Raw genomic sequence first — 67,646 nt, forward strand, 5'->3', positions numbered from 1 at the left:
GAGATTACAACTACTAACTGAGAAACTTCTTAAGTTTCTGACAATACTCCCATCCTTCAGGTTAAGAAACCAGAGTATACTGCATGGTTCAGGGCTGTTAATGAAGCTGTCATCTCAATCCATCCTATAAGCCTAACAGTCACTGAGATCCCAGGGGACATCCAATAGTTCTCCACTTTGGACCATAAAGATGCCTTCTAACACTCCAGAAAGACTCCCAGTTTAATTTTGTTTTTGGGTGAACACCCCCAGGGAAAACAAATACACACCAAATGACATGGACAGTCCTGGTCTGGGAATTCCAAGAAAGCCCACACTTATCTCGCTGGGCTTTAGAAAATATTTGAGGGAATTTGGGACTAATAGCAGCCTAATTCAGTGTATAGATGATATTCTCATCTGTAAGGCTTCCCTAGGCATTAATCCACAGACCCTCAACTTCCTGGGTACTCAAAGCTAAAAAGTCTCATCTACTATAGCCCAAATTGCCAATTAATCTGTAAAATATCTAGGCCATGAATTGATTCCGACTCTAACCCCAGAAAGTTAACAGGCAGTTTTGTCCTTTCCTGTTCCATTCACTAAAAAACACAGCAATCGTGCACCTTTCTAATATAGTATGGTTTTACAGAATTTGAATTCTTGGTATTGTTGAAAACCGTTTATAATTCCACTCAAGGCCCTGACTTGCTCCCTTGAACCAGTCAAAGGCTTTCAAGATCCTGACTACTACAAAAGTGTTAACCCTGTTCAATTGGAAAAACCTTTCACTTTGTGTATTGATGAGAGATGAGACCAAGAGAAGGAAGTTTTAAACCCAGTTCCTATAATCTGACTCAGACTGGTAGGTACTTCTCTAAATAATTTGATTATGCTGACTCTGGGTGGCCCCCTGCCTACAAGCATTGGCTATTTTGATTGGGGAGGCCTCAAAACTTACTCTTGGTTGACCTTTCGAATACCCAATTTCCCATCAAGTTCATCTTGGAAGCTAAAGGCCATCCAGCAAGTTTCCTGAGTCTGTGCTACCTGTGTCCAGGTGAACCTGGAAGGGACCATTAAACCTCCTCCCTTTTAAAATCTGAAAAGGAGTATATATCTAGGAGAAAATTGGCAAACAGGCTAAAATTGGCAAATTTACTGATACACCCCCTGGTACAGGTTTAAAGTTCCTTCTGCTTTTTGTGGACACCTTAACTAACTAGGTTATATTTTAGGCCCTGTCAAGATAAGGTTAGAGCTCACCTACCTACCATGGCTGGAGCAATCCAAGGTCACTCTATGTTAACAATAAGTAAAAGATGAAAATGAATATTGAGAGGAGATTTCATGGTCAGAAGATGACCAAGAATTGATATGGAGGCCTAGGCTCCTAAAAGAAAGGCAAAAATTCACCTCTCAGTGGTGAAATCTCATCTCTCCAAGATAAAAATTAGCAGGTTTTAATTTAAAACATAACCATGTGAAAAACTATTCAAAAACTATTAATTGGCAGTTTATAAACTAGGGGCTTACATACCACAGACAAATGGTGCATATGTATATGTTCCCATACAAATGGACCACCAAATGGAGCAAGCCTTATTATTTCATGTATCTCTATTTCTTCATCTACAATAGCAGGTGTTTGGCTAAGTTCTAAAATCTCTTAGAGCTATGAATCTATTTTTCTATGACTCTAAAATTTTATAACAAAAATTAGTTTTATGAAACTAAAACCAAATTTTCTACTCATAACTGGTAGTATTAAATTTTAAATTATAAAAACAGGATACAACTTACCTTCAGTGGAGCTTTTCATAAGATTATGTGAATCTTCAGCTGACCAAAATTTATTTAGAGATTCATCCACAATCCGCCCATCATAAGAAGAAACAAGTTTACCAACTTCAAGTTTCCTAAAGAAAATTTAAAATCTATGTTTATAATTAAGTAACCCAAATGAAAAAACAAGGTGATACTAGTGAATTGCCTTCCTTGGTAAGATTATTAATAAAGGTGATATGGCAATATTTCAAACCATGCAATTCCATAGCTTCATAAACTACTAACTTTAATTATCTCATGCTGTGTCTTTGACAAAGACACAGACCTATGGAGATAAAAATACAGAAATGGTAGTAAGATGGACAACCTTTTATGCACGTGCACCCTGGATATGTTTGTACTTTTAAAAAAATTCATCTATCTTGGTCAAAAAGAGCAACCAACCTTTTGGAATATGATGGCTGTAAGGGTTTCAATCCTTCAGAATGACCACTACACTAAAAAAAAAAACAGCAACAAATACAAATATCAGTGAATCCATAAAATTAAGTGCTTATTTCTCAATTCTGTCTAACTCTTTGTTGACCCCATTTGGGGTTTTCTTAGCAAAGATCTGCAGTGATTTCCATTTCGTCATCCAGTTCATTTTACATATGAGAAAACTGAAGCAAACAGGGTTAAGTGATGTGCCCAGGGTCATACAAGTAGTAAATGTTTGAGGCCACATTTGAATGCAAGGAGTCTGGTGCCTATGCCACCTAGCTGTCCAAAGTTGTTACTAAGTAGAAACACCATGGTAGCAGCTGAGGCAAGCCAAATTATTAAGAATCAAAAACACATTTAATTAAAGAAAAAACTTAGAAAACTTGGGGCCTATAAAAAGTATACAAAATGAACTGGATAAGGAATCAAAGCACCTTTCAAATCTCCTCTCCACTATTCTTTCTCCCTTTTTCCTATTCTCTCTCCTCCTTTCTTTGTTTCTTCTTGATGAAGTTAACTATTTCAATTAAGTGTTTAACATTATTACTCTCTAGGAGTTTCTATGTATAGTACTATATCATCTAAAGTTTACTCTTTTCCTATACTTATTCTTACTGTTACCTTATACTTACTAGTTGTTTTATTATTATAGTTATTAGCATTTCTAGAACTATTATAGTGTTGAAAAAGGTGTTTTTTGCTTGACCTATGTCTTATTTGGAAAGTTTCAAAATTTTATTATGCATATTATTTGCTTTTGGGTGTTTGCAATAATTATTTATTCCTGTGATAATCGAGGATACCACCATATTCCCAGTCTCTACTTTTTCACTCAGTTCTAATTGCCTTACAAACTTTATTAAAATTTGTTTAATTGTAAGCTTAACAGTAATCAATAAACATCTTAACACAGAGCAAGAGTATATCATAAACTGAGATTTTTTATTAGTTTTCCTCCCTAAAATTCTGACTTAGATTGACTCAATACTGCACTAGTAGTATATCATTATAATTAGGCAAGAAGCACATATGTGAAGTGATAATACTTCTAACTTTTGTACTATAACTACAAAATCTAAGTAGGTTATATGTCACAAAAGCTATTTTTTGTTGGAGACAAATTATTAAGAATCAAAAACACATTTAGAGAAAAGATTTAGAAAACCTGGGCCCTATAAAAGGTATACAAATCTGTTTTGATTAGCTCTTGTCTGTGTGGGTATGGACTTTAAGAATCTAGATTTCAAAAAGGCACCTGTGTTTGCAGTTCTTTGGGGTTTCACATTTTAAATTTCTGAAAATGTTTTAACTGCAAAAGACTAAGGAATAATAGAGTTTTTTAATGTTTAAAATGAATTTGTAATCAGAGAAACCATACTTACCTCACCCTTGGGATTTTCCATTTCAAAAGATCACTGTATACCTTCAGATTTTATCTAGACAAAAAAGACACAATTAAAATACATCAACTCATAATAAATGTTTGAGAAAAATTGAATCAGCAAGTGAAACTGAGCTGATTTTTTAAAAACATAAAGATATATAAGCAAGTAAGTAGTTCAACTAAAAGAAAAAAGCCATACAAAATGACTGGAAACAAAACTGAAAACCTGAATTTAGTCAACAAAGAAAATTTAAAGTAATTACTTTATTGAACTATATAATGGTAAAATTGACATTTCAAGTTTAATCTAGGAGTATTTACGAAAAAATTAGTTGTCCAGATTAATAGAAGAGAACATAGTGTAATTACAAAACTAGATCGTATAAAGACACTTAATAAGCCGTAAGAAATTACAAATGAAAAATATAATTCTACAACTACCAATTCTAACAGGAAGTTCGGCCACTTAAGGAACAATTAGTTCCAATACAGCAAATGAAGGATATAAATGGGAAAATTTTTCACAAATACAGTATACCGGGAATCGAATACAACGTCATTGTTTTCAATTTCGAGAAAAATACGTGCTGAAATAACTAAAGTGTTTTTCAAATACACTCACACGAAGAAAATCAAAAGAGGCCCAATGTCAGTGGGAAAATAAAAACTCCTTAAGAACAACAAACATTTCCTGCTTACTAGTTAATTAATGAAAACAAAGACTAGTGGAAAAAAGGTAAAAATAACGTTTTTAAAGGCAGAAATATTTACCTCCGAAGTTGGAGCTCGCCGCCGCCCGACCGCCGCCGACCGCCGCCGGCCGCCGCCCGACCGCCGCCCGACCGCCGCCGTCCGCCGCCGACCGCCGCCGCCGACCGACTGCCGCCGACCTACTGCCGCAGCAGTTTTTTTTAAAATGGACCCACCTACCGAGCCGCAGGAAGAATATGATTGGACAATGAGAATGTCAATCATCGCGAGACCTGACGTAACCAAGTGACGATTGTTAACAATGAAGATTCTAGAGATTGAAAAACTCGAGAGGAAGTTGGAAATTAGAATCTTCGCAAGAGGTCATGAAGGCCTACGCGTTAACGTTTCACGTGTGCCTCAATCTGAACCAAAATCTTACGAAAGAAATACTTTATGTAATAAAAATTAATAGTTTCCAACATACTGTGGTTCCCCTTTGTGTATTTAAATGTTTGCTGTTAAAATCACAAAAACAAATTTTAATAAAGGGTATACGAAACTGAGGGACACTCCTTGCTCCTTTTTTTCTCCTCTTCTTTCAGACATTTTTCGTCCCTGTCTCTCACTCTTTTTTGTTTTCTTCCTCTTTTCCCTTTCATCCTCTCTCCCTATTTTTCTTTCTCTTTTCTCCTCTTTACCATCTATTTTTCCTCCTCTCTCACTGTGCCATCTTTTTTTCTTTCTTGCCAACATTCTACTCCTTCATTTCAGAACTTTAATCAAAATTATCATTGAATGTTAATCCCAAATACTCAAATAACTGCTAAATTTATTTCTCTTACTTCTCTCACATCCATCCGTTTTCACTGACATAGAAATTTAGCCCATCTCAGGATGTCACCTCTTTCCTAAAAAATTACATAAAATTACATAATTACATACCAAATTGTTCTCCCCGCTTCAAGTATTTTCCTACCCCTTCTTTCTTCCACACAACTGCCAAATTGTATTTCCCAAAGCATAAGTCTGAACATATTACTCCATTCCTATTTCCAAAAAGTTGTAGTAGCTTTATACTACTTACAGGATAATGTTTAAGAATCTTCACAGCCTAAATCCAAACTATTATAACCGTGCAGTCATTTCAGACATGTTCAAATCTTTGTGACCCCATTTGGGATTTTCTTAGAAAAGATATTGGAATAGTTTTACTATATCTTTCTCCACCTCATTTTACAGATGAGGAAACTGAGACAAACAGGGTTAAATCACTTGACCAGGTTCACACTACTAGTAGTAAAGCAACACTCTGGATAATTTTATACTTATTCATACTCAAGTTCCTATCTTAAGAATTTTGCACAGATCTGGAATACACTATTTTGTTGCTTCAGGAGGTCAGTCTAAGGATAGAAAGAACCCCACAGCAGCATCCATCCTCACAGAAGGGGGCCCATAGGAAGGCTTCAAGCCAACACTCTTGCACACATCTCAAATGCCATGCCGTACCCCAGCAAATCACTCCCACCAAAAACCATCTATTTTGACACCCTCGATAACCAGTAATACCAAAGCCCTGCATCCAGACTAGCCAACAGGGAGACCCCACCCCAGGGGCCTGCAAGGAAAAAAAAACTGTGTTTCCATGTCATCTCAGCAGGAGGGCTCCAAGCTTTAACCTACCAGCAAGGAGATCTCTCTTCCAGGGCCTACCACCAGAAAAACTCGGTTACCATAGCAACCTAGCAACAAGACCCCACTCCTGGAGCATGAGAATAGCTAACCCACACCCCAGGAGTCTAACAACAAAACCCCTCCGCTAGTAAAAACCAGAAGGGAAGTCTACGCTGCAGAGAAAGCAGGTAACTAAGCCCTGAACCACAGCACAAAGAACTTGGGACTATGCAGGACCAGAGTCCAACACTCACATTAAAGAAATCCAAATCACAAAAAAGGGAAAAAAAATTAACATAAAAAAAGAACTTGACTATAAAGAGGTGCTATGGCAGGAAGGAGGATCAATTCATAAATTTGAAAGAGGACAATACTGTGAAAATGTCTACATGTAAATCCAGTGTGAAGAAAATTCTGATTTTTCATAAAAGTTGGTAAGATTATGTGTAATGACTATACTGTGTGGGTCAACAGACCACTGACTCAAATAAAAAGCAAAGGTGTCTTGTCTTTCTCAAGGTAGAAACAAAACGGAAACTTTTTTAATCAAGTCTTGCAGGAATTGAGAATCTCACATTACCTGGGCAGACACACTAGTGAGGAGAGGAAAGGTAGAGAAGCCAAGCAAGAGGACATATATCCTTCTACATAAAATTTTAAGAAATCCAACCGCAGACGGTGGACGTCTGTCCCCATTTGCAGGGACAGGTGGCCTCACAATATAACCAGTAATAAGTCTTACCCAGCACAGAAACTGCACAATTAACTTATACCGAAACTTTAATGTTAGGATGGCAGTTTGTGAGTAGGCTAGGGGAGGGCTCTGAATAAATTCGAGAGCTGCGGAATCGACGCCCAGAACAGCCTGGATGGTCGCTGGGTGAGGTCTAAGGCAGGAGAGCAGGGAGCGCGGTGGAGCAGGGCCCAGTGTGGGGAGGCGCCCAGACGGGGAGCCTGGCGGAACAGGCCCTAGCGCCCTGAATCACTGAGCGGTCCCAGCTACCAGACTTCTCAACCCACAAACACCAAAGACAACAGAGAAGCTTACCGGAGATGGTGGGGGTGCGGGTGGGCGGGGGCAAGAGGTGGAACTGCAGGGGGGGTACAGAGTGAAAGGAGCTCGCCCTTGGGCCACCACCCGGAGGAGGCGCAGCTACAGAACTACTAGCTGCAGTAGCTGCGGTTGCTTCCGGCCCCAGGAACTAAGTGGCGGATCAGAGCGGGAGTGCAGAGCCTGCTTACATCTCAGTCCGGTCCAGGCTGGCCGGTCCTGGGGAGGAGGAACGCTGGTGTGGCACACCTTGCTGCCTACAAAGAGCAATAGCTCTGAAAACAACAGCTTGGGACAAAGTACCTTCTACTCTACAAGCAGTCACACCCCGACGAAAAACTCAAGGGTCAAGCAGTTGGCTGGCAGGGAACATGGCCAGGCAAGGAAAACGCACTCAGATTCAGACTCAGACTCTGCAATCTGTCTTTGGTGACAAAGAAGACCAAAATCTACAGCCAGAAGAAGTCAACAAAGTCCAAGAGCCTACAGCAAAAGCCTCCAAGAAAAACACAAACTGGTCTCAGGCCGTGGAAGACCTGAGAGAAGGACTTGGAAAAGCAACTTAGAGAAGCAGAGGAAAAACTGGGAAGAAGAAAGAGACTGAGACGAGAAAACCAGGAAAAACAAGTCAATGACTTGCTACAGGAGACCCCAGGAAATGCTGAAGAAAACAACCCCTTAAAAAACAGACTACCTCAAATGGCAAAAGAGCACCAAAAAGCCATTGAGGAGAAGAAGGCCCTGAAGGGCGGAATTAGCCAAATGGGACAGCAGGCCCAAAAGACCACCGAAGAAAATACTACCTTCAAAATCAGACCTCAGCAAGCGGAAGCCAGTGACTTTAGGAGAAATCCAAGAAGTATTACAAATTGGGATCCTGATTCTATTGAAGGGGCGGCCATCCTTAACATCTGTTTCATTAGTCAGTCTGGCCCAGGCATTAGGGGGAAACTGCACAAATTGGCAACGGGACCCCAATCACCTCAAGCCCCACTGCTGGAGACAGCCTTCGGAGTTTTCAACAACGGAGACCTGGTTGCAGCAGAGGAAAGAAAACGCAGCGAAAGGAGGCAGAGACACAGAGACAGGAAAGACGCTCAATTCCAGGCTGCTGCCACGGCCAGGAGGAGAAGGCCCAAGGAGCACCCTTCCAGGCGCCCCCTCAGAGGAAGCCCTGGCGACTTGGGCAGCGCGCACACCCCCTTTCGATGCCACAAGGAGGGCCGCTGGTCCAAGGAGTGCACCTCCAGGGCGCCCCCCTGGACGAAGCCTCCCGGATCCAGGCGTCCAGGACCACGCGGAGCATGTGACAGGGGAGGGGGGTGGGACAGGGGCACGACGCTGGAGGACGGCCTGTCCCCCAGGTTGGAAAAGTGCTAGAGCCTCCTCCCGGTAAGTGCCCTGTCCTCAAGACTACGAAGGAGGGGGAAACCTGGGGCTTGGCAGTGCTCCCACTTCCTCCACCCCTCTCGCGGAGCCCTGGGCCAAATTGAGGCTGAAGGGAAGGTTACCCACTTGGCTATCACGGCTATGCTCCCTTGTTTTAACAAACTGCTCTGGCCCTACACGCCCCTCGACCCACTGGGGCATGGGCATCCAGGATCTGGTGCTTCAACACTCCTTCCTTACACTCTCCCCTGGCCCTGTCCCCTTGCTGGGAAGCGACCGGATGGTGAAAGTGGGAAGCCAATTTGCTCTAGTTAAACCTCATGACTCCCTTTTCCCTCTGTGTTCCAGGGACTGCAACCATTAATTGCCACTCCAGGCCCTGACTCCCTCCTTCCAGAGTGGGGCCCTAACCAGGCTAAACCTTTCGGGACTTTGAAAAACTAAACTGACCGCCGCTCCAACATCAGCTCTACCTAATCCAGAAAAACCTTTCACCCTGTTATGTTGATGACAGGAGGGGACAGGCTTTGGGAGTCCTAACCCAGTCCTTGAGACCTGACCCCAGGCCAGTTGCCTGTATTGCAAAACAATTAGATTCTCCGGCTGCTGCAGCCCTTCCAACTGACCAGCCTTTAGAAGTTCTGAATCCCCACCGAGTGCAGAGCATCCCGGAAGCAGAGGGCCACCAGCGGCTAGCCAGCCACAGGCTCACCGAAAGTTTCAAGCCTTGCTTTCCCATACCTCTGACCTAATTCTTCGGTGCGCCACACACTCCGGAACTCCGAAGCAGCGTGGTACACGGAACAAGGGATCAGGGGAGCTAGGTATGAAACGGTCATCTTCAATTCCCTCCAGGGAAACTGTCCTTTCTCTGCGCTCCTATACTGTCCGGATGCTTGTCTGCTTAACCTCCTTGCCAGGTTGGTCTCCTGGCCAGGCTCCAAGCCATCAACTTCCGGGTTGACTGCTCAGCCTGGGACACCTCTACCACCCCCGGGGCAACCCCTACTCGGGTTCCAGCCCGGGGCCCTGCACCCGACGGTGGCACCTCCTCCCCTCCCCTCCCCTCCCCTGGCCGCTCTCTCTGCGGTGCCTCCCACTCAGGTCTCTTTGGTATCTCCCTCTCTGACCCCTACCCCTCCTCAGGTACCAGCCCATCTCATCCGCTCCCCTGCCAGCCACATGGCCTGGCCTTGCGGTCTGATCTAGTTCAGCGGACACCCCGCCCCCCAGCTCCTCCTCCTCACCAGAGGCAGTGACTTCCCACATCCCTCCCCAAGCTCCACTTCCCACAGGGCCTTCAAGGCTTCTTCCCCTGAGGGAAGTGCCTGCCTCCCCTAAGGGGACAAGGAGAGCTCATGTTCCATTCATTCTCCATCTCCCATCTCATTCAAATCAAAGAAAAACTGGGGAGGTACTTAGAAGATCCACCTAAGTTTACTGAGGCTTTTAGGGATCTGTCCCTACAATTTCAGCTTTCTTGGGGTGATCTGACCACATGATAATTTGCCTGTTGGGAGACCTAAGAAGTGCATTTCAAAAGCAAAATAAATTTTCAAAAAATCAGGGAGATTGCTCGGGGAGATTGCTCAGGGAGAAAAGGAAAAGCCTGCTCTTTTCCAAGGCCAGCTAGTAGAAGCAGTATGTGAAGAAGTACGGCTGGGGGGGGCGGGGAGGGGAGGCGGAACGGAGGGGGGTGGGGGGTGGGAGGGTGGGGGGTGCCGTGGGGGCGGGGGGCACGGAGGCTGGAGCCCTGGTGGCTGAAAAGCAGGGACTTGCCTAGGGCTCTCCCCCAGGACCCTCCAAACACGGTTAGAAAAACAGCTCTGAACAGATTCCAGAGCTGCGGAACCCAGGCCCAGAACAGCCTGGATGGTCGCTGGGTGAGGTGTAAGGCAGGAGAGCGGGGAGCGCGGTGGAGCAGGGCCCAGTGTGGGGAGACGCCCAGACCGACCACACGGGGAGCCTGGCGCAACAGGCCCTAGCGCCCTGAATCACTGAGCTGTCCCAGCTACCAGACTTCTCAACCCACAAACACCAAAGACAACAGAGAAGCTTACCGGAGATTCCTTGGTGGAGTCATGGAGTCCCAGGGGGTTTGCTAAATGCCAAAGATATCTGAGTCCATTCTTTCTTGGGGGGCTCGTCAGTAGCTAGGGGTTACAAACCCTGAGTAACCCCTAGCTACTGACGAGCCCCCTAGGATCCGGTGACTCCTTCCTGGAATGTCAATAGATAGGACCATCCCCACTGAGAGATAACCTGGCAGATCCTGTCTAGCCGATATCCCTGAGACTCCTTGGTTCCTTCCTGGAATGTCAGTAGATAGGACCATCCCACTGAGAGATAACTTGATAGACCCTTCCTGGGAGATATCCCTGGGACTCTGTGACTCCACCAAGGAATGTAAATGAGATTATCCCACTAGTACAATAACCTGACTGAATCTTTTGATCAGCCAGGACCTTTGTTCCTCTTCCCCCCTACTCTGTACCCCCATATCCTATATAACCAAGGCATCACCCCAACACATTTGCCATTGATTTGTGGTGCCGTACCCCGATGGCCGCCGGCTAATAAATTCTCCACTTAAAACTTATACTCTGTGGTGTGTCTCGCTCGCTTCTGGTACAACAGTATTACACCTAGAGAAATGATAGATTGGGCATTCCTTTATGTGGCAGAAGGCGTGCCCAGCCTGAGACAACTCAACTGGAGCCTGAAAATGTCAGGCTCAAAAAGTACTTCCAAGTCTTCCTAGGTGCTTGGAGAGTGACTTCAACTGCAGAGTGAAAAAAAGGTAGAGAGAAAGAGATGGGAGGCTTACATATCTTTGGGTCTTGACAGGAGAAAGGTTTGAGGAGGGTCAGGCAGTTCCCCATAACAGGGCAACCAAAATACGAGCTTTTCAGTTGCTAGAAACCCCAAAATGTCAGGGTACAGGGTGAGTTTACCTGGAATGAATTCAAGCACTAAAGCCTTCTTTTAAAGTAGCAAGGTTTATTGTAATGCCAGTAGAACAGGCAAGATTCCTAATGAATCTGCAACTTGATGGAGGTGAGATTGATACTCATATACAAAAAGGAAGATCTGGGTGGGAGTAAGGAGTGGTAAATAGCCTGGGGTGAGCCCTGATGTCTCAGTCAAGACACCAGTGATTTGGGCGGCTGTATTGTGTGGGAAAATTCAGGGACTGGGCTGCTTTGGAAGATGCAGTCTTTTCCTTTTTAGTAGTTCAGGTTCCATCACACCATTATAATGAATATTCTAATGAGTTAGCTTCTCAGAATTGTTTTTTTTACTCTGTGAGCCAGACTTACAATGCAGCTTGAAATGATCAAACACTTGACAAGGCTTTCACCCACTGCATTCTTGTGCCTGAGTACCTTGAGTGAAGAGAATCCAAGACTGGATAACCTGTTGCCGTAACAGAATTCTGGTTCTGTGACCAAGTACCAACACTAAAAGACTTGAGCAGTATCACTCATAATGCTTTTTTAGGGGTTCAAGGACTCCAAAATACTGAGGTGTCATGTAGAAAGAATTCACAGACTCAAGCAATCCTTAACTCAAGTGGCAAAAAGGTTTATTGTGACAACATATAGTGGGCAAGAATTCATAAGGAACTTGCAAGCTGGAAAGAGGTGTAGTTAGGGTTTATATAGGAAATATCACAGTGAAATGTGTGCCTAATATGTTAAGTGTTTCAGGGTGGGATTAGGGAGTAGTTAGGGAGTGATCACTTCTTAAAGGAAAATGCACTTTTTGTATCTACTGCATAGGCATTTTACCCAGAGTTCACCAGGAAAAGCCCACGGCGTGGGAGGCAGGGAGGGACATGTGGTTTTTGGGCCTGCAACTTCACTAAATCAAATAACTGTCAGGACCATCCTGTCAGTTACTAGCTAATGTCCTATTTGACAAGGAAGATTAAGGGAATGCATGTATATCTTGACATCTGGAATGTTTACGGTGATGTAAGGAGTTGGTGAGTGATAATTTGGTACCAGATTACTAGGAGACAGTACAAGATAATCCCGTTTACATAAGAGGAATTCTTACACTATCAGCTTGGTACTGTACCAGGGAGGCAGAGAAATAGCATGTTTTGCATAAACCCACTGATGAATAATTATTGGGTATTGGTATTTTGACCTGGGGATATGAGCTTAGGATTGGCAGGGGTGGGGGGCATCTGAGCACAGATATCCAGGATTGTTATATTGTCTTCCATTTGTGGGTTTGTCATGGGAATGACATAAATGTCATTTGGTCTTTCATCCAAAAAGAATGCCTGGAAGTTCTTAAAAAGGATTTTAAAAAACAAATTAGAGAAGTAGGAGAAAAATGCAAGAGAATCATGGGAAAGGATACATAAAAATTTGCAAAGGAAAATAACTCCTTAAAAAGCAGAATTGGTGGGGCAGCTACATGGCACAGTGAGTAGAGCACAGGCCCTGGATTCAGGAGAAGCTGAGTTCAAATCTAGCCTCAGACACTTGACACACTTACTAGGTGTGTGACCTTGGGCAAGTCACTTAACCTCAATTACCCTGCCTTTCCTCATCCAAAAAAAAATAATTGAATTGGCCAAATGAAAAAGAAAGTGCAAAAATTCGCTGAAGAAAATAATTTTTAAAAAATTAGAATTGAGCATGTAGAAGCTGATGACTATGAGACAGCAAGAAAAAATAAAACAAAATTTTAAAAGATAGTAGAAAAAATGTGAAATTTCTCATGGGAAAAACAACTAACCTAGAAAATAGATCTAGAAGAAGTAATAGAAGAATTATTGAAGTGCCTGAAAGTCATGACCAAATATATTAATAAATAAAAACAAGCCTGCACATCTTTCAAAAAATTACCAAAGAAAATTGCCCTGATGTATTAGAACCAGAGGGCAAAACAGAAATAGAAAAGAATCCCGTAATCACCATCTGAAAGAGATCCCAAAATGAAAATTCTCAGAAATAGCAGAGCTGTCCATCCTTCATTCTCAAAGAGGAGCAACGATTGTAGTATGTCAATATCTTTATTTGCAAGTGAACTGAAAGGTAGGGTGGTGCAAAGTCATCAGCCTCAATCTCTTCCACAGTCATCTGAGTCCAGTGGCAAGGCAGAGGTCAAGATGACTGGAGGTGGCCCCAGATGCCTTTCTAAGCTAAGGTCTTTGCTAGGTCTCAGTTTGTCCGAGGCAACGCCCATTCAGTGATATCATGATTTAAGACTAGGTAAACAAAGAGGCAAAAGATGGTCTAGTTTGCCTATTCAAAAGAAAAGAAAAAATCCAGTCTGGGAGGGGAAGATCTTCAGGGATTTTGGCCAGAACAGAAACAATCGCTATCTACACTCACTCTGACACATCAAAACCCAAGCAATAACCCAGTGAGGCTTAAGCTAGTGGAGAGGTTTAAGGTTGAGGGGTGATCGACACCCCGAAATATTGACGCACTGGGTCCTGCCGAAAGAATTCGACTCAAGCCTTCTCAGCCAAGGGAAAAGAGAAAGTTTATTAGGGATTCACCATAATGGGCTGTCTTAAGAAATCCCCCCCACCTTGTGACGCCTGTTTCCACAAGCGGGCCAGATTCAACCTACTGAATTAGATTGAATCTGAGCACCTTCATGGAGGCAAGATGGAGATTATATACACAAAGATTGTAGGAGGGATTGAGGGGTGGTCTGGGGTGACTAGAGGAGGGGTTTAGGGAGGGTCTTGAGGGGAAGTCCAAGGAGGGCAAGGTGAGGTAATGGGATTAAGGGTGGGAAGTAGTTGAACAACAAAGGGTGAGGCTAGGTAGAGATTTGGGCCTAATGATAATGTGAGGCTTGTGGCCTTAGGGGAAGGCCAGATCCAGTTGGAAGATTCAAGGACAGTTCAAGGGGGCTTCCAGAGACTGTATTCCAGATTCAAGGGGGTTCCCAGAGGCTGGGCCCTCATCACTAGGACCTATTATGGCCAATCAGTGAAAGTCAGAGTGATTAAGGTGTAAGGCATATTCAAGTAGTTCCATTTGAATCCCAACGTGCTTTACCAAAGCTTGGTCTTCCCACAGTTCTAGTTCAAGAAATCATAAACGAAATTACATGCAATAAAAGAGTTAATTGTCCCAGATTTACAAGGGGGAAAATGACAGAAAAAATAAGCAGGCAAGAGGAAAAAACAATCTAGTCCCCAAATCCTAAGATATCCTGTGAGGTTTAAGCTGTTAAATTTTATATTCCTTTGGGCAGAATACCTGGATAAAAGGGTATGATTTCCCCACATGAACAGAGGAAGAGAAAGGAGGGAGGGATAAAGGAAGGAAGGAAGCAGACAAACTAAAAAGTTAAAGTCCCTTTGAAAATAGATAGTGCTGATCTGTCAGAATTCTGAATTTCTTTTAAAAACTGATCATATATAATCCCTAGTGAACTTTGAATTTCAGTTTCTCCATGTGAAATACTCTTCATTATGAGAGTGTTTTCCAGTTGTGGCTCTGAAGATACTTCTAAAACATTCAAAGCATAGCTAAGGAAAATCACAAAGGGAAAGAAAGGTAGCCTTTTTCATTATCAAAACAATGTTCCCATGTGTTTCAACAATCTGGCTAGCAGCTTCTGTAGGTGTGTAAGATCCACCCACAGCCAGCACCCAGAAAGCTGCCAATAGCACAGGTTCTTTTGATCTGCTTAACTAAGGAAAGCAAGGTTAAGGGGTTGGCAAGCTTACTTTAATTCAGCACACAAGTTATCATTCACTTAGTTCAGGGGAAAAATCCAGCACACTGAACTTCAGAGCAAAATACAAACAAATTACAAACATCAACAGACAGGTCCAATACAATTCATAGTTACCAACATCTAGGTTCAGCCCGGGAGCTCAGAACTGGCCTGGAGTCGAGGTGCCACCACTGCTGCAGCACAGAGCTCCAAGGAAGAGGAGGCCAACGCCTGGTTTTATATCTTCTTCAGCGTCAAGGGTGAATTACACATTCGACTCACCCAAGTGACCTAAAATTGTCATGAAGAGGGACTTAAACCCACATGGTATAAGAGTCTCTGCTGTTCCAGACATGTAAACTAGGCCCTCCCTGGAGTTAGCCCTACCTTGGGTCCCACCTTAGTTGCCAATCCACACCCACTAAGGTTTTACACCTAATAGGGGTTTGGGCCTGTGGCTTAGCACTTAGTAAGACTCAATGAAATACCCTGAATTACTCAAAACAAACAAAAGCCAAACTCTTCAAGGGTACTTGTTGAACTAAGTGCTCAGGAGCCCATTTTGCTTACCAACACACCATGAGGGAAGTAAGTAGGGTTTTTTCTTTTATAAAATCTTATTTTTTTAATCAGCAAAAATCTACCTCTTCTTTCCTCCAAACTGCCTTCAAATGAGAAATAAAAAACTATTAAACCCCGGTTAAAAACATATATAATCAAACAAAACACATTTTCACATTGTTCATGTCCAAAATAATATGTATATAATGTGTGCCTGGTGATTGGTTGTTTGGTTGGTTGTTGTCCTTCATTCTCAAAGAGAACCAAAATGCCATCAGTATGTTAAAGGCCAGTTACAGTGTGTCCAGCTGTGGCTGATCAGACCATTATGAACTCAGACTGCTCTACCACAGGTCGGACACAAACAGTCGATGTGAAGATTTGGGGTGAACTCTAAATTTGCATATCTCACATTTCTTTTGAGCTATTTCACTTCTGCTTATGGAACACAAGCACCTTCCAGTGTCTCCCTTGTCATATAATCAATTCCAAAGTTCTTAAGAAAGACCTTGAGAATGTCCTTGTATTGCTTCTTCTGACCACTGTGTGAATGCTTACCCTGTGTGATTCTCAATAAAAATCTTTGTTGGTAAGTGCACATTTGGCATTTGAACATGGCCAGCCCATTATAGTTGCACTCTGTAATAGAGTCTGAAAGCTTGGCAGTTTACTTCAAGAGAGGACTTCAATGTCTAATATCTTATCCTTCCAAGCGATCTTCAGATTCTTCCTATGACAATTCAAACGGAAGGGATTGTCTCCTGGCATGGAGCTGATATACTGTCCCAGGGATCACAGGCACAGAGCAATGAGATCAGAACAATGTTTCTGTAGACCTTCAGTTTAGTAGTCAGTCTAATACCACTTCTCTCCCACACTTTCGTTTGGAGCCTCTCAAACATTGAACTAGCTCTGCTCTGCTCTGTGTGCCAATTTCATTATCAATGTGTACATCCCTAGAAACCATACTGCAAAGGTAAGTGAACTTGTCCACAGCATTCATAACTTCTCCATTTGTTTTCATCAATGGTTCCACATATGGATAGTGTGGTGCTGACTGGTGGAGCACTTGCGTTTTCTTATAGAACTGTGGATTATGAAGTGTGGGGATTCTCAGCTGACCCTTTTGAGACCATACTGGCTAGTTCTCATTGTCAATGTATTGACAATTCCACTCTCCCTTCCTCCCTTCCTCCCTCCCTCCATTCCTCCCTCCATTTCTTCCTTCCTTCCTTCCTTCCTTCCTTCCTTCCTTCCTTCCTTCCTTCATTCCTTCCTTCCTTCCTCCCGTCCTTCCTTCCTCCCCTCCTTCCTTCTTGCCTTCCTTCCTCCCTTCCTTGATACCTTTATTTGTCTATTCCTTTTTTCCTAACTCCATTCCCTACTTTCATCCTTCTTTCTTTCCTTTCTTCCTTCCTTCATTATTTTATTCCTTCCATTCTTCCCTTCTAATTTCCTTCCTTGCTTGCTTCCTTGCTGCCTGCCTTGCTTTTTTCCTGTCCCTTTCTTCCTTCATTTCTTCCTTCTTTCTTCTCTTCCCTATTTCTTTATTTCCTTTTCTCCTTCTTTTCTTCTTTTTTTTCCTTCCTACCACTACAGCCTGTTAGCTCCAGAAGAGAAAATGATGTTGGTGACTTTGAACAGCACTCATAGAGGTAAATGTAATTCACTTCTAAGTTATGGCATCACCTTCCTGGTGTCATTGTGTTCATGGATCATGAAGGACTGCAAATTTTGAGAATTTGAATTTATTCCACTACAACCAAAACAGAGAATGGCCATGGGGCAATGCTGTTCCTTTCGTCTCATCTTCCTTCCATTCTTAATTTTATCTTTCCTTCATCCTTCCTTCCTTCCATTTTTGTTCCTTCCTTCCTTATTCCTTTATTCTGTCTTTCCTTCCACCTTACTTCCTTTCTCGTTTTTGTCCTAACTTCATTTCTTTTCATCCATTCCATGCTTCTTGACATTCATTTTCCTTTCCTCTCTATCTTCATAGGGATACTTCCCTTACTTCCAGGACCCACTGAAAAACAATATAATTTTTGATGTCTGACTTCTAACAAGATATTTTGCTGTTTACAAGCTTGATTTATTTTTTAAGGAGCATGCCTTGAGAAAAACAAACCAAAAAAAAAACCACTTCATATGTTAAAACCAATTCATTCTTGCTCTAATTGATTGGCTGGAAATAGATTCCAGCCTAAGCTTTACTTAGTTTCACTTGTACCCTAATGACTTAAGAGTCAAAGTTTATAATAATAATGTTTTTGTTTTGGTCAGCATCCTTGAGGGTCTTCCTTTTATAGATGGCTGTTTTTTGAGTAGATTAAAGGGCTCATATATTGATTTATTTCTTGCTCAGTTTTATTTATTGCGTAGGGTTTGTCTCAGTTAATGTGACACCTGAGATTGAAAGTCGTAGTCATTTTTTTTTAATGTGCAGTAATTTTTTGTTCACAAGTGACTTAAGTGTATTGGTCTTATTTTTTTAGGTACAAATTTATCATTTGAATTTATTTTGCTTCTAAAGTAAAATCTGTGTTGGTTTACCTGTGATTTATGTGAATATTTTGTTGTTTGTTCATTTTCTAGGAAAGATTTTACATTAAGGTAGATGGAATTTTTTTTTTTTTTGCTTTTTGGCAGGGCAATTGGGGTTAAGTGACTTGCCCAAGGTCATGCAGCTAGTACATGTGTCAAGTGTCTGAGGTCACATTTGAACTCAGGTCCTCCTCTGCACCACCTAGCTACCCCAAAGTAGATGGAATTTTAATGTATTATATCTTGATATTTTTGGTTACATTTGTTTTTTAGATTGAATGTTCAAGAAGTTTTTGAAGAGGTTTTTAATTATGTTTTTATTTTTTTGTATTACTTTGCCTTTTTTGAGTTAGTTTACTTGTATGACAAATGATGTGTAGAGGCTAATTAAAAATACCCTTCAGTATCTTTGCCAGGCAAACTAAGTAGGGTAATGATAAGTTTGAAATGATTTAATAATTAGTTCTTTTCTTAGTACCTTGGTTACTTTTTGGGGGGGCTGAAGCATTTTTTTGTAATTTGAAGAAAAATATTAAGTGGGCTGTTAGGAATTTTTTGCTTTGGCACGTTATTTTTAGCTTGATTTTAGGTGTTATGTTGGTGGTCAGCTTTTTGTAATATTGGGGGTAAAGTTTTAAGTTTGGTCGAGGTTTCGTTTATGTTGGGGATCAATTTTTTTTTTGGCTATTTGTCTAGATTTTTGGCCAGGTGTTAAATTTGTTGTTATTTTTATTTTGCGATTTTGGGAAGATCTGAGGCGTGTTTGCATTTTTAAATTTTAGTTTAATTTTTTTGTGTGCTAGTGCTTTTTTGCGGGGTGTATTTTATTTTGTGTATGTATTTTTTAAATAACATTTATTTTTTTGTTGGCTTTTTTGTAATTTTTTTTTTAAGGTAAAGGGTTTCTGTTTTTGTTTCCGGGTGGGTTTCTGCTTCTACGTCAGTAGTGTCCTTGCGCACCGCCAGGGAAAATCAAATTAATCTAATTTGAGTTTCTTTATTTCAATTTTTGCAGTAAAGAAGCGTAATAATTTACTTTCAATTTCCGGGAGGATTATTTTCTGTATTGCAAGAGCTTTTTACGTGAAGAAACGCGAGAAGTGGGCGGAGGAATTCTAAAGTGTGAGAAGGTGCGGCGTAGACAAAATGGCGGCGTTGAAAAATTTTAAGCAACGTCGTTAAGTGAATTTCAATAGCATTTCACAAAATTAAAAGGAGCCGAAATCTGGAGGAGTGATACAAGTTGTTTTTGAAGCCACTATGCAGGCCGGCCCAGAGGATTTCGTGCCCCCGCCCGAGTGCCCTGTTTTTGAGCCGAGCTGGGCCGAGTTCCAGGACCCTCTAGGCTACATCGCCAAGATCCGGCCCATCGCCGAGAAGTCGGGCATCTGCAAGATCCGGCCGCCAGCGGTAAGATTTTTACATAAATTGAAGAAATTGATGTGTAGAAAAGGGTTAACACTCCTGTTTCTAAGCAAGGGTTAGAACACTTTTAAACTAAGCACCATAGAGGCCTATCACATCATATTCTAAAAGGGAAAAATTCAGAACCTCAACCACCAAAATATTTGCAAGCATTTTATTTTTAAGCTAAAAAGAAAGGGAAATGAAACGAGGGGAAAAAAAAGACAGCTAAAAACAACTTCCGAAAACAGCAACAGATGTAAAACGAACGATCACTGCCACAGAGGGAAAACTAGCAAAAGACATTGTTAAAAATCCAGAGCCCCAAAACAAACCAAAAGCCATTATTACCTCCCTATACTCAAAAACTCCTATAAATTGGACCTTAAGAACTACTACAGCCTCCATCCAGACTACACAATCAAAATTGAACTGACCATAAAAAATTTTATGCGATTAATTTTAACACAAAAAGCTACTTTAAAAATTACAGCACAAAGAAGACTAACCAACAACATAAAATAAGGTTAAAAAAAACCTACCAAATGTTCAGCAAATTAACATACCTGAAAACCAGTCAAGATAAAAATGTGAAAAAAAAAAACAGCAAAAGAAATCACGATTGAAAATATTTTAAAAATTACATTAAAGCAACCACAGAAAACAGCAAAATACCTTGACTTTCAACTATAATTCTCCATATAAATATAGAACTACAAAATCTTTCGTATTTCCATTGTTTATATACTTATATTTTTTCTAAAGCTGTATAAACTTTAAATGACTCCACAAAATACTGCCCTTTTGTAACTGCATTCCACTTTACCTTTAAAAGTTCATAATGACTTGCCTACAATGATTGATTCATTCTACATTATTTTCTTGTTAATCCTATTTAATTTTTCTATGTTTAGTTCATTTTATTTTAAATTCATGATATCAACAAACATTTCCATAATATATTGTGATAAAAATACCATTTTAAATGAAACCGTACATTCATTATGTTTATCTTGGTATTTATTCCTTTTAAATATATATTAAAGTTATGGAAATTTATTTTGTGTTTTTATTATTAATCTTAACACCTGAAATTAGTAACTGCATCTAAAAAATGTCATTACTACAAATCACAAAAAACCCCATTCATTCTGCCAATGATTGATCCCTGCCCAAAGTATCTCACAACTAACCTGTTTGCTATAAATAAGCTATTTTTCCTTAAAAATATATGTGTGTCTATGTGTGTGTATATATGTAGATGTATCCATACCAAGAGGAAGAAAAAGAATAGTCATAGAAAACTATAAAATCCAGTGCCTTACAATTGTTCCCCACAAGGGTAAATAGGTCTATGACAAGGTACAGGATTACTGTCAGCCAATGGCATTGTAACATAAAGAAATACCTTAAAAACTATGTGCTGTTACACAATATTGAAATAAATTTCTCCCCCTGAAAACTCAAACACTGTAGCAAGACAACTGTACAAGGCATTCTAAATCTCCTATACTATGTCTTTTTTTTTGCAGGGGGGAAGGCAGGGCAATTTGGGGTTAAGTGACTTGGCCAAGGTCACACAGCTAGTAAGTGTATCAAGTGTCTGAGGTAGGACTGCCCTGACTCCAGGGCTAGTGCCCTATTCACCGCGCCACCTAGCTGCCCCTCTTCTGTACTATTTTAACAAATGTCTGCTAACATATTTTTATCCTTAACCAAAATGGAAAAACAATCACAAATTCTCCAAAGCAAATACATTTAATTAACCATTTTATTTTTCCACTCTCATACATCGTCTCCAAGAACTGGCAGCCACCCTTTGCTGTGGAAGTGGACAACTTCAAATTCACTCCAAGAATCCAAAGACTGAATGAATTAGAGGTAAGAGAAAATTAACAATTTATGAACATTGAAATAAAGCTATACTAATATCTATCTCCAGGTAAACCTCTTTTTACTTTGTTGTATTCTGAACATACATAGGCTTCCAACACTTGTAGATCCATTAATTGCCAGAATCTAAATGTTTCTTAGGAATTGTAAACTTCTTTTTCTTCTGTTATTATCCAATTCAAAGTACTAATGCAGAAGTACTCCCTGATATCTTTTTTCTGTAGCCTCCAATTAATTTACTAATACAGACTTCTCAAAATCTGAGTATCCATGACGTCACCATGACATCACTAAAGACTGAGTATAGAATAAGACCATCAAACAACATAGTTCTATACTGTCCTTAATATTGTCAAAACTTATCTAACATCAATGTCAGACCTTATGTAAAAGAAGAACCTAATTCATTAATTATGTCAACTTTTATCCAGCAGTTGGAGGAATTCAGTAGAATTTAGACTTAAATAATAAAGATTAGAAAAGAGTTTATCTTCTACCTTCTTTTAATCTCTTGGTACTTCACTTTTTTTCCGCAGAAGTGGTTCTACATCTAACTTTCCAAATCTAGGCTCCTCATTGAACTTCAAATATTTAATCCTCAAATATCTATTGGAATTTGTATTGGACAAGCTGAAGTCAGCATCCCTCGAATATTCCAGGCTAAAGCCTATTAAATCAAACACCTCATTATCAATAATTGCCACAATGCTAGACACAAAGTGAGCATTCAACGCTTACTGATTAGTTAATTGTTTCCTCCAAATAACTACATTCTAAAATTTCCATTACTGTTGACAACATTACCATCTTTTAAGACATTTTCATTATTTTTACATGCTTAAAATGTTTCTTGTTTGACAAAGGCATGTAAAGAGGAGAGGGATTTTTTGGTATCAAATATAGGGGCCATTTTTCCTGGATCACCAGATAAAACTTTTTCATGATGAGGTACCTTAAATTAGAGGATGAACTTGGCCTCTCAAATTCTTGGTATCTTGCAGATATAGAAAAAATGAAAGGTGTGGTGAAACTCTGCTCAAAGTTACGCTTTTTCTCAGGCCCAGACTAGAGTGAAGCTCAACTACTTGGATCAGATTGCCAAGTTTTGGGAGATACAGGGTTCTTCCTTGAAGATCCCGAATGTGGAGCGGCGGATCCTGGATCTTTACAGCCTCAGCAAAGTATATGTATCATCTTGTCCTTCCATTTCACTCATCCCCGGGTGTCAATTAAATAAATAGCTCATGCCACACGCCTTGGTTGTCACCAGAGCAACCAAAGTTTCCCTTGTAGATGTGAACCTTGGATGTTCAATAACAAGATCAGGGGCAGGGAGGGGTTAGATAGGCAATAAGGAAATAACATTTTCTGGTAAACTAAGCCTAGGATTTGGGTTCCTGAGACTGACACCCACCTAAGCCCCTTGGTGTTAGACAACGTGTCTGATTTGGAGTGTAATTTCATGTGATTTTTGTCTTTCCAGATTGTAGTGGAAGAGGGAGGCTATGAGGCCATCAGCAAAGACCGTCGTTGGGCTCGTGTGGCTCAACGACTCAACTACCCAGCTGGCAAAAACATTGGTTCCCTGTTGCGCTCTCATTATGAGCGAATCATCTACCCTTATGAGATGTACCAGTCTGGAGCCAACCTGGTGGTAAAGAAAAGAGGCAGGGATAGACTCTCTGCCTCCAGCACATGGGGATCCAGGCTGTGGGACCTACCTTTTTGTGCAGCTACTAACTCTTTTCTCTTTCTGCTGGTCCAAACTAGGCTCAGTTCCCAGCGGGTGAGAGAATGACATTTGTCATAATAGATTTTCCATATTTGTTTTTCCAGAAAGTAATCCCTCCCACCCCCAACCCTAACTTAATCTACTCTCTCTTTTCTTGTGCTGCTGCTTAGTAGAGATGTCGTACATTGCTGTATCATTTCTCAGTAAGAAGCATATCACAGTAGAACAGAGACAATGTATACAAGATGAGTGATGCTTAGGAAGAGAGACCTCAGAAAAAATTTAATGTAATAATACCAATGGATAGCTTCTTTAACTGTACTTCAAGGCAGTTCCCAGAGCCAAAAACATAGTCACTAATTGATTTGGATGTGTGAGCTTGATTTTGTTAGGGGCATGGCTCCATCTCCTTTTTCCTTGTGTACCCTCCAACAGTGTAATACACGTCCGTTTGACAGTGAAAAGGACAAGGAATACAAACCCCATAGCATCCCTCTGCGTCAGTCTGTGCAGCTGTCAAAATTCAACACTTATGGTCGACGTGCTAAAAGGCTGCAGCCTGACGTGAGTGTCTCACTGATTCTTGCTTTTTTCCCTTCCTTTATAACCTAGTAACTTCAAAAGATTTTGCTGATATTGTTCCTCTTTTTGTTTGTAAGTCCCTAAAGTCATCATCCTGAGTTATTGTCACCAAATTAAGACTATTTCTCAAAGAGTTCTTCAAGCCTATCAGTTATGTATAAATTCATATTGTATAAATGGCTAGTTAAGTCTGTTCATGGAGATACCTTTTTGTTGTGAATGCTTTAGTTTGGAGGGATGAGTCACAGTTCTACTTTGTTTTCATGCTGACTGGTAAAGATCAGAGCAAACCTGTCCAAGAAAGAGACTTAGAACTTCATATACTTTTCCATCTAGCTATAGATTTAAAGTATCCCAGTTACTTTCAGATAATGGTCCCAAGTCTACATTGCTCTCCATTTTCTACCCCACCTACTTCACTACATTGGATACCATCAGTGTCACCTATATACGTCTGTCTCCTGCAGCCAGAACCTACTGAGGAAGATATTGAGAAAAATCCAGAACTGAAGAAATTGCAGATTTATGGAGCTGGCCCCAAAATGATGGGGCTTGGGCTCATGGCCAAAGAAAAAACTCTTAGAAAGAAGGGTAAGTTTTCATTGGGAGATATGAGAAATAGTAGGATACCTCACTTTGGTTTCCACGGGCTAGGCAATTGTCCATGATAGGAACTTACCTCATTTTCTTTTAGTATCAGCTCCTCAGGTTAAGGATGGACCTGAATGTCCTCCCACAGTGGTGGTGAAGGAGGAAATGGGTGTAGATCTGAAGCTAGAGACATCCTTCCCTAAAATGTTTATGGATGGAAAGGAGGAACTCTTTCACAGCCTGGAGCCCTGTACCAAAATGACAATGCGCCTTAGGAAGAACCATAGTAATGCCCAATTTGTAAGTAATTTCAACCTTTCATTTTTGGTAGGGGGAAGTGATAGGTCAGGAATTAGATCATATATAACCTGCAGATAGTATAACTCAAAAACATTTGAAGTAATAGGTCTAAAATATAATATTAAAAGATTAGACTTTACAAATCAAGTTTCATTTTGCATTGTGTATGTGCTAATGGTATTTTGCTGATAGATAATTGGTTGAATGTATTTACACCAACTACCTTCCCTCTCTTCTCAGAGGTGAATAAATCAGATGGGAGAGTTAACTGCTTAACAATAGATGGGGCACTGACACCTGACTCGATATTAGTAATATCTAAAGTTCTCATGCTGGAAGGAACAAATGCTCAGGAAAGGTTAAGGGGGAGAAAGACACAGGAAGTGGTTTTCAAATGATTTAAAAGAGGCGAAATTAGACATGCCCTTTTTCTCTTATGTTTTGGCCTTGTGTATATCTTAGGTAGCTGGATAGTTTAGGAGAAGTTAAGGGAAGGTTTTTAAATGATTTAATCCTTTTTTTCATTGATTATAATTCCCATCCCCACGCTCTCTTTTCCTTGCTTCTGACTACCATTTCTTATAGCTGTGCCCTTCAAGAGGCTGAGTTTCCTTACTGATCAGTTTCTGTCTTAAATATGCTGATCTGGTTTTATCAAAGCTGCCCCAACAAGGCCAACAAAGTTTACGGTCATCAACTAGTCAAATCAACCCAAACCTTTGGCAGTATGAGGAACCTTCAAAGCCAAATTTCCTATACATTTGGAAGGCACATGTTCATTCTGGGGTTTTGTTAATAGGAAGTGCTGTAACTTCCCTCATGCCTTTACCGTACATCAGTCCCATTTTAAGGATGTATACTCGAAGATAGTAACACCACTTAACTAGTACACACAATACACAGATACACCATAAGGGGATATAACAACACAAATACACAAAATTCAGGTGCACAAATACAAGTAATCCACACTGTGTTAGCGATTCACTTGAATTACAGACATAAAAATTCCACAATTTTAACCGGATGTACAAGTAAAATGTTAATTTCAATTGGTTTAACCACACACAAGACCAATTGTGCAAGCAACTCAATGCAAAAAATTTTACTGCATGCAGAAATAAAACCCTGCAGTCCATAACTCAGAGTGGCCCTGCATTTTAAGAGAAAAGAGGCATGCAAAGCCAAGTCCATGTACAACAGGCTTTACCAGAGTAACCTAGGCCAAGAAAAAGTCCCATGAACATTCCTCACAATGAAAGGGGGATTTGATCAAAAGGCGAAGCCTGCTGTGGAGTGAGAGTGGGAGCTCTGAATCCTGCCAGACCAGGTGTGAGTTGGGACTCCAAAAAGAGATCTAGTGACTCCTGTCTCTTCTCCTGTGTACTGGAGAGCTCAAGGCTTCACCCTATCTGTGCTCACCCCTCAAAAACTTCTGATACCAGTTAACATTAGCAGGATTTTACTGAGCCAGTCTCTTACCTGATAATGCTGAAAGAGCAGGCCAGAGACAAAGTGTCACTAATTGGGTAGTTGCTTAATTAATCTTTTATTATGAGGAATAGATTTGCAAATCAGGAATTCTCCTGGTCAGAATTCCACCATTCTGAAGTGAAGACAGAGATTATATACAAAAATCACAAGTGGGAAGGGAGGGTTTGGAAGGGTAGATTACAGTCATTCCTAGAACCATTCCCATGACAAGCCCACAAGTGGAAGGCAACACAGCAAGTTTGGAATTCTGTGGGAGCAATATTGCTCAAGTCTTTGGGGGTCTTTACTTGGTGGGTCTCAGGACCAGAGTTCTGTGAGGGGACAGGCTCTGCAATCTTTGATTTGCTTTACTTCAGGTACACAGCACAAGAATGCAGTGTTGTCAGGTTTTGATAGATATTTCAAACTGTGCTGTAAGTGACTCATGAACTAGGAAAAACAAATCTAATCTATTGGTATATTCATTACACATAATCATATTGACTTATATTTTTTGTTTTTTTGTTGTTGTTTTTGGCAGGGCAATTGTGGTTAAGTGACTTGCCCAAGGTCACACAGCTAGTACATGTGTCAGGTGTCTGAGGCCGGATTTGAACTCAGGTCCTCCTGACTCCAGGGCCAGTGTTCTACTCACTATACAACCTAGCTGCCCCATATCGACTTTTATGAAAAATCAGAAATTTCTTCACATGTGCAAAACACCCTATGCCTTAGAAGGGTTAGGAGATTGCCTGATACAAGCTAGTTATAACAGAGTTAATGAAATGCCAGTTAGAATCCAGACCTTTTACAGCACCACAAGAATGAATGGATCAATGGATATTTATTAAAAACTTAGTTTGTGGATAGCACTGTTAAAAATCGTACAGTACTTCTTGAGGAGCTCTCATTTCAGTGGGGAAGATAAGACATGGAAGCTTGGAGCTACAACTCAGCTGGATCCTGTGGTCCTTATGGATAGCAGCAAAGTAGATGTTAACATGCCATCTTTGGTGTTTTGGTTTTTGAAATCCAGTTTCTAAATACGGAATCATTTAAGAGTACCAATGACTTGTAAGATATTTGGGTCACCCTCATTTAGCAAACCACAAGTTAGTGGTTTGAAACTGAAAAGTTTTCAGATTTCATTTTACTCATTAAAGTTCTCATAGTCTATAGAAACAAGCTATGAAATAAAAAGATTTGTTGTTGAGTTGTTACTGTCATGTCTAAGTCTCTTTGTCTCCATTTGAGGTTTTCTTGGCAAAGACATTACAGTGGTTTGCCATTTTGTTCTCAAGCCCAGAGATTGACTTTTTTTTACTTGGTTCTAGAGGGCTGAACATAAAATCAGTGAGGTGGTAAGTGAAGGCAGAAGATATGGAAAAGAAAATCATGGGCAGCATTTGTGGTGGTTAGAAGCAAGGCAGTTCTTAAAGCCAAGAAGAGCAGAGTTCAAGTTTCACCATTAGCTTGTAGCAGTTCTGTGTCTGAGCAACTTAAAAGTTTCAGTGATGTAGTTCACTAAGATAAATTGTAGAGAAGGTGGCAACTTCTTTTGATAGAGTGAGGATCCTTCCCTAGGAATTGTTTATACTAGTTATAACACAGATACATTACCTTGTTTTATAAGAAAAAAATCTTACTAGATCTGTGTAATGTCCTTCTCTGGGATAGATTATCATCTGTGATTAAGACTATAGTAGAGTTCCTTGCATATGGTAGAAAGCTACTACAAGTCCCTTTCATTTCTGATGAACTGCATGGTTAGATGATATGGAAAGACTTATTTGAAATAGCTTTCATTACCACGTAGGGCCTAGCTGGTAAGGGTTTCTCTATTGTTCTTGTTTCTGTCTTCTCAGATTGACTCATATGTATGCCGAATATGTGCTCGGGGAGATGAGGATGATAAGCTCCTGCTATGTGATGGCTGTGATGACAATTACCATATTTTCTGCTTGCTACCACCTCTGCCTGAGATACCCAGAGGTGTCTGGCGTTGTCCAAAGTGTGTCATGGCGGTATGGTACCTTCTTCTTTTGTGGGTCCAGTGTAGGATCTCTAGTGATACGAGTGGCTAGGGTATTTAACAATCCCAGTTGCTAAGCAGTGATTTCTTGAAAATTCATGTGTCTAATTGTCATGCAAGTTGCCATTCCCATTGTTTCGGAATGAACCAGCTCAGAATAACATCACCAAAAAGGAGAAAATGGAAGGAAAGATCATTATGGTTAGAGAAAGTTGAGAAAGGCATTGTAGGTGAGGGGCAACTAGATTTTGATAATCAAAGAGATTGGAAGGAATTGTTCATTTTAAGTGGAAATATTCGTTTGAGAAAAAATAAAGAGTCTGGCTTTTTGGGGATATAGTTGGATACAGTCTCACTAGAATGATGGTTTGTACGTGTAGGATAAGGAATGTCTCAATAGCTAAGCCGAAGATGTCATTTAAAATCTTCCTTTGGTTGGGGTTGGGAGAGATTCTCATTTCTGCATAATTTGTTTTATGATTTTCCCCCCTTGTTTTAGGAGTGTAAACGACCCCCAGAAGCATTTGGCTTTGAGCAGGCCACAAGGGAATATACACTTCAAAGCTTTGGAGAAATGGCTGACACATTCAAATCTGATTACTTCAATATGCCTGTACATGTAGGTGGTAGGGACCAGATAATTTTAAGAGGGTAAAAAGAGGTGGGGTAGGGGAAATGAATACCAATTTCTTCTCCCCATTGTGGCCCTAAAATGCAAGGATTAGAAAGTGGTCTGTAGTTATATATTCTGGTAACTATTGTTTCCACCAAACTTCTTTCCACACAGGAACACACAACATACATATGTATTCACACTCTGTTCTTATTCCCCAGATGGTACCCACAGAGTTAGTAGAGAGGGAGTTCTGGAGGCTTGTGAACAGCATTGAAGAGGATGTGACTGTGGAGTATGGGGCGGATATCCACTCTAAGGAGTTTGGTAGTGGTTTTCCCATTAATGATAGCAAGAAGCATTTGTCTCATGAGGAAGAGGTACAGTCCTTAGTTGTGTGATTCTCTATGTGGGAGGGAGAAATTTTAGGTCATACATGAAGAGTTGGACCAAACCAAGATAATATAGCTCCATTTTGTAGTAGTCTTGCAACTCAGCAATTATCTTTAGTTTTATACTATGTCATAGGAAGTGTAAAGAAGGAATTAGTGGAGACTAATGGAAATAGTGATGAATCCAGAGAAAAGTATTTAGATCTTGAATTTGATACTGATTCTGATTATAGGCATATAAACTTGTTTCTCTGTCTATTAAAGTAGGAAAGCTACAACACAATAACTTATATTTAAGTAGTGCTTTGAGTTTTACAGTATATATTGTTTATAATCACCCCGTGAGTCTCGTTTCATTCCCTAGGAATGCATATTTCTCCCTTTTCTCTAGGAATATGCAGCCAGTGGCTGGAACCTGAATGTAATGCCTGTTCTGGAAAAGTCAGTCTTATGCCACATCAATGCTGACATTTCAGGCATGAAAGTTCCCTGGCTATATGTGGGCATGGTCTTTTCTGCTTTTTGTTGGCACATTGAGGACCATTGGAGCTACTCTATTAATTATCTTCACTGGTGAGCAGTCAGTCAAGCTTGTAAAATTGAGGGTAGGTAGGAAAGTAAAGATGTGGGGTATGCATGACCTTTTTTAATATATTTATTATTAGGGGTGAACCAAAGACTTGGTATGGAGTACCCTCATTTGCAGCTGAACACCTGGAGGAGGTGATGAAGAAGTTGACACCTGAGTTATTTGATAGCCAACCTGATCTCCTTCATCAGCTGGTCACACTTATGAATCCCAATACACTCATGTCACATGGTGTTCCGGTCAGTGTCACATTTTCCTTGCTTCACACCACACCCCACCACTTTCCCTTATTTGATCCTTTCCCTTTTCTTCTCTTTTCTACTTTTCCCACAGCATTCTCATCAGGAAGTACCCAACCTACTGCTTGGGAAGATAAAACTAATAAAGTAGATTAGTAGGAATCCCTCTGTCTCTTACTCACTTTCAACGTGAGAGATTTCAGATAAACTGGTATCGACAGAATGCATGGCAGGTTTAAATGTACAAAATGTACAGTCACTACTTCCTATTTTCTTTTTAGTTCAATTAAGTTAACATTTATTAAATGCTTACCACATGCAAGATTTATGGCTAGTCACCAGGGAGAAAACAAAGATTTGTGTCATCTCAGTATTTCACTACCTTTTCTTGGGAATCTGGGGGGCTTTTTGAGATACAAGTAAAAACAGGTAAAACAGTAAGCATAAGGTAGTTACAAAGTAATATAAAACATTCTCAGTAGGAAAGGAATATGGACCATGTATGAAATGGGGGCTCATCCTTTATCCATGCTTTTAATGGTGGATACTACTTGTTTTGATAGCTCTTTATCTGTTCCCTGGAAGAGGAAGATTTTTTTTCCCCTTCCAGGTCTAAGTTTTATTCCCAACTTTACTGACAGTCCAGGTAACTAACTCACTTTTCTGTGTTAACTTCTCACTTTTGCCTTGGAGATACTCCATTCTCTAACGTGTGTTAAGTTTTTGTTTTATTTCCTTGATTAGATCTACACCTCCCTATTTCCATGCTGTACATTCCTTGTGGTGAATGCTATCAGCTTTCTGCCCTGCTTCTGAGCATTGGTGCATACCTATTTTTTGCCTTTCCTAGTCCTATCTTGCAGGACTATACATTCTGGGTTTGTACATATTTATAGTAGCTTATGCATTTAGATATGAATAGGCACAAAAATTCTTAATACAGAGATTCCTGTGGCTCCCATGTTCTGGTGATCTTAAGAGGTTTAGATGATATAGAGGACCTTACAAATTGAAAATTGAGTTAGAAGACCTACCTTAACAAGAAAGTCTGTGGCATATCTGTTCCCATCAAGTTGAGACATTCCTGATGGTAGGAACAGTGCTATTTCATTATATGTCCATTTTAGCCTGATACAGAAGCTCAGCTTCTTAGCTTTCTTTTTATTTACATATGTTTGCCTATATGTACATACATAAGTACACGAATATATTTATATAAATCTATATATACACGCACAAGGAACTGTGTGTGTATGTGATTTTCTCTGTTTTCTCCTTAGGTTGTCAGAACAAACCAGTGTGCAGGAGAATTTGTCATTACTTTTCCTCGTGCTTACCACAGTGGCTTCAACCAGGGTTACAACTTTGCTGAAGCTGTGAATTTTTGCACTGCTGATTGGGTGAGCAGAGAATTAGATTGTTGTTTCGGGCAAATTGAGTTGGGGTCTATAATAGGTAAACGAAAGTTCTTTGTAGCAGTATGACTTTGCTCACCACATTGTGTCTCTCTGTTGCCAGCTGCCTGCTGGACGTCAGTGTATCGACCACTATAGACGACTTCGGCGTTACTGTGTCTTCTCCCATGAGGAGCTCATTTGCAAGATGGCTGCTTCCCCTGAGAAATTGGACTTGAATTTGGCAGCAGCAGTACATAAAGAGATGTTTATTATGGTGCAAGAAGAACGGCAACTACGGAAGGCCCTACTTGAGAAGGTAAATGTTTTCTGAAGTAGCAAGGAAATACCACATTCTCTAGAAACCAAGATATTCAAGTTAATGTGTTTTTCCCCCCATTAAAATAATAAAATATAAGTAAATATATACAAGTAAAGTATATATAAGTAAATATATATAAGTAAAAATAAGTAATATTTTTGTTTTATTGTTATTTTCTTTTATTATTATAAAATAAGTAATATAAGTAATAAAATGTTTCTTTCAAAAAGTCCTCCTTGAACTCTCCCTCCACATCCTAGGTCTCTCTGCTCCCTGAATGATTGAATAAAAGAATTTGACAAAGCATTCATTAAGCATTTACTATGTATAAAACTCTTCAGTAACTCTTTTTTTAACTCTGTTGTTAAACATGGTTATTTGTGTAAAGGTATTTTTTGAGACTTAAATAACCTACGATCACTTATATATTCCAGGGCATCACAGAAGCAGAGCGTGAAGCCTTTGAATTACTTCCAGATGATGAGCGCCAATGTGCCAAATGTAAAACTACATGTTTTCTGTCAGCATTGGCTTGTTATGACTGTCCTGATGGGCTTGTCTGCCTTTCCCACATTGATGACCTCTGCAAGTGCCCCCGAGGCAAACAGTATTTACGGTGAGGCTGGGTTCTGTCTACAGGACAGTAACAGTAATCATGTTAGGATAATGTGAGTGACTTGTTGCTCTATTCTTCCCACCCAGATACCGATACACACTGGATGAACTTCCTGCCATGCTACACAAGTTGAAAACCCGGGCTGAGTCCTTTGATACTTGGGCTAGCAAGGTTCGAGGGGCCCTAGAGCTGGAGGATGGGCGGAAGCGCAGTGAGTAACAGTTGGGCCACAGTGGCCTCACCTCCTGTATTTCTACACTATACTAACTCTCCAGAAAAATGAATGAAATTTTAAGAGACAGGGTTGAGTTGAAGTTCAAACAAACACTTCTCCTTTCTCAGGTCTGGAAGAGCTAAGAGCTTTGGAGTCAGAAGCTCGGGAGCGTCACTTTCCCCACAGTGAGCTTCTGCAACAACTGAAAAACTGTCTGAGTCAAGCTGAGAAATGTATTTCCCAAGCTTTGGGGTTGGTTAGCATTCAGGAACAAAGGTATGTATAGGAAGATGATTTTGTAATTTTATAAGTGAAAGACTGTAGGGGGTCAAAGAAAAGATAGTAAAATTGTGATTTAGGTAGGTAAAGATGGAGCCCAAGCTTGGACCTTTGAATTGGCAAGGAAGGAGAAGTGGAGTGGGTTTACGGGCAGGATTTGGTAACTTGAGATCCAGACATAGAGAGGATCAAAGTGGAGAAATGAATAACCAGGGGTCTGCCTGACATCCAAAGTGTGTGTTCAGTTCTGCCAGGCTACTTGAGCTAATGCAAGATGTAGAGAAGGTCCAAGTTTAAATGTTTCCTCCATTGTATACCCTGGGGTCTAAGGATGTAGACAAAATGAGAGTGGGCTAGGAAAATTATAGATTGAGTGAGACACATAAAGTAAATGGTGATGCAAACTTAATACTTAGTGATCATTCTTTCCCCATACTAATAGGGTAGACTCTCCTCAACTAACTCTAGAAGAGTTGCAGGCCTTCATTGAACAGATGAGCAGCCTTCCCTGTGCCATGCATCAGATTGGAGATGTCAAAGTAAGGCATAATAAAAGGTGTATTTTGAAGGATTAAAAGTCTTCTGTGGGTAGTTGGTTGGGTTGTATCCGTGATCAAAAGGTAACACCTCCCTATCCACCTTATCCTTACATAGCGTGTCTTAGAACGAGTAGAGGCCTTCCGGGTAGAGGCACAGAAAGCTCTGGCCACATTACCTGCTAGCTTGCCCCTCCTTCCAAACGTACTGGAGAGGGCTCAGCAGCTGGAGATTGAAGTGCCTGAGACCAAGCAGCTGAGGCGACAAATGCAGCAGTACTACTGGCTGGATGAGGTGAGGCGAACTCTAGTTCCCCCTGCTCAGCGGGGCACCCTAGCAGTTATGAGGAGACTTCTGGCTTTGGGTGCCAATGTAGCACCCAGCCCTGCTGTAGATAAGGCTCGAGCTGAGCTTCAGGAGCTACTCACCATTGCTGAACGCTGGGAAGAAAAGGCCCATCTCTGTTTGGAAGCCAGGTATAACTTGCCTCCACCCCTTGCTTAAGTCTCTTCCTTGTCTCTATTTACTGTTAACTAATATTACTGTTAACTAATAGTATTATATTTTAGCTACCACACACACTCATCTTGTCCCCTGACAATATCTTACATTCCTGGAAACAGATGCTTCTCTTGTAAAATCTTGTCTGTTTAGCCGTTATGCTGTGTCCTTATGCAGAAACCCTCTTTTTTTATTTGCATTTATCTTCTCTGTTCACATTAGATCCAATATTTTATCCTCTTTTACATTGTTCCTGTCTAAACTTATTCTTTTTCCTTATACAACTGCTTCCACATAGGTATTTTATCCCTGAGGTCTGGATGGTGACCATGAGGAAGAATTTCCTAAAGGGGGCTTGGCAGTGTAATAGGCAGCATCTTAGACCAAGAGTTAAGCCGTGTTCCCATGCCTGACTTTTCCCTTCCCTTCATCTATGGCACCTTGGCTGTATGACCTTCAAGGACTTTAACATAAGCCCTTTAATGTGTATTTAACAGTAGTAAACACAGTTTTGATTTGACTATTTGAATTATTTTAATATTTTAACTTTAAAATTATCTGAATTGATTTTTGGTTTTAATATTTAAATTTATTTCATTATTAAGTTAAATTTTAATATTTAACAATAAGTGCTCTTATTTACTACTCAGTCAAAAACATCCTCCTGCCATGTTGGAAGCCATCATTCATGAAGCAGAGAACATTCCTGTCCACCTTCCCAACATCCTGGCACTCAAAGATGCTCTTGCCAAGGCACGAGCATGGATTGCAGATGTGGATGAAATCCAGGTGAGGCCTGTACCCGTCTTCCACTGGGAAGCAGCTGTAATTTCCTTGCCACTTTTTGTTTCACATTAGGATTTCTTCAGTTAATCACTTTGGCAACTCTTAGTGAATTAGGTTGGCTGGTCATGAGAAGTGAAAGTCAAGAGATCAGGGCCAAGCCATACAGAAGCCTCAAATTGAAGATGGAAAAGTTGATTATTGTTACTATCTTGGAAAGGAAACAGTTCAAGCAAAAAGATGGCAGTTTTTCAGATGGGGGGGAAGCATTCAATAAACAATTACTATGTGCCAGGCACTGTGTTAAGCATTGCAGATACAAAAAGATGCAGAAGACAGTCCTTGATCTCAAGGAAGTTAAAGTGTAATAGAGGAAACAATGAACTATATAAAGGATAAAGAGTAACTTTAAAAGGGAAATTCAAAGGACTAAGCAGTAGAAGGCAGTTAAGCTAGGGAAACTGATAGGGAAACATGAGAAGGGAGAGCATTCTAGGCATGGGGGACAGCAACAGAAAATGCCTACAGCTAAGAGATAAATCTTTTTTAAGGCATAGTCAGTAAGCCAGTCTCACCAAATGGAACAGTACTTGTTGGAAAGTAAGGTGCAAGGAAGAGTAGAAAGGCAGGAGGTGGTTGGGTTGTGATGGGCCTTGAATGCCAAGCAAAGCTTTTTATATTTGCACTAATAGGGGATTTGAAGTCACTGGATAGGACTGAATGAGAGTTGTAGGAGGGATTGTGACAGAAAGAGACCTGCATTTTAGGAAAATCATCATTGTGGCTCAGTGGAGGATGTGGTGAAAGACTTGGGGCAGGCAGGTCTACTGTTAGGCTATTGCTGTGGTCCAGGTATGAGGTGAAGAGGACCTGCCCCAGAGTGGGGCAGTGTCAGAGGAAAGAAAGGCGCATATTGGAGATGTTGCAAAGGTGAAAGTAACTGTTTTTGACAATAGCTTGGATATGGGAGGAGGATTGGTTTGGGGGTGAGAGATAGTATTCCAGAATCACTTCTAGGTTGTAAACCTGAGAGTTTGGGAGGATGGTGTTGAGGAGACAGCCAGAGAGGCTTTGTCATCATGGGATATCAGAGCTACATAGAAACTGTAGTTGTAGCTTCTTATTGTGGTGATGAGAAAAGAATTTTCCTCTTTTTATAGAGGAGGGAGCTGAGGCAGAGGTTAAGTAATTTACCCAAATTCCCCTTACCAAGGGGTAGTTAAATGTCTGAGTCCAGATTTGAACCAGTGTCATTCTCATTCCAAGCCTATGCACTGTGCCACCTGGCTGCTGCTTCAAGAAGAGATAAGCACAGGAGACATATGAGAATGATGGAGTCATAGTTCAAGCAGGAATGGAATGAACAGAGGTTTATTAAGAAGTGGTGAGTGATTTTAAGTATGAGCATGGAGACAGGAGGCAAAGATCAAGTGTAGTTTTGATGATGAAGTCTAGGACATATGGGAATGTGGTCCCTCTTAAAGAACTTGAATTAGAAGAGCCTGCTAAGAGTCCTGAGGAAAGGCACTGGAGAGTGCCCAAGATTTTAAAGGCATAAAGCCAAGGATAAAGAAATAGGAATTTTCTGTTCATGCATCCTTACAGAAGAAAAACTTGAGGCTAGGAAAATGGGCAGACATTTTTTGTTAGGAGAACTAAGTCCTCTATACTCTTCTAGAATGGTGACCACTATCCTTGTTTGGATGACTTGGAGGGCTTAGTGGCTGTGGGCCGAGATCTCCCTGTTGGGCTAGAGGAGTTGAAGCAGTTAGAGCTACAGGTGCTCACAGCTCACTCCTGGCGGGAGAAGGCTTCCAAGACCTTCCTCAAAAAGAATTCCTGCTACACTCTTCTTGAGGTAAGCTTTGTTATTGTCTTGTCTTCTTTTTTGTCATCATTAACTAATTCTTCCTGTTAGTCCCCCTACTTCTCTTCCTGAAGACCTACTTTGTGATGGTTTCTCTGTACTTTGAACATCTCCAACTATATCTCCATCTGTGTTTCTTTAGGTATTGTGTCCATGTGCAGATGCTGGCTCAGACACCATGAAGCGGAACCGGTGGAAGGAAAAGGAGCTGGGACCATACAAGTCAGACACAGAACTTTTGGGTCTGTCTGCCCAGGACCTTAGAGATCCAGGCTCAGTGGTGAGAAGGCCTAGATAGCTGCCTTGCTGTTCTTGAAGTTCCAGTGGGAGCTATAACTACCCTTACCTACCATCTAAAAAGGAGTAATTTAACTGGGAAAAGAACCTTAGGCTATGATTAGAGATTTAGGATCAAAATTCTCCCTATACCCTTTTTCCCCATTTGAACAAGTCTGTCTCCATGTGTTTTGTTGTGTTTAATAACAAGAGGATTGCATTTTTCTATTCTCTACTTTCATATACTTCACTTGATCTTGATTTTCCCTTGACAGTGAGAGGATTTAACTTACAGTTTCCATGTAGGTCTGATATCCTGTGATCCTCAACACATGTAAACCAAAAGTCTCTTGTATTTTAATCACACAAATCAGTCTTTCTGGCTTTTGCCTTAACTGAGGGTTTTCCCTGGCAACATTAAAATTTGACGTACATAGGTCTTCACAATAAAAGATAAGGGCTTTTATTTCCCTGTGCCTGCATTCAAAATAAGCAACAGATATGGGGCAGGCTGTTTTCTCTGACAGTAATAGATGTTTCTAATGTTATATAAGTCACTGTTTCCTGTGTTAGAGTGTAGTGCCTGACACAAGGCAACATATGTTGTGATGAGACTTGGGCTTCCTAAAATGGTCTGTATATCTTTCCTTGGTGCAGATCTTGGCCTTTAAGGAGGGTGAGCTGAAGGAAAAAGAAGGCATCCTTCACCTTCGTCATGCAAACATGACCAAGCCTTGCCCATCATCACTCGTATCTGATGATGTTGTATCCTCATCCTGTTTGTGTGGGCGGATACCAGTGGGTGAGGGGACTATACAGTGTGACCTGTGCCAGGATTGGTTCCATGGGAGATGTGTATCAGTCCCTCGACCCACTGTACCTCGTCCACTAAATCCTATCTCTCCAGTCCCCCTGGCATGGTGGGAATGGGATACAAAATTCTTGTGCCCACTTTGCATGCGCTCCCGCCGTCCTCGCCTAGAGACTATTCTGGCTCTTCTGGTTGCTTTGCAAAAGTTGCCTGTGCGGCTACCTGAGGGTGAAGCTCTACAGTGCCTCACAGAGCGAGCTATTGGCTGGCAGGGTCGAGCACGTCAGGCTTTGGCCTCCCAGGATGTGGCAGTGCTGCTGGCTCGCCTAGCCGAATTACGTCAGTGGCTTCAGCAGCCAACTGGACTTCCACCTGGGGCTACCTGTGCCCAGCTTTTTACTCCAGCACCAGTATCACTGAGGGAGAGCATGAGCAATGAAACCAAGGTGAGGTTTGTGGCCAGAGTACTCTGTTAACATCAGCTGTTTTCCGTCTCAGAAGAGTTGTTAGTTGTAAGAGGAGACAGGAGCCTGAGATTTCCTTGGATATTTCGGGGTGGATAGGAATGAATCAGTTTGCTGATCTCAGTCCTTCCTCTCATTCTGGTCACTAACTCCAGGTATCTTTGGAAAATAGAGATGGGAACACAAAGCTCAAGAAGAGTGGCCCTGGGGGATTCTCAGGTAGGAAATAAGGGCTCCTGGGATATGTGGGGAAAAGAAAGGAGGGTGGAGATAGAAAAAGAGTCTTTGTTCCTTTGAGTCCTTAAATCTGTATCTGCCCACTGAATATAGTATCTACTCATGGATTTTACAGACCTAGATATGCTCTTGTCACTGCTGCCACAGTTGAAAGGCCCAGTGCTAGAGCTGCCTGAGGCAGCCCGGGCTCCATTAGAGGAGCTGATGATAGAAGGTGACCTGCTTGAGGTGACACTGGATGAGAACCACAGCATCTGGCAGTTGTTGCAGGCTGGCCGTCCTCCAGATTTGACACGGCTCCGCACATTGCTTGAGGTGAGATTGGTTTGAGGGTTGGTTGAGAACATGCAAAATATTTCTGTTATCTGAGATGTGGACTTTTTATATACCTGTTAAACCTCAGCTGGAGAAGGCAGAACAGGGTGGAACCCGGATCCGGGGTCGAGCCCTGGAGAAGCGGCATCGTCTGAAGACAGAGAAGACTGGTGAACTCAAGAATGCAACCAGGGAACAGCTGAAGCCAAAGAGAATACGAACCAGAGTGGCAGTGGGTGAAGAAGCCATGAAGAAGGATGCTGAGGACAGCAGCTCGGGACTTCCTAGTGAGGTTGCTGTCTCTGCCACTGGGCTGACTAAGGAGAGTGGCAGTCCTAGTCAGAGCCAGAATAATGTAGAAGTGAGGCCAGAGAGCTGGGGAATTAAATCATCTACCTGTCCCTCTGGCATTTGCCTGCTGCCCACCTCTTGTTTGTCCCTTTGTTCTTCTAAGCAGGATTTGTGACAACCTGTAACCAGATGAGTGAGCATCTTATCCCCTTCCTTCACCTTCCTTACCCCACCCTTCCCCAGAAGGCCCACCTCAGGGCATGGTGATAATACTGGGAAATAAGGAGAGTTCAAATACCTAGGGTCCATCCCTCCACCTTTACATTTGTCTCTCTGGTCCCATGGTCTATCCAGTGTTTCGCCTTCAAGACCTTGGCATAACCCTGTGGTCTTTTGTATTCTGTTCTCCTGGAAAGGCTCATGTGTCACCATTCTGCTTTGGTCTACTTCTTCTTTTCTTGCTTTGGCATAGCCATTACCCTTCCATGAATGAGTGGAGAAGAGAGAAGTTATAGCTAGGGTAAAATACTAGACTGGGCCAGGGCTTATGCAAAATTATGTAAAGGTTCCTCTCCCACAAGGCCCAGTGAGGTTTGTGCTTAATTTCCCTTCCCAATCTTTTACCTTTTATATTTTTTCTTTCCACCTGTTGTCTTTATCTCTCTATATGTCTTTCAGTCTCTCTGTTTCATTTTTCTTCAAAACTTCTCTATCATCTGTCCAGGGAAGATGTAGGAAAAAGGAAGCCTCTGTTTCATGACTTTTAATCATACGAGGTTTGTAAGAACTATACTTTAGTGATGAAGTAGTCTTGTCAGCTTCTTTTCTGGTACTCTTTCCTCCCATATCTCACCTCTTTCTCTTTCTGGCTCTTTCTCTATGTGTTCACCTAATTTAGACCTAAGTCTAAATACCTCAACAAGAATATGTTCACCTAATTCAGACAAAATGTTGCCTATGTTTACTCCATCTTGTAATTAGTAAGTTGTTTGAATCCAAGTGGATGAGATTGTACTGACCCCTCTTAGTTTCATCTTGCTGGATTTAGCTCAGTGCTTTCTTTTGTGATCCTAAGTCATCCATCACTGAGACATTTGAGAATTTGATGAGATTGTAAGTCATGCAAAACATACTAAATGACACATAGCTAACCATATGCCTTTGAGCTATTCCACTGAAAATCTCACACTGTTACTTATCTTGTACAAGGGAAAAACACCTTTTGCTGGAATGTGATTAATTTGTTCAAAGAAACAATGGTCTCCTACCAGTCAAGAAAACACCCACAGGAAACACTTTGTTCTTGAGATTGCCTATTTTAATTTAATTTTATTATTTTCCTCATGTTAGGAATAAAAGAGAAGGGGTTTTTATTTGTTCCTTTGATGTTAGTTTGTTATTACCACCTTAGTGCTTCTCTGGACCTTAGGGCATAATTAAGGGAAGATGTTGGGGAGGGAAAAACAAGGTTAGATGCCAGCATATGATTTTGGGACAGAATCCCAAAATGACAATTAGGAAACTTCAGTTCTTGCCCAACTCTGCCACCAGCTTGACAATTTGACTCCTAGTGTGTCTGTCCTTGTTTTCCAGGCCCTGGTTTTTCTATCTATACAATAAAGGGATTTTGAATTTACAGAAAGACCAGAAAATTCCAGCTGCTCATACTTTGAAATTTTCCTAGTCTGCGTTTGTTAGAGCAGATTTCTCTGCCTTAAAAGTTGCTTTTCATTGAAGAGAAGTGTTGTTTATGAAGCGTCTTGTTTATGAAAGTGTAAGGGGAGGAAACATGAATATAAAACTTCCCTTGGAATTCCACTGTTAATGGTTTTACTGAAGTGGAATTATTCCAGACACCTCACCACAACATCCATAGTCAACAGGTCACCAGAGCTTTCATGCTGTTAGAGCCCTGGTTGGAAGCTTGTCTTGTGTTCAGGATAAGAGGATAAACCTCTTTTCTTATGCCCTTGGGCCCCATGACTCATATTAGTCCTCCTTTGGGCTTAGCAGTATAGATTTAACCATGGGACCACATGTTCTCCCCGAGATAAAATCAATCTAAGAAGGCAAAAAAGTTTCAACTATTGTCCTCTTAACCCTCAGGATAAATGTTTTGTTTTGGTTACTCTGCTTCTCTAGATTGACCAGGAAAAGTCTGTGGGTAACAGGGCGCAGCTCATAAAATGAGTCTCAAGAAATGGACTGAATTTCACATTGCTTATAATATAATTAAGAGAAGCAGCCCCTTTCCCTTTTCTCCCCTTCACCTTTGGCAGCTTCTATTAATTACCCAGCCTAGAGCATCCAGAAATACAGACTTAAGGAGTATGTGCAAGGCAATTCTTGGACCTTTTTGGTGGGGTCATAACACCCTTGTCCATGTCATTTGATGAAAAGAAACCATCTAGTATAAAAAGGCAAGGGTACAGAAAGCCCAGTTGTGTTACCAGAGGTATTAATAGTGCAACAATATAACCTACTTGGTTATGGGGGAAGAAGGAGGGGGGAGACAAAAGTTAAGGGAAAGAGCCAAGTTCCACAGTTGCAAAGGCTCAAGAGACAGTCCAGCCTCTTGAAAACTTGGATGAGAGAGGAATCTGCTGCTTCTCAGAAAAAAATAAAAACCTGCCACCTAGAACAAAGAAGCAAAAAATGCCTTTGATAAATATCTCATTCCAGTCTTAGAAAACTCCCAAGGAGTTGGTGCTATTACCTCCATTTTATAGATGAGGAAAGTGAGGCAAACAGAGACTTACCCAGGTTGATATGGCTAGTAAGTGCCTAAGGCAAGACCTTGATCCTGAATCAGCCCTCTCTGACATACTACCACCAATTGCCACAAGGCAGTGCATTTCACTTTTGACCAGATATAACTTTGAGGAGTTTTCCTTGACATGAAGGGACATCTGTCTTTGGTCAGTTTCCACTTATTACTCTTCGCTGTGCTGGAAACCCAGCAAGTCTAATCTGTTTTAAGATATCTCTTAATATCTTCTCTCCAGGTTAATCACCTCTGGTTTTTTCAGCTGCTCATGTAACATGGTCTGAAGACATCTCTAGTAGCTCTTTAGCTTATTAGTGTTCTTTATAAACTCTGGTGTCAAGAAGTAAGGACAGGCTTCAAACAAACTTAGTAAAGGCACAGAGGCAGCTCAAGATTCCATTAACTTTTTTGGCTACACTATTACTAATTCCTTTACACTCGAATAGAATTCCAGGTGCTTTTCAGAGAAAATGTTGCCTGTGTTTACTCCATCTTGTAATTAGTAAGTTGTTTGAATCCAAGTGAATGAGATTGTACAGACCCCTCTTAGTTTCATCTTGCTGGATTTAGCTCAGTGCTTTCTTTTGTGATCCTAAGTCATCCATCACTGAGACATTTGAGAATTTGATGAGATTGTAAGTCATGCAAAACATACTAAATGACACATAGCTAACCATATGCCTTTGAGCTATTCCACTGAAAATCTCACACTGTTAACATTGATGTATTTATGGCAATCCTGTAAGTAGCCATTCAATCAGCTTAATCATGTTAATGAAGTCTAAATACCTCAACAAGAATATTATGAGCTACATTACAAATACTTTGGTAAAATCTGGGTGAACTATGCAGTTTTCCCTTATCTATCTGCTTATGAAACATGAATTCAACATGTCATGGCATGACTTGATCATAAAGCCAAGATGGCCCTATAATCACTGCAACTTTTATTCACCTGGACACTCACTATCTGATCCTTCTGGGGATTTTTGCAAGAATCTCAACTCAAGTCTAAATTACAGTCTGTTCTCAGCTTTTTTGAAAATTGGGGTATTCTTCAACTTTGGGTTCCTTTCCCATTTTCCATAGCACTTCATGTATTGTTAACTATGTCTCAGTATGGCTAGTTTCTTCAGTGTCCAACAATGTAATTTGGTATGACTATCTATCACCTGGTGGAATGATAGTCTATTGTCTATTCTACTGAAAATTTAGTTTTGTTCCTGCCTTTTGCAGTGTGGGGATTGGTCACCTTTTTCAGAGAAAACAGGTAACAAGAAAAAACAAAACTTAAAAACAGTTTTGCCTTCTCTCTCATCAATTATCAGTGTCATGTTGGAGTCTCCTTTTTCTGCCAGTAAAACATCCTTTTGGGCTGATTTACTATATAGAAGTTTATCTGGGGAATCCTCTTTCTCCTACTAATCTGTTTGCTGTAGTATCTGCTGTCCACCAAAAAGTTTGGTTAAAGGAGGCAAATAGAGCTAGGTGATATGTAAATTTGTGTAGTTTATTCTCTTGAAGCTGACAGATACATACATGTATAGAGCCAGATAAAGTCTGACTGCCTGAACAAAGAAATGAGAAGGTTTAAATGTATTTTTTTAGTCCCAACTCAGCATGCCTGTGTTACTCAATTTTATGATCCCCATGTATATCTACAAGAAAAGCACTTTTCTTAATTGAATAGGTTGTAAATACAATAAGAGAGTTGACAAAGGGTTGATAGAAACTACAACCCAGTGTTTTCTGTGTTTAATTTACCATTAACATTCCATAACATTCCATGCCCATAAAATATTAAGCAAGATAGTTTCTCAGATTAAGGGTCTTGTCCTTAACAGCTAATAGAGGAAAGAATGTTCTCAAGTCATCTTAACATCTGGCCTTGTTGACATAGGAAGAGGCATTCTCTGAGTTTACTCAGAGAGCAAAGAAGCTTAGGTCCAGGCTCTTCTAGTTGATCGTTAGTTCAGGCTCTGGACCATACTGAAGTTACCAAAATGATATTAAATCATTATCACTGCCAAAGAGTTATTATTAGAAATGTGACAGGTTGACAAGAGTGATGGTGGTGGTGGTTGTCCTCCTTTCTCAAAGAACCATGACATCAAGAAGGTGAAGCCATGACTTGCATATGAATTGGATTTAAGTGAGAGAGGGCTGTGCAAAGTTAGCAGCCTCACTTTCTCCTTTGGAGCCATCTGGGTCCAACTGTCAGGATGTAAAGACAACTGGAGGTGCCTGATGCAGTGGGAGACCAGGGCCCATCCAGTGATTGAGGTTAGGTAAGAAATGCAATAAAGAATGGCCTCTTTAACCTAATCCAAAAAATCAGTCTGGGAGGGGAAGACCCTCAGGTTTCAGAGCAAAACAAACAATTCCTATTTATGTTCACTCTGACCCACCAGGGCCCAAACAATGGGCACTTAGTGGTGCTCTGGCTGTGACCAAGTCAATGAAAGCCAGAATGAATTTGCTTTAAAGCCTGGATCCTCAAGAAAGAAATGTAGCCCCTAGATCCCACAGTATCTTGCAAGATTTGAGACCAAAATTTATATTCCTTTGGACAGAGCACCAGTAGGTATAATGCATCTAATATATTTGAGCAAAGGATGAAGAAAGAGAAAAGGGGAGGAGAGGAAAGGGGTAGTAACATGTATAGAGAAGGCTGTTGGAAAAGTGGTGTCATCCTATCACCTCCTGTCCTGGACTCCCATCACCTTGTCATTTGGAGTTAATCAGCATGACAACCAGAGTAGGGTAGGGGAGCTGGAGTCATTAGAGAGCCATAATATCAGAGACAGAGACAGAGAGAGGCAGAGAGAGAGACACACACAGAGAGAGAGGCAGAGACAGTGAGAGAGACACAGAGAGAGGCAGAGACAGTGAGAGAGAGAGAGAGTCAGACACAAGAGAGAGAGGCAGAGACAGAGAGGGAGAGGGACAGAGAGAGAGAAAATTAAATCCCCGTATGCTTTATAGCAGCACTTTTTGTGGTAGCTAAGAACTGGAAACAAAGTAGATCCATCAGTTGGGGAATAGTAAACAAACTGTCACACATTAATGTACTAGAAGATTATTGTGCTGGAGAAATGATGTGTATGACGAATACAGACAAGGAGGGAAAGATTTATACGAACTGACGTCTGAAGTAAGCAGAACCAAGAAAACAATATACACAGTGGTGATTACAACAATACAAATGGAAAAAACAACTACACACCAAAAGTTCAAAAGTATAAGAAAATTATAAATATCAAACAGGACTTCAAAGGAGAGAAACAACCCCACCTACCCTTTTATGGCAATAGGAGCTCCATAGGTATTCCATGTCACATGTCACACGTTTTCAGACTTTATTCAATGTATCGATCCATTGTGCTGACCATTTTTCCTCTCAAAAAACAAAACAAAACAAAACCATATTCTTTGCCCCAGAGGAAGGCTCCTTTAATAGGCCCACGTGACCTGTCTGAGTCACATGGAAGTCCAAGTCACATGAGCCTGTGGTGGGAGGAGTTTGCTGAATGGGTGGAGCAGGAAGGGTGGAACAGAGCTGAGAGAAAGGGAGACAGAGCAGTCAGAGCTGGGAGAAAGAGACACAGACACAGAGCAGCAGGTAGGGTGAGTGAGAGCCAGGGAGTGATTTTTCTTGGGGGTGTTTGTGGGAAGGCACTAACAGAGGGAAGGCTTGGGGATGGCGGTGCCCCCTGCATTGCTAATGTATATAGATTTCTTTGTTGTTATGATGGATTTGGCTTTCTGGTGTTGGAATAAATGTTTTGGTTCTTCCTTCAATGAAGAGAGTCTGTTATGTTGTGTGATTCAGAAGTATGCCACTGTATTCATAGCTGCCATAGGCACTGTGAATATCACATTGGCGCTATAGAGGGGGATGAGAAAGAACACTTGGGATAACTGTGGTGATTCAAGAAAGAGATGATATTAATAAAATATTATTTTTGAAAAAGGGAAAAGAAAGTTGCACAGAATGTCTTAGGAACAACCAAATGTAGAAATCTCAGAAATACTTGTTCAGGATTCTTTGGTGAAAGGATAGGTAGACATCTCTTAACCTTATTGACATTTTTTTGCATTGTCTATTAAGCTAGCCCAACTCTGATCTACCCAAACCGGCAAATTGTCAGATATCTGTGTTTTTCTTTAATTTTAATGTTTAGATTTTATCAGTGTTTATAGCAGTATTACATTGCTTCAGACCGAGTTTCAACGTATTCTGGTAATGCTTTGTCTGACCACCCTGGATGCAAATACTGATGGAAGAGTAGCATGAAACCAATAGATAACAGGTAGGTTATGATGAGCTGTAGGGCAATTAGTGAGTCACAGCAATATAGTATTGTTTTCCCCCCTCGAAATCTAAACACCACTACCATGACCACATTTTCTATTAGCCTAATACTATAATGTAGAGCCATGTGACCCCAGTTCTGTGATTTATCAATTAATTCCCTATCCGCCAATCTCAGCTTCACTGCTGACCAGCAGGAGAAATTGATCCCTGCATATAGAATAGTGATTAACATAAACATGGCAAGAGTGCCCACCCGGCTAATATTTTTTTCAGTATTGCTAGGAAACTTAGCACCACTTCTCCAAAATTCAACCCAGGGCTCCAAGAGGGAAATCATCAAGATACCTAACATGAAGGGCACAGCTCTCAATTTTAAGGATGCAGAGAAGAGCACCAGAATTACAAGGCGTGAGGTTATCTCCAGACAACGCCAGATGGTGATACAGATGAATTCTAGAGCCTGTAGATTGATCTTATAGTCATCATACTTGATTTGGATGGCCAGTATATTACAGAGGATAGCCCCATAGGTGGTAGATATCAGGGCAAAGGTCATCAGCACAGCTGTAAGAGAAACAGAAAAGAATGAGAGGTTAGGTAATATCTAAAACTGGATGATAAAAATCCTACTTCAATCTTTAGTATTTGTGATTTGATCATTGTACTCCAAGCAAATAAGTATGAGTACTTACTTACAAGAGTGACACAAGAAGACATGACAAAATTTAACTGGCACTTGTGGCCAAAACACAAATTTTAGTTTTCATAGAATTTGTATGGGAGAATGAAGTAGAGTTGAAGAAGAGAAAGTACTATGAAAACTTGGAAGATTGAAAGCAATATATTGATTTGGTGGAATGTACATTTGGAAATATTCAAGGAGCTGAAGGAAAAATAAAAGAACAAGAAGGGCCTACTGGCAGAAGAGAAGAACTGGAATTCATCAAAGGAAAGCCTAAAGTGAAAAAATTAGAAGGAATTGAAAAGAAGAACTAAAGGAGTAAAGGAGTAGTAACAGAGGGGAGGGAAAAGCCTTAAAGAAAAGAACCACTTGAGGAGTTAGAAAAGAAGGTGGGTAAGAAAAGTTGACAACACACAAGCAAAAGGAAGCTGGATATAAGGTCAAGGTGTTAACAAAGTGATCACAAAGTAAGATGGAAGACCATCACCACTCTGGAGTTTCAGAATTTTTCTTCACCATTTTTCTAAGAAAGCTACTGATGTGAATGTTACATCAAATCAAATCCACAGGAATTGAATAAGTCCCTACATAAGCAAGGCACTGTGCTAAGCCCTGGGGTACAAAGAAAGGTAGACAAAATGTACAAACGTGTACAAGCAAGCTATGTATAGGATAAATTGAGGAGACTCAATAGAGAGAAGCATTAAAGAGAATTGGGAAAGGGTTCTTGTAAAGGTGGGAGGAATTAAATGGCGGGATCAGAGCAGGAGTGAAGAGCCTGCTTAAGATTTGCGTCAGGTCCAGATTGGTGGTTCTTGGGGAAGGAGGAGTCCTAGTGTGGCAGAGCTGGCTGTATAGAAATAGCTATGAAATCAACAGTGCATCCCCTCAAGCTTGGAAAAAAGTACTCCTTACTCTACAAGCAGTCATACCCTGCTAAAAAACTCAAAGGTCAAGTAAGTTGGCTGGGAATGTGGCCAGGCAGAGAAAACACACTCAGATTCAGTCTCAGACTTTGGAATCTTTCCTTGGTGACAAAGAAGACCAAAACATATAGCCAGAAGTCAACAAAGTCAAAAAGCGTATAGCAAAAGCCCCCAAGAAAAACATGAACTGGTCTGAGGCCATGGAAGACCTCAAAAAGGATTTGGAAAAGCAAGTTAGAGAAGTAGAAGAAAAATTGGGAAGAAAAATGAGAATGATGCAAGAAAACCAGGAAAAACAAGTCAATGACTTGCTAAAGGAGACCCAAGAAAATACTGAAAAAAGTTTTGAAGAAAACAACACCTTAAAAAATAGGCTAACTCAAATGGCAAAAGAGCTCCAAAAAGCCAATGAGAAAAAGAATGCCTTGAGAGGCAGAATTAGCCAAATGGAAAAGGAGGTCCAAAAGACCACTGAAGAAAATACTACCTTAAAAATTAGATTGGAGCAAGTGGAAGCTACTGACTTGATGAGAAATCAAGATATTATCAAACAGAACCAAAGGAATGAAAAAGTGGAAGACAATGTCAAATATCTCATTGGAAAAACCACTGACCTAGAAAATAGATCCAGGAGAGATAATTTAAAAATTATTGCACTACCTGAAAGCCATGATCAAAAAAAGAGCCTAGATATCATCTTTCAAGAAATTATCAAGGAGAACTACCCTGATGTTCTAGAGCCACAGGGTAAAATAGAAATTGAAAGAATCCACAGATCGCCTCCTCAAAAAGATCCCAAAAAGAAAACTCCTAGGAATATTGTTGCCAAATTCCAGAGCTCCCATATCAAGGAGAAAATATTGCAATCAGCCAGAAAGAAACAATTTGAGTATTGTGGAAAAACAATCAGGATAACACAGGATCTAGCACCTTGCACATTAAGGGACCAAAGGGTTTGGAATACAATATTCTGGAGGTCAATGGAGCTAGGATTAAAACCAAGAATAACCTACCCAGCAAAACTGAGTATCATGCTCCAAGGCAAAATATGGATTTTGAACAAAATAGAGGACTTTCAAGTTTTCTTAGTGAAAACACCAGAGCTGAATAGAAAAATTGACTTTCAAACACAAGAATCAAGAGAAGCATGAAAAGGTAAACAAGAAAGAGAAATCATAAGGGACTTACTAAAGTTGAACTGTTTTGTTTACAATCGTATATGGAAAGATGATGTGTATGATTCATGAGACCTCAATATCATAGTAGCTGAAAGGAATATGCATATATATGCGTGTATGTATGTATATAATATGTGTGTGTCTATGTATGTATATATGTAGGTGTATACACACACACACATATATGCACAGAGAGAGAGAGAGACAGAGAGAGAGAGACAGACTCTTGACATAACGGGAAGCCACTGGAATTGATTGCACAGAAGGGAGACAGATACATCATGGTCAGACTTCTGCTTTAGAATAATTATTTTGATAGTTGGGGGTGAGGGGAGTGGACTGAAGTGAAGAGAGGCTTCACATAGGAAGACCAGCTATTGCAACATCCCAGGCATGAAGTGATGAGGGCACTTTACTAGGGTAATGGCAGCATCAGAGAAGAAAAGGAGGAATGGTATGTAGAAGAGATTTTACAAAGCTATAATTGAGAAGCCTTGGCAACAGGAGATGTATAACAGGATATAGGGAGGATATACCACAGATGTGATAAAAGGGAGGCTAGAGGAAGGGGGAAAAATAGAGAACTGTATTGCAAAGGGAGGAGAGAGTACTGAGAAGAGATGCTATCAAGGTTAACAGGAGACTTTATTCATAAAACCCTGATAATTCATTAGATCCATGAGTTTGAACTGTAGGTCCACTTTTTCAGGTTGTCCTGTCATTAATCAACAATGATGATATGACACTCAGGTTTCCTGGATCCTAGGACTCAGTTAACACAACTTACCTCTACCCAGGGGAAGTTCACGTGCTGTAAAGGTGACATATAACTGATAAGTTAGTTGTGGCACTGACCCTAGGAAGGCCTGAATCAATGCCATACGTTTGAAGGCATTGTAGTGCATGCATAGTGTCTGTATTGAGTGGGCAATCTCCCATTCCAGTGTCACTTTGCTGCTGTTTTGGAGTATCTTTCTTCGTGCTGTACTGATATAGGTTTCCTCTTTTTGGAGTTTCTGTTTCTTCAGCAACTGAAGATATATCACAATAGCCTCCAAACATCTGTTAGAACAAACCATCATGGAAATCTAATCAAAGTTTCTCTTTGGCATATTTGAATAGATGGAAATGCTTCTTTCATAACTTCCTTTAGGTAATAATCTATTATCCTTATCAATTCTAAACACTTACTAGTATTCTTCTCTGTGAAAATTATTGTTAAGTCTTTATGGAAATACAAAGATATATAAAAGAACCAATTTATCTTTAGTTAATGGCAAAAATAGAGTAAAAATAGAGTTCTAAATTTCCTCTTTTCTTCCTGCCTGAAACAGGCAGAGAAAGCTTATTTTTACCAAAGACAGTTTTATAAATATACTTTGGGCTATCCATTCAGCAACCTCTCTTGATATGTAACATGCTAACCTCTTGATATGTAACACGTACCATCCTACTACTTCTCCAAATCCATCTGTTCTAGATATAATCTGTCTGCATCTACTACCTTTTATTTTTGTCCTTTCATAATCTTACCTACTAACACAACTTCAAATATTGGCTTGATACAGATAGTGGCTCCAGATATTTATTCTCTCCTGAAATTCAGACCCATCTCTCCAACTGGATGTCCCACTAAGACATAAACATTAGCATGCTACGAACTTCCTCTCCCCCAACCCTACTGCAACTTTTTCCATCATTTTGTCTGTGACAAATTCTCTCCCATTTAAAAACCTTGAAGTCATATTAATTTTATGTCATTTCTTAAACTAGTACTTATTTTACATGTATGTATTTTTGTAATTGTGGCCTAGTAGTGGCCCTGCCATGCATTGGGTACCTAACAAATGTTTGTTGAATGACTGATTCATCCAGTCCTTTCTATTCCCACCACTCCAAGACAAGCATTAACAACCATTCTGAATAAGGATAATAGACAACTTTCTCAGTGTTCTCAATTTTTAAACTTAGGTACATAACATTCAGTAGGTGAGAGTAAACAGTAGTAGAGGCAGACAGTTTCTATTTTCCTGTGTTTAAGTATGCTTTCCTCTACATTTTGAATACTCTCTCCACATCTCTACCTTTTCCAAACCTTCCCAGTTTTAAAATCCAAAATGCCTTACTATTCATGAAATCTGCTTAAACAATGTTGCCTTAATCAACCAACAAGTATTTATCAAGCACTGTGCTAGTCTCTGAGGTTACAAGTATGAAGAATTAAATGGTTGTTTATGCTGTCTATACCCCCCGCCCCTGCCCCACACAAATGCACAGAAACATAAACACAAACAACCTGCAATGTAGTCATTGTACATTTGACAAAATGCTCCTTCAGAAGTGGGACAAGGCTTCATGAATTGTTCCCGTCTTGGCTTAAAACTTTTGCTAGTAGGGAGAATTCAATTCAGCATACCTTTATTGGTAATCTACAGTGTACAAAGTACTGAAGTTGTTTTGAAAATAGGCTGTAGATTCTAGACACTCCCCCTTCAGCCTTCCCCTTCCTGTTGTCCCCAACAACCACAGCAGAAACAATAGATAGAATCCTGGGTTTGTGGGATAATGTGTTTTAAGAAATGATAAGCTGGTTGATGTTCGAAAAACATGGAGAAATTTGCATGAAAAAAAAGAAAAGGGAAATGAACAGAACCAAGAGAATGTTGCATACAGTAACAGCAATGTTTTCTGAAGAATAATTGTGAACAACCAACTTATTCTGAATACTATAAAAAATCAAATATAAAAGACCTGTGAAAGAAGATGCCATCCACCTCCAGAGGGGAAAAAACTGATAAATGAAAGTATACATGGTATTGTTTTACATGCATCAAATGGTGGCCTTCTCTAATGTGGGGTGGGGAGGGAGGGAGGGAAACAGGACCTTAAAGTGTATCCTAAACTATATTTAAAAAAAAAAAACAATCCTGGATTTCGATGTTGATGCTTAATATGTGAATAACCAGGGTCAAGTCACTTAACTGCTCAGAACCTCGGTGTACTTAAGGGTGAAATGGGAATACTTATAATACTAACCTCATAGGACTCTTGAGAGAATCAAATTATAGAATTTGTGTGAATTATTTATACATATGATATGAATTATTTATATATAATGTAATTTATTTTTATAAATTTATTTACATTTTATAAACTTCAAAAATTATTTAGATATGATATAATTTGTGTAAATTAGTGCAAATTTAAAAGGATTTAGGTGAGTATAAAATAAGGATGATGACATACTAACAATAACAATATCAATAGTAACCTATTACTTCGTGGCAATATCTATTCTTCTTGCGAACAGCTCTAATTTTTAGGGATTTTTAAAAAATCATGTCAAGATAAAACTTGCTTCTTTACAACTTATGTGTGCCGTTCCCAAGTCTCCCCTTTTTTGACTAAACCAAAAAAATCTAATTCTAAGCACTTAATGACAAGCATTCATGATCTTCCTGATTATTCTGTTATTCAGGCTAAGAACCTATACATCTAAAAATAACTACAGCCATCATCTCTTTCTTGGACAACGTGAACTCAAGGCACTTCTCAATCTCCTCCTCTCCCTCTGTTGGAATGTGAACTGGATAAAATGCTGTTAGAAGAAAGTTATGTGAAAGAAAACATATTCCAGAGTTAATATTAAAAGTATTACATATGTGTCTATGTATGTGTTTTTGCAAAATGTAGTAATCAGAAATTTTTAAAGTTGCTTACCTAACAATAGGTCCCATAAGTAGAAAGTGCATGAATAGCACTAGAGCTTTAATCTTGGATAAGTCCTTATGAACAACTATTAGAGTCAGTTGGTCCATAATAGATCCGCCAAAGCAGAAAATGGATGTAAACCCCGTCCAGAACCTGTCATTGTTTTTTCTATATATATCAATCATGTAGATAGCAGATGCAACCTCACCACAGTAGAGGAATGTGGAAAATAGGATGCTAAATGGAAATATGAACTGGGGACTGGGGCCGTGTATCATTCCTTCCTCCAGAGTCGGAACATGATCTACACTTTCTTCATCAGTACCTTCATAAGCTGTGTCCATCTTCAGGGTGCCGGGTATCACAGATTCTTCTGACCAATTAACCCCAGCTGCAGATTCTGGCCAAGTAGCAGTGAACAAGTTGCTTTTCAGAGTCTGTTTGTTTGTTTGGGAGGATGGGGGTAGGGGATGTGAACATTTGATAGGTAAACAGGAATCTGTCCTACAACAAATGTGATGAGATCCGAGTTAGAGAACACTGAAACAATTCTAATTTGATTTTAGTTTCTCCAGAATAAAAGCTATTAAATAAACTGCATTTCCATTAGGTCTACACAGACTTTTAAAATCCAGCCAAGAGTCCTGACTCTTTCTTGAGGCACTGAATTGTTACGGAAAAATCAATTTCTTTATGTTTTCTCATATTGTCCCTTGGAATAAGGACAGTCACCAACTATAAGGGTGAGAAGCTAAGTCTGCAATTTTAAAAAATAATTTTAAAAAATTTAAAAAATTTAAAAAAATTTTTAAAAAATAATTTAAAAAAATTTTAAAAACTAATATATTAATCTAAATATAGCCATGAAAGAAGTTCAAGGTGAAGTTCTGGGGGTAGGAAAGTCTTTCACTTTTGGTTCCTGGTGTTTTGTCCCTTATTTCATTGTCTCAGATACAAAAGGAGCTGCTTAATGGCTTGCTGTTTCTTCCTGGGAGGAAATCCCCCCACCCCAAGTTTATCAGTGAGTATCACATTTCAGGTCTACAATACATACACACCCACATGACTACAGACTCTCAACTATAGTAACCAAATTTAACTTTGAGTTCTAACACTCCCCAATCCATATTTTCCCTCTGAATCACCAAAAGGGTTTTGAAACAGCTGATCCCTCTGGCTCTAAGTCTTTCTGACACAATGGTTTCTCTACCAAGACTTTTTTCTAGATTTTCTTTTCCATATCCTGTGCTGCAGTTGAGTAGACAGAGCCTGAATCTTGCTGTCCTGACATTCTAGGATCCTTCTGATACTCTCTGTTAGCCTGAGTTTGAGAAACTTTAGGACTGCAGGGCCAGGCCTGGCCTGGCCTGCCCTACTGTGGATTGCCCTGCCCTGGCCTGAACTTCCCTGTCCTGTGCCCTTAACTGCCCTGGCCTGCCTTGGCCTGCCGTGCCCTACCCTGGCATCTCCTGACCTGGCCTGCCCTGCCCTGCCCTGCCCTGGAATGTTCTGCGCTGGCCTAACCTGCCCTGCCCGGGCCTTGCCTGAACTTGCCTGTCTTGGTCTGGCCTGCCTTGCCCTGCCCTGCCATGCACTGGCTTGGGCTGCCCTAACCTGGCCTGCCTGGACCTGGCCTGCCCTGCCTATTCTGCCTGCCATGCCCTAGCATGGCCTGCCTTGGCTGGGATTGGTCTGCTCTGGCCTGCCTGGCCCTACCTGGGATTACCCTCCCCTGGTCTCCCCTGCCCTGCGCTGGCTGGGATGGCCTTGCCTACCCTGGCCTGCCCGGGCCTGCCCTGCCTTGCCCTGCCCTACCCCCTGTCCTGGCCTGGCCCTCCCTGGCCTGGCATGCCCTTGCCTAGTCTGCCCTATTATACCCTGGCCTGGTCTAACATGCCTAGTCTGCCCTGTTATGCCCTGGCTTGGCCTGCCCTAGCCTGGCCTATCCTGTCCTGACCTGGCCTGCCCTGCCTATTCTGCTTGCCATGCCCTGGCGTGGCCTGCCTTGGCCTGGATTGGCCTGCTCTGGTCTGCCTTGCCCTGCCTAGGATTACTCTCCCCTGCTCTCCCTTGCCCTGCCCTGCCCAGGCCGGGATGGCCTTGCCTGCCCTGGCCTGCCCTGGCCTGCCCTGCCTTTCCCTGGCCTACCCTGCCCTGGCCTGGCATGCCCTTGCCTAGTGTGCCCTGTTATGCCCTGGACTGTCCTAACCTGCCTAGTCTGCCCTGTTATGCCATGTCTTGGCCTACCCTTGCCTGGCGTGACCTGCCTTGACCTGCCCTGCCTTGCCCTGGCCTGGCCTGGCCTGCCCTGCCCTGCCCTGATCTGGCCTTGCCTGCCCTACCTTGCTGTGGCCTGCCCTGGCCTGCCGTGCCCTGGTCTGGCCTTGCCTGATCTACCCTGCTCTGGCCTGCCCAGCCCTGGCCTGACCTGCTGTGGCTGGCCCTGCTCTGCCCTGGATTGGCCTGACCTGCCATTGCCTGGCCTGCCTTGCCCTGCCGTGGTCTGGCCCGGCCTGGGCTTCCCTGGCCTGCCCTGTCCTGGAGTGCCTGCCCCTGGACTGGCCTTACCTGTTCTGCCCTGGCCTGGCCTTGCTTGCCTTGGCGTGCCCTGTCCTGCCCTGTCCTGGCCTGCCCTGCCCTGGAATTCGCTGCCCAGGCTGCCCTGCCCACTCTGGCCTGACCTGCCCTAGAATGTCCTGCCATGGCCTGACCTGCGCTGCCCTGGCCTAGTCTTGCCTGCCATTTCCTGGCGTGGCCTGCCCTGGCCTGCCGTGCCATGTCCTGGCCTGCACTGGCCTGCCCTGCTCTGTACAGGCCGGCCCTGGCCTGCCCAGCCCTGGTCTGGCCTTGCCTGTTCTACCCTGCTCTGGCCTGCCCAGCCCTGGCCTGAGCTGCCATGGTCTACCCTGCCATGGTGTGCCGTGCCTAGTCTGGTTTGCCATGTTCTGCCCTGGTCTTCCTTTGCCCTGTCCTGTCCTGGTCTGCCTGGCACTGGCCTGCCCTGGCGGGCCTTGTCCTGTCCTGGATTGGCCTGGTCTGCCATTGCCTTGCCCTGTTATTCCCTGACCTGGCTGCCCTGCACTGTCCTGGCCTGGGCTTCCCTGGCCTGGGCTGCCTTGTCCTGCTCTGCACTTATCGGCCCTGGCTATCCTGCCCTGGCATGGCCTGGCCTGCTCAGTCCTGGAATGCCCTACCCTGGCCCGGACTTCCCTGGCCTGGCCTGCCTGGCCCTGACCTAGCCTCACCTGCCCTGCCCTGGCCTGGCCTGTCAAGCCATGGCCTGGCCTAAGCTGGCTTGGCCTGCCGTGCCCTGGCTGGCTGTACCCTGGTCTGGATTGGCCTGATGTGCCATTCCCTGGCCTGCCTTGCCCTGACATTCCCTGACCTGGCCTGGCCTGACCTGCCCAGTCTTCACTGCAATGCCCTGGGCTGCTCTGCCCTGGCCTGCCCTGCCTTGCCCTGTCCTGGCCTCCCATGGGCTGCGTGGGTCGGCCCTTGCCTGCCTTGCCATGCCCTGCCCTGCCCTCACCTGCCCTGCCCTAGCATGACTTGCCCTACCCTGCTCTGGCTTGCCCTGGCCTTCCGTGGCCTGCCATGTTCTGCCCTGGTCTGCCTTGGCCTGGCATGTCCTGGCCTGCCTGGCACTGGCCTGTCCTGGCTGTCCCTGGCCTGCCCTGCCTTGTCCTGCCTTATCCTGGCCTGACCTGGACTGCCCTGCCTATTCTGCTTGCCATGCCCTGGTGTGGCCTGCCTTGGCCTGGATTGGCCTGCTCTGGTCTGCCTTGCCCTGCCTAAGATTACTCTCCCCTGGTCTCCCTTGCCCTGCCCTGCCCTGGCCGGGATGGCCTTGCCTGCCCTGGCCTGCCCTGACCTGCCCTGCCTTTCCCTGGCCTACCCTGCCCTGGCCTGGCATGCCCTTGCCTAGTGTGCCCTGTTATGCCTTGGCCTGTCCTAACCTGCCTAGTCTGCCCTGTTATGCCATGGCTTGGCCTACCCTTGCCTGGCGTGACCTGCCTTGACCTGCCCTGCCTTGCCCTGGCCTGGCCTGGCCTGGCCTGGCCTGGCCTGCCCTGCCTTGCCTGGATTGCCCTGCCCTTAATTGCCCTGGGCTGCCTTGCTTTGCAAGGCCTGCCCTGTCCTGACCTGAGCTGCCCTGCCCTGCACTGCCCTTAATTGCACTGGGCTGCCTTGCCTTGCCTGGCCTGCCCTGCCCTGGCCTGAACTGCCCTGTCCTGCACTGCCCTTAATTGGCTGGGGCTACAGTGCCCTGCTGTGGCCTGGCCTGGCCTGCCCTGGTCTGGCCTTGCCTGCCCTACCCTGCTGTGGCCTGGCCTGGCCTGCTGTGCCCTGTCCTGGCCTGCACTGGCCTGCCCTGCTCTGTGCAGGCCTGCCCTGCCCTGCCGTGCCCTGGTCTGGCCTTCCCTGCCCTACCCTGCTCTGGCCTGCCCAGCCCTGGTCTCGCCTTGCCTGCTCTACCCTGCTCTGGCCTGCTAAGCCCTGGCCTGAGCTGCCCTGGTCTACCCTGCAATGGTCTGCCTTGCCTACTATGGTTTGCCATGTTCTGCCCTGGTCTTCCTTTGTCCTGTTCTGTCCTAGTCTGCCCGGCACTGGCCTGCCCTGGCTGGCATTTCTCCTGTCCTGGAGTGTTCTGGTCTGCCATTGCCTGGCCTGTGTTGCCCTGTTATTCCCTGCCGTAGCTGCCCTGCCCTTTCCTGGTCAGGGCTTCCCTGGCCTGGCGTGTTCAGGGCTGTCTTGTCCTGCTCTGCCCTTATCGGCCCTGGCTATCCTGCCCTGGCATGGCCTGTCCTGGCCTGCTCAGTCTTGGAATGCCCTACCCTGGCCTGGACTTCCCTGGCCTGGCCTGCCTGGCCCTGACCTAGCCTCACCTGCCCTGCCTTGGCCTGGCCTTGCCTACCCTGGCCTGGCCTGTCCAGCCATGGCCTGGCCTAAGCTGGCTTGGCCTGCCCTCCCCTGGCTGGTCCTGCCCTGCCCTGGATTGGCCTGATCTGCCATTGCCTGGCCTGCCTTGCCCTGACATTCCCTGACCTGGCCTGGCCTGACCTGCCCAGTCTTCACTGTAATGCCCTGGGCTGCTCTGCCCTGGCCTGCCCTGCCTTGCCCTGTCCTGGCCTCCCATGGGCTGCGTGGGTCGGCCCTTGCCTGCCTTGCCATGCCTGGCCCTGCCCTCACCTGCCTTACACTGGCATGACTTGCCCTACCCTGCACTGGCTTGCCCTGTCCTTCCGTGGTCTGCCATGTTCTGCCCTGTTTTGCCTTGCCGTGGCCTGTCCTGGCCTGCCTGGGACTGGCCTGTCCTAGGTGGCCCTGGCCTGCTTTGCCTTGTCCTGTCTTGTCCTGGCCTGGCCTGGCCTGCCCTGCCCTGGAATGTCTAGCCCTGATCTGACCTCCCCAGCCCTGGCGTCACCTGCCCTGGCTGGCCCTGCCCTGCCCTGGATTGGCCTGACCTGCCATTGCCTGGCCTGCCTTGCCCTGCCGTGGTCTGGCCTGGCCTGGGCTGCCCTGACGTGCCCTGTCCTGGAGTGCCTGGCCCTGGCGTGGCCTTACATGTTCTGCCCTGGCCTGGCCTTGCTTGCCTTGGCGTGCCCTGTCCTGCCCTGGCCTAGCCTTCCCTGTAGTACCCTGGCCAGGCCTGTGCTGCCCTCCCCAAACCATCGTTTCCCTTGCTCTGCCCTGGCCTGCCCTGTCCTGGAGTGGCTGGCCCTGGCCTGGCCTTACCTATTCTGCCCTGGCGTGGCCTTGCTTGCCTTGGCGTGCCCTGTCTTGCCCTGGCCTGGCCTTCCCTGGAGTGCCCTGGTGTGGCCTGGGCTGCCCTGCCCAAACCATAGTTTCTCCTGCCCTGCCCTGGCCTATCCTGCCCTAGGTGCCCTGCCCTGGCCTGGCCTGCCCTGACCTGGCCTGCCCTGGTGTGGCCTGACCTGCCTAGTCTGGTCTGGTATGCCCTGCCTGCTCTGCCCTGGCCTGCCCTGCCTATCCGTGTCCTGGCCTGCTATGGCCTGGCATGACTCGCCCTGCCCTGCACTGGCTTGCCCTGGCCTTCCATAGTGTGTCATGTTCTGCCCTGGTCTGCCATGGTCTTCCCTGCCCTGGCAAGGCCTGCCCTGCCCTGGATTGGCCTGGTCTGCCATGTCCTGGCCTGCCCTGCCCTGGCATTCGCTGCCCAGGCTGCCTTGCCCCGCTCTGGCCTGGCCTGGCCTGGCCTGCCCTAGGTTGCTCTGCCCTGTCCTGACCTGCGCTGCCCTGGCCTGGTCTTGCCTGGCAATTCCAGCTTGGCCTGCCCTGGCTGGCCTTGTCCTGCCCTGGATTGGCCTGGTCTGCCATTGCCTGGTGTGTCTTGCCCTGATATTCCCTGCCCTGGCTGCCCTGCTCTGTCCTGGCTTGGGCTTCCCTGGCCTGGCCTGGCCTGCTGAGCCGTGGAATGCCATGCCCTGGCCTGCCCTGCCTTCGCCTGCCTTGTCTTATCCTGGCCTGCCCTACCCTGGATTGGCCTGGTCTGCCATGTCCTGGCCTACCCTGCCCTGGCATTCGCTGCCCAGGCTGCCCTGCCCAGCTCTGGCCTGGCCTGGCCTGGCCTGCCCTTGATTGCCCTGCCCTGGCCTGAAATGCACTGCCCTGGCATGGTCTTGGCTGGCATTTCCAGCTTGGCCTGCCCTGCCTGGTCTTGTCCTACCCTGGATTGGTCTGGTCTGCCATTGCCTGGTGTGTCTTGCCCTGATATTCCCTGCCCTGGCTGCCCTGCCCTGTCCCGGCTTGGGCTTCCCTGGCCTGGCCTGGCCTGCTGAGCCGTGGAATGCCATGCCCTGGCCTGGCCTGACTCGCGCTGCCTTGGCTTTTCCTGGTTTGCCCTGTCTTACTCTGGCTTAGGCTGCCCTGGCTTGGCCTGATCTTTCTAGTCTGTCCTGACATGCCCTTGCCTGGCCTTGCCTGGCCTGGCCTTTCCTGGAGTGCCCTGGCCAGGCCTGGCTTCCCCTGCCCAAACCATGGTTTCCCCTGCCCTGCCCTGGCCTATCCTGCCCTCGATGCCCTGCCCTAGGTGCCCTGCCCTGGCCTGGCCTGCTCTGGTGTGTCCTGATCTGCCTAGTCTGCCCTGCAATGCCCTGGGCTGGTGTGCCCTGGCCTCCTCTGCCTTGCCATATCCCAGCCTGTGATGGCCTGGGCTGGTCTGCCCTGGTCTGCCCTCCCCTACGCTGCACTCACCTGCCCTGCCCTGGCCTGCCCTGCCCTGTTCTGGCCTTGCCTTGCCTGTCATGGCCTGGCCTGCCATGTCCTGGCCTGCCCTCTTCTGGATGGCCCGGCCTGGCCTGCCCTGACCTGCCTCGGCCTGCCTTGCTCTGGACTGCCCTGCCATGGCTTCCCTGCCCTGTCCTGGCCTGGCCTGCCCTAGAATGCCCTGCGGTTCCTTGGATTGGCCTGGTCTGCCATCGCCTACTCTGTCCTGACATGCCCAGCCCTGGCTTCTCTGTCTTGTTGTGGCCAGATCTGCCGTGGCTTGGCCTGCCCTGGAGTGCCCTGCCCTGGCCTGGCCTGCCTTCAGCCACCCTGCCCTGACCTGCTCAGCCATGCCCTGGCCTGACCTGGGCTGGACTGCCCGTCCTTGGCTTGGCCTCCCATGCCATGGCTTGGCCTGGCCTTGCCTGCCCTGCCTAGACTCATTTGTTTCGCCCTGGCGTGGCCTGCACTGCCCTGCCCTGGCATGCCCTGCCCTGGCATGCCCTGCCGTGCCCTGTCCTGGCCTGCACTAGCCTGTCCTGCTCTGTCCAGGCCTACCCTGGCCTGCCCTGGTCTGGTCTGGCCTTGCCTGCCCTACCCTGCCCTGGCATGCCCTGCCCTGGTCTGGCCTTGCCTGCTCTACCCTGCTCTCGTCTGCCCAGCTCTGGTCTGGCCTTGCCTGCAGTGGCCTGCCCTGCTCTGTCCAGGTCTGCCCTGGCCTGCCCTGCCCTGGTCTGGCCTTGCCTGCTCTACCCTGCTCTGGCCTACCAGCCCTGGCCTGAGCTGCCCTCGTCTACCCTGCCATCGCGTGTCGTGCCTTGTCTGGTTTGCCATGTTCTGCCCTGGTCTTCCTTTGCCCTGGCCTGTCCTGGTCTGCCTGGCACTGGCCTGCCCTGGCTGGCCTTGTCCTGTCCTGGATTGGCCTGGTCTGCCATTGCCTGGCCTGTCTTGACCTGTTATTCCCTGCCCTGGCTGCCCTGCCCTGTCCTGGCCTGGGCTTCCCTGGCTTGCCATGTTCTCGGCTGCCTTGTCCTGCTCTGCTCTTATCTACCCTGGCTATCCTGCCCTGGCATGGCCTGTCCTGGCCTGCTCAGTCCTGGAATGCCCTATCCTGGCCTGGACTTCCCTGGCTTGGCCTGCCCGGCCCTGACCTAGCCTCACCTGCCCTGCCCTGGCCTGGCCTGTCAAGCCATGGCCTGGCCTAAGCTGGCTTGGCCTGCCCTGCCCTGGCTGACCCTGCCCTGCCCCGAATTGGCCTGATCTGCCATTGCGTGGCCTGCCTTGCCCTGACATTCCCTGACCTGGCCTGGCCTGACCTGCCCAGTCTTCACTGCAATGCCCAGGGCTGGTCTGCCCTGGCCTGCCCTGCATTGCCTTGTCCTGTCTTCACCTGCCCTGCCCTAGCATGATTTGCCCTACCCTGCACTGGCTTGCCCTGGCCTTCCGTGGTCTGCCATGTTCTGCCCTGGTCTGCCTTGGCCTGGCATGTCCTGGCCTGCCTGGCACTGGCCTGTCCTGGCTGGCCCTGGCCTCCCCTGCCTTGTCCTGCCTTGTCCTGCCCTGGCCTGACCTGCTCTGCCCTTTAATGTCTAGCCCTAATCTGGCCTCCCCAGCCCTGCCCTGACTTGCCCTGGCTGGCCCTGCCCTACCCTGGATTGGCCTGACCTGCTATTGCCTGGCCTGCCTTGCCCTACCCTGGTCTGGCCTGGCCTGGACTTCCCTGGCCTGCCGTGTCCTGGAATGCCTGGCCTTGGCGTGGCCTGCCCTGTTGTGCCCCGGTCTGGCCTACTGTCGCATGGCCTGCCCGGCCCTTCTCTGGCCCACCCTGGTCTGCCATGCCCTGTCCTGGCCTTCACTGGCCTGCCCTGCCCTGCCCAGACCTGCCGTGCAAGCCCTGGCCTGCCCTGCCTTGCCCTGCCCTACCCCTGTACTGGTCTGGCCCTCCCTGGCCTGGCATGCCCTTGCCTAGTCTGCCCTGTTATGCCCTGGCCTGGTCTAACCTGCCTAGTGTGCCCTGTTATGCCCTGGTTTGGCCTGCCCTGGCCTGGCCTGTCCTGTCCTGACCTGGCCTGCCCTGCCTATTCTGTTTGCCATGCCCTGGCGTGGCCTGCCTTGGCCTGGATTGTCCTGCTCTGGTTTGCCTTGCCCTGCCTAAAATTACTCTCCCCTGGTCTCCCTTGCCCTGCCCTGGCCTGGCCTTGCCTACAGTGGCCTGGCCTGTCCAGCCATGGCCTGGCCTAAGCTGGCTTGGCCTGCCCTGCCCTGGCTGGCCCTGCCCTGCCCTGGATTGGCCTGATCTGCCATTTCCTGGCCTGCCTTGCCCTGACATTCCCTGACCTGGCCTGGCCTGACCTCCCCAGTCTTCACTGCAATGCCTTGGGCTGGTCTACCCTGGCCTGCCCTGCCTTGCCCTGTCCTGGCCTCCTATGGGCTGGGTGGGTCTGCCCTTGCCTGCCTTGCCATGCCCTGCCCTGCCCTCACCTGCCTTGCCCTGGCATGACTTGCCCTACCCTGCACTGGCTTGCCCTGTCCTTCTGTGGTCTGCCATGTTCTGCCCTAGTTTGCCTTGCCGTGGCCTGTCCTGGCCTGCCTGGGACTGGCCTGTCCTGGGTGGCCCTGGCCTGCTTTGCCTTGTCCTGTCTTGACCTATCCTGGGCTGGCCTGCCCTGCCCTGGAATGTCTAGCCCTGATCTGGCCTCCCCAGCCCTGGCGTCACCTGCCCTGGCTGGCCCTGCCCTGCCCTGGATTGGCCTGACCTGCCATTGCCTGGCCTGCCTTGCCCTGCCGTGGTCTGGCCTGGCCTGGGCAGCCCCGGCCTTGCCCTGTCCTGGAGTGCCTGGCCCTGGCCTAGCCTTACATGTTCTGCCCTCTCCTGGCCTTGCTTGCCTTGGCGTGCCCTGTCCTGCCCTGGCCTAGCCTTCCCTGCAGTACCCTGGCCAGGCCTGTGCTGCCCTCCCCAAACCATAGTTTCTCTTGCCCTGCCCTGGCCTGCCCTGTCCTGGAGTGGCTGGCCCTGGCCTGGCCTTACCTATTCTGCCCTGGCCTGGCCTTGCTTGCCTTGGCATGCCCTGTCCTGCCCTGGCCTGGCCTTCCCTGTTGTGCCCTGGTGTGGCCTGGGCTGCCCTGCCCAAACCATAGTTTCTCCTGCCCTGCCCTGGCCTATCCTGCCCTAGGTGCCTTGCCCTGGCCCGGCCTGCCCTGACCTGGCCTGCCCTGGTGTGGCCTGACCCGCCTAGTCTGGTTTGCTATGCCCTGGGCTTCTCTGCCCTGGTCTGCCTTGGTCTGGCGTGTTCTGGCCTGCCTGGCACTGGCCTGTCCTGGGTGGCCCTGGCCTGCTTTGCCTTGTCCTGTCTTGACCTGGCCTGGCTTGGCCTGCCATGCCCTGGAATGCCTAGCCCTGATCTGGCCTCCCCAGCCCTGGCGTCACGTGCCCTGGCTGGCCCTGCCCTGCCCTGGATTGGCCTGACCTGCCTTTGCCTGGCCTGCCTTGCCCTATCGTTGTCTGCCCTGGCCTGGGCTGCCCTGGCCTGCCCTGTCCTGGAGTGCCTGGCCCTGGTCTGGCCTTACATGTTCTGCGCTCTCCTGGCCTTGCTTGCCTTGGCGTGCCCTGTCCTGCCCTGGCCTAGCCTTCCCTGCAGTACCCTGGCCAGGCCTGTGCTGCCCTGCCCAAACCATAGTTTCTCTTGCCCTGCCCTGGCCTGCCCTGTCCTGGAGTGGCTGGCCCTGGCCTGGCCTTACCTATTCTGCCCTGGCCTGGCCTTGCTTGCCTTGGCGTGCCCTGTCCTGCCCTGGCCTGGCCTTGCCTGGCGTGGCCTCGGCTGCCCTGCCCAAACAATAGTTTCTCCTGCCCTGCCCTGGCCTATCCTGCCCTAGGTGCCCTGCCCTGGCCTGGCCTGCCCTGACCTGGCCTGCCCTGGTGTGGCCTGACCTGCCTAGTCTGGTCTGCTATGCCCTGGGCTGCTCTGCCCTGGCCTGCCCTGCCTATCACTGTCCTGGCCTGCCATGGCCTGGCATGACTCGCCCTGCTCTGCACTGGCTTGCCCTGGCCTTCCATAGTGTGTCGTGTTCTGCCCTGATCTGCCATGGTCTTCCCTGCCCTGGCAAGGCCTGCCCTGCCCTGGATTGACTTGGTCTGCCATGTCCTGGCCTGCCCTGCCCTGGCATTCACTGTCTAGGCTGCCCTGCCCAGCTCTGGCCTGGCCTGGCCTGGCCTGCCCTAGGTTGCTCTGCCCTGTTCTGACCTGCGCTGCCCTTGCCTGGTCTTGCCTGGCATTTCCAGCTTGGCCTGCCCTGGCTGGCCTTGTCCTGCCCTGGATTGGCCTGGTCTGTCATTGCCTGGTGTGTCTTGCCCTGATATTCCCTGCCCTGGCTGCACTGTCCTGTCCTGGCTTGGGCTTCCCTGGCCTGGCCTGGCCTGCTGAGCCGTGGAGTGCCATGTCCTGGCCTGGCCTGACTTGGGCTGGTTTGGCTTTCCCTGGTTTGCCCTGTCTTACTCTGGCTTGGGCTGCCCTGGCTTCGCTTGATCTTTCTAGTCTGTCCTGACTTGCCCTTGCGTGGCCTTGCCTGGCCTGTCCTTTCCTGGAGTGCCCTGGCCAGGCCTGGGCTGCCCTGCCCAAACCATGGTTTCCCCTGCCCTGCCCTGGCCTGTCCTGCCCTCGCTGCCCTACCCTAGCTGCCCTGCCCTGGCCTGGCCAGCCTTGGTGTGTCCTGATCTGCCTAGTCTGCCCTGCAATGCCCTGGGCTGGTGTTCCCTGGCCTCCCCTGCCTTGCTGTGTCCCAGCCTGTGATGGCCTGGGCTGGTCTGCCCTGGTCTGCCCTCCCCTACGCTGCCCTCACCTACCCTGCCCTGGCCTGCCCTGCCCTGTTCTGACCTTCCCTTGCCTGTCATGGCCTGGCCTGTCGTGTCCTGGCCTGCCCTCTCCTGGCTGGCCTGGCCTGGCCTGCCCTGACCTGCCTCGGCCTGCCTTGCTCTGGAGTGCCCTGCCATGGCTTCCGTGCCCTGGCCTGGCCTGGCCTGCCCTAGAATGCCCTGCTGTTCCCTGGATTGGCCTGGTCTGCCATCACCTACTGTGCACTGACATGCCCAGCCCTGGCTTCTCTGTCCTGTTGTGGCCTGGTCTGCCATGGCTTGGCCTGCCCTGGAGTGCCCTGCCCTGGCCTGGCCTGCCTTGGGCCGCCCTGCTCTGACCTGCTGAGCCATGCCCTGGCCTGCCCTGCCTTGCCCTGTTCTGGTCTCCCATGGGCTGGGTGGGTCTGCCCTTGTCTGCCTTGCCATGCCCTGACCTGCCCTCACCTGCCCTGCCCAGGCATGACTTGCCCTACCCTGCACTGGCTTGCCCTGGCCTTCCGTGGTCTGCCATGTTCTGCCCTGGTCTGCCTTGGTCTGGCGTGTCCTGGCCTGCCTGGCACTGGCCCGTCCTGGGTGACCCTGGCCTGCTGTGCCTTGTCCTATCTTGTACTGGCCTGGCCTGGCCTGCCCTGCCTTGGAATGTCTAGTCCTGATCTGGCCTTCCCAGCCCTGGCCTGACCTGCCGTGGCTGGCCCTGCCCTGCCCTGGATTGGCCTGCCCTGGCCTGCCCTGGCCTGCCCTGCCTTTCCCTGGCCAACCCTGCCCTGCCCTGGCATGCCCTTGCCTAGTGTGCCCTGTTATGCCCTGGCCTGTCCTAACCTGCCTAGTCTGCCCTGTTATGCCATGTCTTGGCCTACCCTTGCCTGGCCTGCCCTGCCTTGCCTAGATTGCCGCACCCTTAATTGCCCTGGGCTGCCTTCCTTTGCATGGCCTGCCCTGCCCTGACCTGAGCGGCCCTGCCCTGCACTTCCCTTAATTGCACTGGGCTGCCTTGCCTTGCCTGGCCTGCCCTGCCTTGGCCTGAACTGCCCTGTCCTGCACTGGCCTGAATTGGCCGGGGCTACCCTGCCCTGCTGTGGCCTGGCCTGCCGTGCCCTGGTCTGGCGTTGTGTGCTCTACCCTGCTCTGGCCTGCCCAGCCCTGGACTGGCCTTGCCTGCTCTACCCTGCTCTGGCCTGCTCAGCCCTGGCCTGAGCTGCCCTAGTCTACCCTGCAATGGTCTGCCCTGGCTGGCCTTCTCCTGTCCTGGAGTGTTCTGGTGTGCCATGGCCTGGCCTGTCTTGCCCTATTATTCCCTGCCCTAGATGCCCTGCCTGTCCTGGCCTGGGCTTCCCTGGCCTGGCGTGTTCTGGGCTGCCTTGTCCTGCTCTGCCCTTATCGGCCCTGGCTATCCTGCCCTGGCATGGCCTGTCCTGGCCTGCTCAGTCCTGGAATGCCCTACCCTGGCCTGGACTTCCCTGGCCTGGCCTTCCTGGCCCTGACCTAGCCTCACCTGCCCTGCCCTGGCCTAGCCTTGCCTACCCTGGCCTGGCCTGTCCAGCCATAGCCTGGCCTAAGCTGGCTTGGCCTGCCCTGCCTTGCCCTGTCCTGGCCTCCCATGGGCTGTGCGGGTCTGCCCTTGCCTGCCTTGCCATGCCCTGCCCTGCCCTCACCTGCCCTGCCCTAGCATGGCTTGCCCTACCCTGCACTGGCTTGCCCTGGCCTTCCATGGCCTGCCATGTTCTGCCCTGGTCTGCCTTGGCCTGGCGTGTCCTGGCCTTCCTGGCACTGGCCTGTCCTGCCGTGGCTGGCCCTGCCCTGCCCTGGATTGGCCTGACCTGCTATTGCCTGGCCTGCCTTGCCCTGCCGTGGTCTGGCCTGGCCTGGGCTGCCCTGGACTGCCCTGTCCTGGAGTGCCTGGCCTTGGCTTGGCCTGCCCTGTTGTGCCCCGGTCTGGCCTACTGTCGCATGGCCTGCCCGTCCCTTCTCTGGCCCACCCTGGTCTGCCATGCCCTGTCCTGGCCTTCACTGGCCTGCCCTGCCCTGCCCAGACGTGCAGTGCATGGCATGAACTGCCCTGGCGTGCCCTGGCCTGCCGTGCCTTGCCCTGCTCTACACCCTGTCTTGTCCTTGCCCTCCCTGGCCTGGCATGCCCTTGCCTAGTCTGCCCTGTTATGCCCTGGCCTGGTCTAACCTGCCTAGTGTGCCCTGTTATGCCATGTCTTGGCCTACCCTTGCCTGGCGTGACCTGCCTTGACCTGCCCTGCCTTGCCCTGGCCTGGCCTCCCATGGGTTGTGTGGGTCTGCCCTTGCCTGCCTTGCCATGCCCTGCCCTGGCCTCACCTGCCCTGCCCTGGATTGGCCTGACCTGGCATTGCCTGGTCTGCCTTGCCCTGCCGTGGTCTGGCCTGCCCTGGTGTGCCCTGGCCTGCCCTGTCCTGGAGTGCCTGGCCGTGGCCTGGCTTTACCTGTTCTGCCCTGGCCTGACCTTGCTTGCCTTGGCTTGCCCTGTCCTGCCCTCACCTGCCCTGCCGTGGCATGACTTGCCCTACCCTGCACTGGCTTGCCCTGGCCTTCTGTGGTCTGCCATGCTCTGCCCTGTTCTGCCTTGCCCTGGCCTGTTCTGACCTGCCCGGGCCTGCCCTGCCTTGCCCTGCCCTACCCCCTGTCCTGACCTGGCCCTCCCTGGCCTGGCATGCCCTTGCCTAGTCTGCCCTGTTATACCTTGGCCTGGTCTAACATGCCTAGTATGCACTGTTATGCCCTGGCTTGGCCTGCCCTGGCCTGGCCTGTCCTGTCCTGACCTGGCCTACCTTGACTATTCTACTTGCCATGCCCTGGTGTGGCCTGCCTTGGCCTGGATTGGCCTGCTCTGGTCTGCCTTGCCCTGCCTAGGATACTCTCCCCTGCTCTACCTTGCCCTGCCCTGCTCTGGCCGGGAATGCCCTTGCCTAGTGTGCCGTGTTATGCCCAGGCCTATCCTAACCTGACTAGTCTGCCCTGTATGCCATGGC

At 45.6% G+C, this 67,646-nt stretch overlaps 2 protein-coding genes across 3 annotated transcripts; one reads left to right on the top strand and one right to left on the bottom strand.

Moving 5' to 3' along the window:
- The first annotated feature begins 19,360 nt into the window (after positions 1-19,360).
- Positions 19,361-40,374, top strand: LOC118833371 (lysine-specific demethylase 5C-like). Of its 2 annotated transcripts, XM_036740729.1 has the most exons (26): positions 19,361-19,658; positions 21,456-21,533; positions 22,604-22,726; positions 23,029-23,199; positions 23,713-23,841; positions 24,327-24,450; positions 24,554-24,750; positions 28,089-28,247; positions 28,755-28,874; positions 29,090-29,248; positions 29,652-29,833; positions 29,926-30,088; positions 31,369-31,488; positions 31,607-31,801; positions 32,239-32,420; positions 32,507-32,631; positions 32,763-32,910; positions 33,356-33,452; positions 33,568-33,926; positions 34,602-34,740; positions 36,413-36,592; positions 36,744-36,881; positions 37,535-38,134; positions 38,308-38,371; positions 38,505-38,704; positions 38,793-40,374. In XM_036740729.1, the coding sequence occupies exons 1-26, from the start codon at positions 19,509-19,511 to the stop codon at positions 39,168-39,170; spliced, it is 4,680 nt and encodes a 1,559-aa protein (XP_036596624.1). In that variant the 5' UTR covers positions 19,361-19,508; the 3' UTR covers positions 39,171-40,374. The 2 variants fall into 2 exon arrangements, with proteins under 2 accessions (XP_036596624.1, XP_036596625.1); XM_036740730.1 differs by lacking the exon at positions 28,755-28,874 and having other exon boundaries at positions 19,422-19,658.
- A 5,596-nt stretch (positions 40,375-45,970) lies between these two features.
- Positions 45,971-52,924, bottom strand: LOC118833370 (XK-related protein 2-like). The gene is made up of 3 exons (XM_036740728.1): positions 52,587-52,924; positions 49,654-49,928; positions 45,971-46,644 (listed from the first exon to the last, which is right to left on the bottom strand). Exons 1-3 carry the CDS (start codon positions 52,919-52,921, stop codon positions 45,971-45,973), a joined length of 1,284 nt encoding a protein of 427 aa, XP_036596623.1. The 5' UTR covers positions 52,922-52,924.
- Positions 52,925-67,646: the final 14,722 nt, after the last annotated feature.

The sequence above is a fragment of the Trichosurus vulpecula genome, unplaced genomic scaffold, assembly GCF_011100635.1.
Source record: "Trichosurus vulpecula isolate mTriVul1 unplaced genomic scaffold, mTriVul1.pri scaffold_64_arrow_ctg1, whole genome shotgun sequence".
In the NCBI taxonomy this organism is placed as follows: Eukaryota; Metazoa; Chordata; class Mammalia; order Diprotodontia; family Phalangeridae; genus Trichosurus; species Trichosurus vulpecula.

What these genes read in the sequence shown, in the direction of transcription:
- LOC118833370 (XM_036740728.1), bottom strand. Translation starts at nt 52,921, where the DNA reads ATGGACACAGCTTATGAAGGTACTGATGAAGAAAGTGTAGATCATGTT. An exon ending in CTTATGGGACCTATTGTTAG is followed by an intron (nt 49,929 to 52,586) that starts GTAAGCAACTTT and finishes TTGTTCTAACAG; the next exon opens with ATGTTTGGAGGCTATTGTGA. An exon ending in TGAACTTCCCCTGGGTAGAG is followed by an intron (nt 46,645 to 49,653) that starts GTAAGTTGTGTT and finishes TTTCTCTTACAG; the next exon opens with CTGTGCTGATGACCTTTGCC.
- LOC118833371 (XM_036740729.1), top strand. Translation starts at nt 19,509, where the DNA reads ATGCAGGCCGGCCCAGAGGATTTCGTGCCCCCGCCCGAGTGCCCTGTT. An exon ending in GGAAGGCCCTACTTGAGAAG is followed by an intron (nt 31,802 to 32,238) that starts GTAAATGTTTTC and finishes TATATATTCCAG; the next exon opens with GGCATCACAGAAGCAGAGCG. An exon ending in ATCAGATTGGAGATGTCAAA is followed by an intron (nt 33,453 to 33,567) that starts GTAAGGCATAAT and finishes ATCCTTACATAG; the next exon opens with CGTGTCTTAGAACGAGTAGA.